This window comes from Neovison vison, chromosome 12 (genome assembly GCF_020171115.1).
Source record: "Neovison vison isolate M4711 chromosome 12, ASM_NN_V1, whole genome shotgun sequence".
Lineage (NCBI taxonomy): Eukaryota > Metazoa > Chordata > Mammalia > Carnivora > Mustelidae > Neogale > Neogale vison.
In genome coordinates this window covers 95,624,269-95,696,357 of record NC_058102.1, presented here as the reverse complement: position 1 = coordinate 95,696,357, position 72,089 = coordinate 95,624,269, and the positions used below count along the sequence as shown (strand labels likewise).

General features: G+C 38.0%; 1 protein-coding gene and 2 pseudogenes across 1 annotated transcript; 2 read left to right on the top strand and 1 right to left on the bottom strand.

Moving 5' to 3' along the window:
• Positions 1-27,805: 27,805 nt before the first annotated feature.
• Positions 27,806-29,420, bottom strand: LOC122891143 (U4/U6.U5 tri-snRNP-associated protein 2-like). The gene has a single exon (XM_044226608.1). The coding sequence runs from the start codon at positions 29,326-29,328 to the stop codon at positions 27,904-27,906; it is 1,425 nt and encodes a 474-aa protein (XP_044082543.1). The 5' UTR covers positions 29,329-29,420; the 3' UTR covers positions 27,806-27,903.
• LOC122890976 lies at positions 29,406-57,346 on the top strand (annotated as a pseudogene).
• Positions 57,347-62,841: 5,495 nt separating this feature from the next.
• Positions 62,842-72,089, top strand: part of LOC122890975 — a 12,276-nt pseudogene continuing 3,028 nt past the window's right edge.

The window sequence follows — 72,089 nt, the reverse complement described above, 5'->3', positions numbered from 1 at the left end:
AAACTTTGGGGACTTCATCAAAATCAAAAGCTTCTGCACAGCAAAGTAAACAGTCAAAAAAACAAAGAGGCAACCCACGGAATGGGAGAAGAGATTTGCAAATGACAGTACAGACAAAAGGCTGATATCCAGGATCTATAATGAACTCCTCAAACTCAACCCACACGAAACAGACAAACACATCAAAAAATGGGCAGAAGATATGAACAGACACTTCTCCAATCAAGACATACAAATGGCTATCAGACACATGAAAAAATGTTCATCATCATTAGCCCTCAGGGAGATTCAAATTAAAACCACATTGAGATATCACCTTACACCAGTTAGAATGGCCAAAATTAACAAAACAGGAAACAACATGTGTTGGAGAGGATGTGGAGAAAGGGGAACCCTCTTCCACTGTTGGTGGGAATGCAAGTTGGTGCAGCCTCTTTAGAGAACAGTGTGGAGATTCCTCAAGAAATTAAAAATAGAGCTTCCCTATGACCCTGCAATTGCACTCCTGGGTATTTACCCCAAAAACACAGATGTCGTGAAAAGAAGGGCCATCTGTACCCCAATGTTTATAGCAGCAATGGCCACAGTCGCCAAACTATGGAAAGAACCAAGATGCCCTTCAACGGATGAATGGATAAGGAAGATGTGGTCCATATACACTATGGAGTATTATGCCTCCATAAAAAAAAAAAGAAAGCATGAATACCCAACTTTTGTAGCAACATGGATGGGACTGGAAGAGATGATGCTCAGTGAAATAAGTCAAGCAGAGAGAGTCAATTATCATATGGTTTCACTTATTTGTGGAGCATAACAAATAGCATGGAGGACAAGGGGTGTTAGAGAGGAGTAGGGAATTTGGGTAAATTGGAAGGGGACGTGAACCATGAGAGACTATGGACTCTGAAAAACAGTCTGAGGGGTTTGAAGTGGTGGGGGGGTGGGAGGTAGGGGTACCAGGTGGTGGGTATTATAGAGGGCACGGCTTGCACGGAGCACTGGGTGTGGTGAAAAAATAGTGAATACTGTTTTTCTGAAAATAAATAAATTGGAAAAAAAACAAGAAAGTAAATTAATGTAATACATCACAACACTATATGATGTATTCCATTGATAGATTACATCTATGATTGTGTCAACAAATGCAGAAAAAGAATTTGATAAGATTTGCCACACTTTCATGATAAAAACAATCAAATATGAATAGAAGATAATGTCCTCACCTGACAGTGTGTATTTATAAAAATGCCACAGCTAACAATATACTCAGTCATGAAAGAATGAAAGATTTCCCCGTAAAATCAGAAACAAACCAAAGATGTCTGCATTCACTACTTCTAGTCAACATTTTGCTGGAATTTCTAGCCAGAGCAATTATTCGATAGAAAAAGAAATAAAGGCATCTAATTCAGAAATGAAAAATTAAAACTATCTCTATTTTCAGATAACATGATTTTATATGTAGAAAATCGTAATACACAGGGGGGGAAACACCTCAATTTGAGCTAAGTAACAAATTTACAATGTTGCTGGATACAAAATCAGCACACTAAAATTAGACATACAGATGGCCAACCCACATCTGAACAGATACTTAACATTACTGATTATCAGGGAAACACAAATCAAAATTACAATGAGATACCTCACACTTGTCAGAATGGCTAAAATAAGGAACACAAGAAACAAGAGGTGTTGGCAAGGACGTGGAGAAAAGGGAACCCTCTTGCAGTGTTGGTAAGAATGCAAACTGGTGCAGTCACTTTGGAAAACAGTATGGAGGTTCCTCAAAAAAGTTGAAAATAGAGCTACGCTATGATCCAGCAATTGCACTACTAGGTATTTACCCAAAGGATATAAAAATATTGATTTGAAGGGACACATGCATTCCGATGTTTATAGCAGCATTATCTACACTAACAGCCTAAACGTCCACTGACTGATGAATGGATAAAGAACTTGTGGTATATATAGAATAGAATATTACTCAACCATAAAAAAAAAACCCTGCCATTTGCAGTTAACATGGGTGGAGCTAGAGAATATATGCTGAGATAGTTAAGTCAGTCATAGAGAGACAAATACCATATGATTTTAGCGACATGTGGAATTTAAGAAACAAAACAAATTAGAAAAGGGGAGAAAAAGAGAGAGAGAGGCAAACCAAGAAACAGATTCTTAACTATAGAGAACAAACTGATGGTTACCAGAGCGGAGGGGAGGATGGGGGAAATAGGTGATGGGAATTAAGGAGGGCACTTGCTGTGAATGGACACCAGGTGGTGTCAGATGAGTTGAGTCACTATATTGCACACCCAAAACTAATATTACACTGTATGTTAACTAGTTAGAATTTAAATAAAAATGTTTTTAAAAATCTGTTGAGTTTCTATACATTAATATTGAAAAAGTCTAAAAACAAAATTAAGAAAACAATCCCATTGACATAACATCGAAAGAATATTTCCTGGAGTCAGCCTACTGTAGAAAGAGATCTATTAAGTTTGTCACTTAGCCCTATATTTAATAGTTTTCTATAAATTTTCTCTATCTCCTGAGAAAAATGAAAAAAAAAGCCATAAACAGGGTTCTTGTTTCTTCTTAATATATTGAGGAACTTCACCAAACATCTATAATTGAAACAGTCTTCAAGGTCTTTGAAACTTAAAATTGTAAAGAAATAAATATACCAGAGACTATCTTAAAATATATGGTAGGATAAAGGGGAAAAGTGGTTTGAGATAAGAACACAAAGAAACAATAGCTTTGTGTTATTTATTGTTATTGACACAAATCCCCAGAATAAGGCAGTGATTGACCATGAGGGAATTAGGATATAAACTATTCATGCCAAAATGCAAGAATTATCTCCTTGTTTTTCACTGGGAAGTTTCTGTACTATTTTCAATAGCAGAAAAATGTTGCTGACCTCTATTTGAAGATGGGGAACTAAATAGACACTATAGAATCTTCCCTTTGGCATCAAGACTTTCAGAATGACAAGGAAATTATTTTTTAAAAATCTATAATGGTGCTCAAATTAAGTGGAAACTCAATAGACCTAGATTCATTCTTAGGGAGAGATAACCTAAAGAATAAAATTAAATAAGGAAATCAATACCCAAAATGTATACTTAATACCATATATATTACTACTGAAACACATGAGTGGTAGTTCCAAGAATGCTTCAAACTTAGCACAAAGAGAAATCCAAGGGCAAATGGCAGGATAATCACATTCATATCCTAAAGTCAGGTTCACAGATAGTAACTCTAGGGTATCTAAAAGACTTTAACATGAAAAATTATTGCAGCATCATGGAAGACAAAACTTCTGAAGAAAATAATATTATGAGAGACAATAAACACAGCAAATTAAACACTTTATACCAAGGAAACACTTCAAGAAGATATACAAGATATATAAAATAACTAAAAGTAAGATATTCAAAGAGGCATTAAAGGATATTTAATTAATTTAAAAAACCATAGACCAGGGACACCTGGGTGGCTCAGTTGGTTAAGCCACTGCCTTCGGCTCAGGTCATGATCCCAGAGTCCTGGGATCGAGTCCCACATCGGGCTCCTTGCTCAGGGGGAGCCTGCTTCTCTCTCTTCTTCTACCTGCCACTTTGCCTGCTTGTCCTCTCTCTCTCTGACAAATAAATAAATAAAATCTTAAGAAAAAATTAAAAATTAAAAAAATAAAAAACCATAGACCATATAAAAATTTTCCTTGTTGAAATGGAAAACCCCTCAAAATAGTACTTGAAGGGCAAAATGAACACCTTAGAAAAATATTCTTGACCTTGGAGACATAAATAGATAATTCTCCCCAAGTACAGTAGATAAGGAGATAACAAAGATGAATAATATAAAAATAAACATGAGAGGTACCCATCTAATAGAATTTATAGAAATATTAAATGAGAGAACAGAAGATAAGCAGTAAAGTCATAATGACAACAGACAAGAAATGTCCAGAATTTAGCAAAAACATAAATCCTCACTTAGCCTTCATAGCAGGAAAATAGATGACACTCAAAGGAAATAGAATCATATTGACAGCAGACACTTCACCACTAACACTAGCAAGAAGGAAATTAGACAAAAATCATTGTTACCTTAACCATACAAGGAGTTCTTATACCTGACACCAAAAGTACAACAAATAACAAAACACTTATTTGTGGAGCATAACAAATAACATGGAGGACAAGGGGAGTTAGAGAGGAGAAAGGAGTTGGGGGAAATTGTAAGGGGAGGTGAACCATGAGAGACTATGGACTCTGAAAAACAATCTGAGGGCTTTAAAAGGACGGGGCGGGGTGGGAGGTTGGGGGAACCAGGTGGTGGGTATTAGAGAGGGCACAGATTGCACGGAGCACTTGGTGTGGTGCAAAAACAAGGAATACTTTTATGCTGAAAATTTTTTTAAAAAATTAAATTAAAAAAAAAAACACAGAACAGTCTGCTGGGATGCCTGGGTGGCTCTGTCAGCTAAGCATCTGCCTTTGGATCAGGTCATAATCTCTTTCGGGGTCCTGCTGGAGTCCCTCATTGGGCTCCCTGCTCATCAGGGAGTCTGCTTGTCTCTCTCCCTCTGCCCCTCCACCCTGTTCATGCTCTCTTTCTCTCCCTTTCTCAAATAAATAAAGTCTTTAAGAAAAATAGTACAAAGTGCTAAGTTGGATCTCATAAAAATTAAAAACTTTAGTTCTTCAGAAGACACTGTTAAAGATTGAAAAACAATGATTTCTAGAAAATAATTGCACATCATATATCCAATAATAAACTTGTATCCAAGATACATAAAGAACTCTGATATCTCAATTAAAAAAATTAAAAAGGGAAAAAAAAGATTTGGATAGCCATTTCCCCAAAGAAGATACAAATTTACAGATGGAAAATGAGTACATGAAGACAGATTTGACATCATTAGTCAGAGAAATGCAAACCATGATGAGGTATTAATACACACTGATAAGAGTGGCTAAAATAAAAAAAAAACTTAACAATGACACATGTTGACAAGAATGAAAAGCAACTAGAAATCAAAGACAAAATGGCACCACCATTTGAAAAACAATTTGACAGTTTCTTATAAACATAAACCACATGGCCCTAAAGATCTCATTTCTAGATATTTCTCAAATGAAAAGAAAATTTACTATTCACACAAAAGCCTGTGCATGACTCTTTATAGTGGCTTTACATGTAACTATCCCCAATGGAAAGAACCCAAATATCCTTCAAATGACTGATGAATAAACAAGCCATAGTACAACCATACAATGAAATACTATGCAGCAACAAAAAGGAACAACTAATTACACATGCTAATATATATGAATGAATCACAAATGTATCATGCCACATGAAAAGAAGTAAGACTCACAAGGTTGTATTTTGTATGAATCTACTTCCATGACATTCTGGGAAAGATAAAACCATAGAGACAGAAAACAGAAGGCATGGCAAAAGAGAAGTTAATTACCAAGGGCCATTTTTGTTGTGGTGAAACAGTTCTGTATCTTGATTTGGATGGGGGTTATACAACTATATGCTTTTGTAAACACTTGCAGAACTATCCACTAGAAAGGGAAGAATTTTACTGTATTTTGCTTTAGTACAGGTTTTTTTTTTAAGTAAAACAATAAAGTTTTCAGTTAAAAAAAAAGAGAGCATTTTCATGATATTGTAGTAAGTTGTTTCTTAAATAGGACACGCACACCACTAACTTGAAAAGAAATAAACATAAATTTCCACAATCTGTCCATTGACTGATTCTATTAAGAGAATGGAAAGGCATCCCTCAGAGTGGGAAAAGATACTTATAATTCACATATCTATAAATGACTCATATCCAGAACACAAAAACGATTCTTCTTATTCAAGAAAGAAAAGACACATAACTTATGAGAGAACAATGGACAAAAGACTCAGACAAGCACTTCACAAAAGATTACTCAAATAGCCAATGAGCATCATTGAGGGAAATGCAAAGTAAATCCATATGCAATACAACAACAGACCTAACCAGAGCAGCTAAAATGAAAAACACCTGACACTGCCAAGTGATGGGGCATATACAAAGGAAACAGATCTCTGTTGGGGGAGTATAACTAATATATCAAAATACATGCACAAAATCATCATAATGGCACCACTTATAAAAGCCCCAACTTGAAAATCACCAACACTAAAATAAATCAATAAAACATGACATATTCAGATAGAGGAATACTCTACAGCAAAGAGAAGGAAAGAACCACAACTACAATCAACAATACTGTAGTTGGATCTCACAAAACAATATATAAAACAAAAAAATCCAGATATCAAAGATTACATAGTTCATGATTCATTTACATGCATTTCTAGAAGAAGCAAAATATATTGTTAGATATTCAGATGTTGGTTCCCAATGGAGAATGGTACCTGAATGAATGTACAAATGGGGCTTCTGGGATGTTTGTGCTGGCCTCTTCTTGATCTGAATGATAATTATTTGCGTGTATTAATTCTGTGAAATTCATAGAATTGAACAATGGGACTTGTGTACTTGTGTATTTGATGTTAACATTACATTGAAATTTCTATCTACCATTTGATAACGGTGTGTGCTTTTTGTATACATTACGCTTTAAAAATTAATTCAAAGTGTACTAAAAATCTACCCAAGAAATGAGAAAAATACTTTAAAGTAACCTAAGAAGTTAGGAGGGGGTGCTGGGAATATTTCAGTCTGAATGCATCCCATCCCCTCTCCATTTTTGTTGTTGTTGTTATTATGTTTAGTTAGCCAATATATAGTACACCATTAGTTTTGATGTAGTGTTCAACAGTTCATTAATTGTGTATGACACCCAGTGCTCATCACAATATATGACCTCTTTAATACCCATTACCCAGTTACCTCATCTCTCTCCCTTCTGTAACCCTCAGTTTGTTTCCCAGAGTCTCCCTCCACTTTTAATTTCAGCACATTCCCTTCTCCTGACAACCCAGCAGGTCTTCACAGAACAGATTAGGCTCTGTAGTAATCCCCATAAAGGAAATTGATGCAAGCCTGTCATTTCTCCATGAGAGAGTTTTTTCAGAGAGTTCCAGGGTAAGGATTAAGTATAACGTTTTATGCTTGGCTTTCCAGTAACTGTGACCCCATGGATGAAGAAAAACTCTACTATCTGGCTTGTCTCTTGGGCTCCCAGAATCTGAAAAGGAGCATTATTTATTGGCTTTTCCAGAAGCAGACATTGAGACAGAATTGAGGATGCAAAATATTTTTTAAGGATTAATGTCTCTGAGAGGAAGCCAAGAGTCAGGGGTGTGAAAAACAAGATGGACTAAAGGAAGAAGTTGAGCTATGATGTAGGTCCCCCAAAATCTCAGTCTGGTGGGGAAGGCTGGAGCAAGTGTGGACTGTTTGAGTCTTGTAATAATAATTTGTTCTGAAAATGTTTTCATAGGAGGGATAGAGAATTACAGAAACCACAAGTCCCAGTAAACTTATTGGAAGAATGCACTCTTCATGCCATCAGAATTTTATTTATTAAAGTGTATTTTTATTTTTAGTATTGAGGTATATATTCAATATCATTAATCACCAATGAAATGCAAATCAGATCAGTAATTAAAGGCCAGAATTACCTCATTCATTTTTTAATATTCAGAATTGTGTTTGATGCTCCAAATATCTGTGAATCAATAAAAAGTTCAAATGAGCAGCAGAATATAATGCAAGTAAGAAATTTAAGCTGTTCTCCCATAAAAAACAATCAATGCATCTTGCCTGGTTCATCAGAAACATATTTTGAAATTGGTAGTGGGCTTTGGGAAAGTTGGCCTCAGGAAGAGCCTAAAATGATACTCGTGAGTTCAGGTAATCCAGCAGACAATTACATCTCAGGGAGAAATGATGACTTACCTTTAAGCACTTACATGCAGATAACAGTGGGAGTTCTATGACAGTTGACAGTTGAAGCTGTACTGTTGACACAGGTTGGTACACAGATTATAAAAAGAAGTAAATGCCACAGAGTTTATGATGAGAGCAACCAGGATAACTATACAGAGGACTTAATAAACTGTGAGAAGAGGTTGGGAAATGCAATGGGGTTGGGAAGAGAGATTGGTAAGGAAAAATGAGAAGAAGTTAGCAAATGAAAGAACAGGAAATATTATTAAGTGGGTATATTTATTTTGAATACTCTTTCTTTGGAGTTGTCCTCCCACCTAAGACCACTGAGTACCTTCACAGAGAGTACCTAATAAGAGAACAGCAGAGATTGTACAAAAGACCTAAAACACAGCCATTCCTTTCCCCTGATGCAACTTTGCTTTTGTCTTCCTAGATTCCAAGATGGCCGAGAGTACTAAATTTTGGGGTATGGCACCTATCATCCTGCAGATGAGCAAAGACCCCACCAACTTCTACATAGGCCGAGCACTGTGGTTCAGCATCATTTTTCTTTATATTTCAGTTGTGTATGTAGTGCAAAACACCTGGCTTCACCTGGATGTAGACTTCCAGTGCCATGGAAATATCTCCAAAACCTGTCTGGCAGAATGCTACGAGAATCACTTCACGAGGCCTGTATTAGGAGTTTGGTATGTGGTTGGCTTTGTCTTTTCCTCCATTTTTTTTGTGATGGAGTTTTTTGTCTCTCAGACTGTGCATAAGCAAACCAAGATATTTAAGAAGGTATCTTTGGAAAAGGAACCCCATGGCTCTGAGAGAAACGCACACCACGTACACACAAAGGAAGACGAGATTTTTGACTTATCCCGGGAGAAGCCCCTCCTGATAATGTATCTTGTCTACTTTCTCATTCAGTGGTCTGTACAGGTGATCTTCTTGGTCATTCTCATTCACTATCACCTACCACTGATTAAAACACCGATTCAGTGCAGTACCCACATGTGTCATGGACCTTATGCATGCGTGCTATTGGGGACACAGGAAAAGATGATGTCCATCATACTTCTGGCTACACTCTCAGTGGTTATCATGATGTTTTGTATTATGTTTTTCCTGTATACAATTAACACATACATAGCCATGGGACATAAATCGACCTGAGACATACAGAGACTCTGTAAAATCCTGACAGTAGCCTTAATGATCAGCACTGATGACAAAACATGGAATGATGGCAGAGAAGGCCTGCAGCAGTCTGATACCAAAAAACAAACATGCTGGATCCTACTTTCATATTCTCAGAACATTCTTATCTTAGAAAAATAAACTTGGAGATGGGACAAGCGTGCTTTCTTCTCATCTGGGTAATCAATTCATTTCCCAAAGGAATAATTGGAATAGGTTTCAGGGTATTTCAAAGGCGGGAATGTGACAGCATTTTACCCTAGCAGTTTGATATCCTGTCTGTGGTGAAATTTTAAGAACTATTCTTTTTTTTTTATTTTTCATTTTCATGTGTTTATTAGTTGTTGTTATGTTTTCTTTGGTAAAATGTCTACATTTTTCCCTGCTTTTTTTTTATTAACATAGAATGTATTATTTGCTTCAGGGGATCAGGTCTGTGAATCATCAGTCGTACACAATTCACAGCCCTAACTATAGCCCATACCGTCCCCAATGTCCATCACCCCGCCACCCCAGCCCTCCCCTTTCTCTCCCTTTATGCCATGGCTCTCAACTTATTGGAGAGGGAAATATCTTGAGCAGAATAGAGTGGTAAAAGAATTTCTCCCTCCTTCTGTTCCAATTCATTTTTATCCCTTCCTGTTTCAACAAAAGATTTATGGAATCAACACTACCATATTCTGGGAAAAAAGAAAAATTTTCTGCTCCCTTAGTTCTCCTGGAAGCTGGAGGGTGCTAGGCCTCTGAGTAGTAGTACATAGAATTTTAGTTTCTTTGTTCCTCCTTCCTCTGTATTGGGCTCAGAGATTATACTGTATCTCTATGTGAATATGGACAGTTAACATTTACCAACATGTACCTACCTACTTTCTCTTATTTTAAAAAAAGAAGATAAAATTTATTTTATTTTTTTAAAGATTTTATTTATTTATTTGACAGAGAGAGATCACAAGTAGGCAGAGAGGCAGGCAGAGAGAAAGGAGGAAGCAGGCTCACGGCAGAGCAGAGAGCCCTATGTGGGGCTCCATCCCAGAACCCTGAGGTCATGACCTGAGCTGAAGGCAGAGGCTTTAACCCACTGAGCCACTCAGGTGTCCCCCCCAAAAAAAACTTTTAAAAATGGCTTTATAGTAGGTCAGCAAAGAGTGATTTTGACATGTTTGGGTGGGTTAAGTAGCGATTTTGACAACATGGTTTTTCCTTTGGCATGTTTAATTGTGATGTTTAACAGATATCCTTACAGTCTAAGGTGACACTTTTAAACTCTGTCCTAATGATGACTTGAGCCCTGCCCCTTAATGGAAGGATCAGCAGAACCTATAGAATCATATATGGAATTGACATTCTCTATTGTAATTTTGTTCCTATTTATTTTTAAATTTTCTTTTCGTTTCACTGGAAAGAAAAGATGATGTTCAGTTTTAAACATTTGTATAAGTTGCTTTGTTATAGTAGAACTAAATGTGTAAAAAAAATTAAAAAACCAAAAGTTTATTTTCGCTTTTGTTTCCTTTGCCTTTGGAGACATATCTTGAAAGAAGTTGCTGTGGCTGATATCAAAGAGATTACTGCCTATGTTCTCCTCTAAGATTCCGATGGATTCCTGTCTCACGTTGAGGTCTTTTATCCATTTTGAGTTGATCTTTGTGTACAGTGTAAGAGAATGGTCGAGTTTCATTCTTCTACATATAGCTGTCCAGTTTTCCCAGCACCATTTATTGAAGAGACTGTCTTTTTTCCACTGTATACTTTTTCCTGTTTTGTCGAAGATTAATTGACCATAGAGTTGAGGGTCCATTTCAGGGCTCTCTACTCTGTTCCACTGGTCTATGTGTCTGTTTTTATGCCAGTACCATGCTGTCTTGGTGATCACAGCTTTGTAATAAAGCTTGAAATCAGGTAAGGTGATGCCGCCAGCTTTATTTTTGTTTTTCAACATTTCCTTAGTGATTCAGGGTCTCTTCTGATTCCATACAAATTTTAGGATAATTTGCTCCAGCTCTTTGAAGAATGCCGGTGGAATTTTGATCGGAATGGCATTAAAAGTATAGATTGCTCTAGGCAGTATAGATTTTTTATTTTAACAATGTTTATTCTTCCGATCCAAAAGCACGGAATGGTCTTCCATCTTTTTGTGTCTTCTTCAATTTCTTTCATAAGTGTTCTATAGTTCCTCAAGTATAGATCCTTTACCTCTTTGGTTAGGTTTATTCCCAGGTATCTTATGGTTCTTGGTGCTATAGTAAATGGAATCGATTCTCTAATTTCCCTTTCTGTATTTTCATTGTTAGTGTTTCTGCACATTGACTTTGTATCCTGCCACGTTGCTGAATTGCTGTATGAGTTCTAGTAGTTTGCGGGTGGAGTCTTTTGGGTTTTCCATATAAAGAATCATGTCATCTGTGAAGAGAGAGAGTTTGACTTCTTCATTACCAATTTGGATACCTTTTATTTCTCTCTGTTATCTGATTGCTGTTGCTAGGACTTCTAATACTATGTTGAACAAGAGTGGTGAAAGTGAGCATCCTTGTCTTCTTCCTGATCTCAATGGGAAGGCTGCAAGCTTTTTCCCATTGAGGATGATCTTTGCTGTGGGTCTTTCATAGATAGATTTGATGAGGTTCAGGAATGTTCCCTCTATCCCTATACTTTGAAGCGTTTTAATCAGGAACGGATGTTGGATTTTGTCAAATGCTTTTTCTGCATCAATTGAGAGGACCATGTGGTTCTTCTCTCTTCTCATATTAATTTGTTGTATCACATTGATTGATTTGCGAATGTTGAACCATCCTTGTAGCCCAGGGATGAATCCCACCTGGTCATGGTGGATAATCTTTTTAATGTGCTGTTGGATCCTGTTGGCTAGGATCTTGTTGAGAATCTTAGCATCCATATTCATCAGTGATATTGGTCTAAAATTCTCCTTTTTGGTAGGGTCCTTGCCTGGTTTGGGGATCAGGGTAATGCTGGCTTCATAGAAAGAGTCTGGAAGTTTTCCTTCTGCTTCAATTTTTTGAAACAGCTTCAGGAGAATAGGTGTTACTTCTTCTTGGAAGGTTTGGTAGAATTCCCCAGGGAATCCGTCAGGTCCTGGGCTCTTGTTTTTTGGGAGGTTTTTGATCACTGCTTCAATCTCGTTATTAGATATCGGTCTATTCAGGTTGTCGATTTCTTCCTGGTTCAATTTTGGTAGTTTATATTTTTCCAGGAATGCATCCATTTCATCTAGGTTGCTAAGCTTATTGGCATATAACTGTTTATAATAACTTCTGATGATTGTTTCTACTTCCTTGGTGTTAGTTGTGATCTCTCCCTTTTCATTCATAATTTTATGAATTTGGGCTTTCTCTCTTTTCTTTCGGATTAGTGTAGCCAGTGGCTTATCAATCTTATTGATTCTTTCAAAAAACCAGCTTCTAGTTTCATTGATACGTTCTACTGTATCTCTGGTTTCTCCCTCATTGATCTCAGCTCTAATCTTGATGATTTCCCTTCTTATGTGTGGAGTTGGTTTGATTTGTTGTTGATTCTCCAGTTCTTTAAGGTGTAGAGACAGCTGGTGTGTTCATCAAAATCAAAAGCTTCTGCACAGCATAGGAAACAGTCAAAAAAACAAAGAGGCAACCCACGGAATGGGAGAAGAGATTTGCAAATGACAGTACAGACAAAAGGTTGATATCCAGGATCTATAATGAACTCCTCAAACTCAACACACATGAAACAGGCAAACACATCAAAAAATGGGCAGAAGATATGAACAGACACTTCTCCAATCAAGACATACAAATGGCTATCAGACACATGAAAAAATGTTCATCATCATTAACCCTCAGGGAGATTCAAATTAAAACCACATTGAGATATCACCTTACACCAGTTAGAATGGCCAAAATTAACAAAACAGGAAACAACATGTGTTGGAGAGGATGTGGAGAAAGGGGAACCCTCTTCCACTGTTGGTGGGAATGCAAGTTGGTGCAGCCTCTTTGGAGAACAGTGTGGAGATTCCTCAAGAAATTAAAAATAGAGCTTCCCTATGACCCTGCAATTGCATTCCTGGGTATCTACCCCAAAGACACAGATGTCATGAAAAGAAGGGCCATCTGTACCCCAATGTTTATAGCAGCAATGGCCACGGTTGCCAAACTATGGAAAGAACCAAGATGCCCTTCAACGGATGAATGGATAAGGAAGATGTGGTCCATATACTCTATGGAGTATTATGCCTCCATCAGAAGGGATGAATACCCAACTTTTGTAGCAACATGGACAGGACTGGAAGAGATTATGCTGAGTGAAATAAGTCAAGCAGAGAGAGTCAATTATCATATGGTTTCACTTATTTGTGGAGCATAACAAATAGCATGGAGGACAAGGGGCATTAGAGAGGAGTAGGGAATTTGGGTAAATTGGAAGGGGAGGTGAACCATGAGAGACTATGGACTCTGAAAAACAGTCTGAGGGGTTTGAAGTGGTGGGGGGTGGGAGGTAGGGGTACCAGGTGGTGGGTATTATAGAGGGCACGGCTTGCATGGAGCACTGGGTGTGGTGAAAAAATAATGAATAATGTTTTTCTGAAAATAAATAAATTGAGAAAAAAAATAAATAAAATAAAATTTAATCATTAAAATTTTTAAAAAACCAGTGGATTAAGAAGATGTGTCATATATATATATATATATATATATATATATATATATATATCCGGATACATATCTTGCCATTAGCAGTGACGTGGATGGAACTAGAGGTATTTTGTTAAGCAAGATAAGTCAATCAGAGAAAGACAATTATCCTATGATCTCTCTGATGTGTGGAATTTAAGAAACAAGGCAGAAGATCATAGGGGAAGGGAGGGAAAAATGAAACAAGATGAAACCAGAGAGGGAGACAAACCATAAAAGACTCTTAATCTTAGGAAATAAACTGAGGGCTGCTGGGGAGAGGGGTTGATGGACACTGGGGAGGGTATGTGTTGTGGGCAGTGCTGGGTGTTACAGAAGACTGATGATTCACTGTTATAACGTGATGAATCACCCAGAGTCACTCAAAACCTAACATATAACAAATGATACATATAATATAATGTATGTATATAGCAAATAACACATATAATATAATGTATTATTTGTTATATGTTATATAATATAATGTATTATTTGTTATATGTTATATTTTAAACATTGTATGTTTAAAAAGTACATATATTTATACAAATAAAAGGTACTTTTAAAAAAGGTACTATTCTACAGAACTACAATGTGCTCCTACAATCTCACTTTCAACTCAGAAGAATTGAAATCAGGATCTAAGATTTTATTTATTCATTTGAGAAAGAGAGAGAGATAGAGCACAAGCAGAGAGGAGAGGGAGAAGCAGGGAGCTGGATGTGCGGCTCCATCCCAGGACCCTAGGATCATGACTTGAGCTGAAGGTAGACACTTGATTGACTGAGCCACCCAGTCACCTGCCATTGAAAGATTTTAAGCAATAGAGTGACATTTTCTGAATTTATGTTTTCAAACTTTGCCTTTTGGAACATAAGGAGGCCAGAATGTAAATGTAAATGTAAATTGAAAGACCTTTTAGAAGACAATTGGAATTTTCCAGGGAAGGTATGTTGATAGGTTGGACTAGGGTAGAGATAAGCTATCTTTTCAGGTCTGAGTCAACTAGTCAGTGCTAGATTGGGCAGAGAGGCCCAGGAACGCAGGAATCAAAAATGACTCCAAGGTTTTGGCTTGAATAGCTGAGTATGTGATGGTATCATTTGCTGAGATGAGGAATAGAAAGGAACATATTGAAATGGGAAAGGGAGAGAGAAAGGGAATGTTCCACTAGGGATATAGGAATTTTGAAATGCTCGAGAGACAGCCAGTTGGGGGTGTTGAGTAGACAGTTTGGTCCATGAGACTGGAACTTGAATGAAAGTCTGACCCGGAAATATAAGCCAGTGTCTGTATATGGCCTCCCAACTATGCAACTAGATGAAGTCACTTGAAGAGAGTTGGTACAGGGAAGAGGACCAGAACTGAGCCCTGAAGCCCTGAAGCCCTGAAGCCCTGCAGCACTCATTTTTTCAGCAGTGGGGAAGCCAAGGAGCCAGGGAGAAATTGTCCAAAAAGGAGGAGGAAACCAGGACTATGTGGTGGCAGAAAGACAGTGGCGTCAATATTGAATACAGTTGAGGGCAAGAAAGTCCCCATTGAATCGTAAACAGGAGGGCAAAAGCAGTTTCCGTGGCTTGGTGGGGAAAGCTGAGGAGGGACAGGGAAATGAGGAAGAAGAGACAGTACTGTTGGAAGCAGGCCCGTGCAAGACCCTTGCAGAAGAGGGAGGGCTGGTTTACCCATACAGTGGAGGGAAGGGAATTTCAAATTATTACCTCAACTGCTTTTCTTACTAGGTGATGGCGAGATGACTCACTTTTTTTTTAAATCCGTACATTGATTAACATTGGACTGGGCTGTGTACGTGCATATACGGCATGTTGTTCATCATGCTGAGTTCGATTTAGTTTGATCAAATATTCTTTTAACTTTAAAGTTTATAGACTTCACCATAACAGTAAACATCTGTTTAGTGCCTGCTGAGATTTCTAGTTCAGCTAATGTTCTACATTGAAAATGATCATAGCCCCATCTTGTGGACTTGTTTAGTGGGTGAAGGAACAACTGTATCCTGTTCTCTATTCTCTACGACTCTCTCTGGAAGACAGTCAAGGCTTTTGTGAACTTCCTGGCTATCTGGTAAATTAAGACAAATCCAAATATTTGGCCACTTTGCTTTATTTTTGTTTTGCTTATAATTTCAGAGATTCTATGTTAAACCCCATAACTTCATGGGAGAAATAGAGGCTCCTGGGCTAGCGGTGATACAGTGTGAAATCCAGACTCATTCCAATGTCAGGAGGCTGCAGCAGTTTCTAGAAAGTGTCAGAATTCTAATCATCCCTTGGCTTCTGGAGGTGAAAGCAGGACCTTCCATTACACAGAGGCAGTTAGGGAATTTTCTGATTGTGTAAATAATTGAAACTTTCATAGAAAAATTTTGGAGATTAAAGTTAGAAAATGGAAATCATTCATCATCCAAGCACTTGAAAACAGTTATGACCATTTTTGTATATTCCATTTTGGAGCATAGGATTTTGACGCTTATTTTTAAAGCCATTGAGATCATTATATAGAGAGAGCTTTGTGTTTGGTGAAGGTTTGAAGGCTTTGGGGTTATATAGGAAGTTACAGATAATCTATCCATTTCTGTTTGTGAATCAGGAGCACAATGATATTCAGACTGGTTTCTCTAGAGCCAGGCAAAGAGAATTCATGTCCTTCGGAGTTTGAAGTGGCCTATTTTGTGCAGTGAGATTGTAATAATTTTTTTCTTTCTAACTTCTCATTGTCCCTGGCAAACACTTAAAGTCTTGGGCAATGTGAGATTTCGACTTTGGTGAGTCACTGTAATTTATGGCCATTCCGACCACAGGGAAGTGGTTGTTTTAGATGTTGGTCTTGAACTAATGGTGGGTGGTCATGGTGCCTAGCGGGGGCTGGCTTTAGAATTTGAATTACAACAGTTTTATTTTGAATGACACTTGTATTTAATAGCTTTACAGGATCTCACTGCCTGCAGACAAGGGGCCATTAGAACCTCAGTAAGTGCATCTGAGGCAAGGATTCACTCAAAAGGACAAGAGCATCTTGATTGGGGATAATTAATTGCTGATTTTATAATTTGATTTTCAACCAGGTCTGCAGGCCAATAATTTAATGCAGCTAATTCATGTGTGTGAGCTTGATAACTAGTGTGCAAGTAAAGGGCTTGTGCAGGTGTGGGTTGGCTGCTCTCTTTTTGTGCTTTTTTTTTTTTTTAGATTTTATTTGCTAAGATTTTATTTATTTGACAGAAGGAGAGCACAAGCAAGTAGAGTAACAGGCAGAGGGGAAGGGAGGGAGAGAAGCTGGCTCTCAGCTGAGCAATGACTCAATCTCAGGACCCTGGGATCCTGACCAGGCAAATGCATAACCGACTTACCCACCCGGGGAACTCCTTTTAATACTGTTTGAACTGAGTTCAGAGCCAAGGGAGGAATCTATGGAGGGAGTAAGCCATGGATATACATGGTTTATAAACAGCCTTTAACATTCAGTCCCCACTTTGACATCCAGAGCCTGTAAACATCTCAAACCCTAGGATGCACAGCCTCCAGTAGAAATGACACAGGTATTTGTCCCACAAGGCCTCTAGAGGCACACTTCATCAAAAGCGCCTTTATTTCAGGAACTTGCTGAAAGTGGTTCTTCTGCTGAAATAGTTCTGGGGATGAACATTTCCTGGGAAGCTGGGTTCACAGACCTAAGATGTTCCACAACAAGGAGCAGTCTCCATTGTGGCTTGGGACCAAAAACACCGGTTCCTGGGAGAGAATGCAGGCCCTGTCACCACGTGGGAGCCCACACTGACAGAGAAAGATGGCCCTCAAGGGGACGTGGAAACTGAACGGGAAGAGCTGCTTCTCAGGGTCTGATGCCGACTGCTTCCCTTGCCAGTTTAAAGGAAAAAGAGAGAGAGCGAGTGAGAGAGGAATATCTCAAATGACAATCCCTGAGAAAAGAAATGAGAGACTTCCAGCCCCTACCACATCCTCGTCCCACAAAAGTGGTAAACCTTATATTATCAAATTCAACCTCTTTTGAGGTGTTCTCTCAAGGGTTTTAAAAATTGAGCTATAAAAGGACTCATTTACAAAAACCAGGCTCTGAACTATAGAAAGCAATCAGATGGTTACCAGAGGGGAGATGGGTGGGGGGATGGGTGAAATAGGTGAAGGGGATTAAAAATGCTCTTATAAAATTAAAAAAAAAAAAAGGAAAGAAAGAGTGCACTTATGAGCACTGAGTAACGTATAGAAGTGTTGAACCACTATCTTATACACCTGAAACTAATTTAACTATGTTAATTACACTGGAATTAAAATTTAAAAAATAAAATGATTGAAATTAAAAATGACTGAGCCACCAGGTGCCTGATTAAGATATATATATATATATATATATATATATTATAAAATTCATGGTTTAAAAATGTACATATCAATAATTTTCAGTATATTAACTATCACTATTGCCTGTTTACCATTAACTAAAACCAGTGACAAATTCCAGAATATTTCCATCATACCAAAAAGAAACCCCACATCTATTAGCAGTCAGTCACATTTCTCTCCACCTTCACCACATGGTAATCACTAGTCTTCTTTTTATCTCTACAGATTTGCCAATTCTAGATAGTTCATATAAATGGAATCATACAGTGTGTAGCCTTTGTGACTGACTTCTTTCACTTCAGGATAATATTTTCAAGGTTCATGCATATCGTAACATGTAGCAACTCCCATTAGTTTTTAGCAGAATAATTTTTTTCCCAATTTATTTATTTTCAGAAAAACAGTATTCATTATTTTTTCACCACACCCAGTGCTCCATGCAAGCCGTGCCCTCTATAATACCCACCACCTGGTACCCCAACCTCCCACCCCCCCGCCACTTCAAACCCCTCAGACTGTTTTTCAGAGTCCATAGTCTCTCATGGTTCACCTCCCCTTCCAATTTACCAAATTCCCTACTCCTCTCTAACACCCCTTGTCCTCCATGCTATTGGTTATGCTCCACAAATGAGTGAAACCATATGATAATTGACTCTCTCTGCTTGACTGATTTCACTCAGCATAATCTCTTCCAGTCCCGTCCATGTTGCTACAAAAGTTGGATATTCGTCCTTTCTGATGGAGGCATAATACTCCATAGTGTATATGGACCACATCTTCCTTATCCATTCATCCGTTGAAGGGCATCTTGGTTCTTTCCATAGTTTGGCGACTGTGGCCATTGCTGCTATAAACATTGGGGTACAGATGGCCCTTCTTTTCACGACATCTGTATTTTTGGGGTAAATACCCAGGAGTGCAATTGCAGGGTCGTAGGGAAGCTCTATTTTTAATTTCTTGAGGAATCTCCACACTGTTCTCCAAAGAGGCTGCACCAACTTGCATTCCCACCAATAGTGGAAGAGGGTTCCCCTTTCTCCACATCCTCTCCAACACATGTTGTTTCCTGTTTTGTTAATTTTGGCCATTCTAACTGGTGTAAGGTGATATCTCAATGTGGTTTTAATTTGAATCTCCCTGAGGGCTAATGATGATGAGCATTTTTTCATGTGTCTGATAGCCATTTCTATTTCTTGATTGGAGAAGTGTCTGTTCATATCTTCTGCCCATTTTTTGATGTGTTTGTCTGTTTCGTGTGGGTTGAGTTTGAGGAGTTCATTATAGATCCTGGATATCAACCTTTTGTCTGTACTGTCATTTGCAAATATCTTCTCCCATTCCGTGGGTTGCCTCTTTGTTTTTTTTGACTGTTTCCTTTGCTGTGCAGAATCTTTTGATTTTGATGAAGTCCCTGAAGTTTATTTTCGCTTTTGTTTCCTTTGCCTTTGGAGACGTATCTTGAAAGAAGTTGCTGTGGCTGATATCAAAGAGATTACTGCCTATGTTCTCCTCTAAGATTCTGATGAATTCCTGTCTCACGTTGAGGTCTTTTATCCATTTTGAGTTGATCTTTGTGTACGGTGTAAGAGGATGGTGAGTTTCATTCTTCTACATATAGCTGTCCAGTTTTCCCAGCACCATTTATTGAAGAGACTGTCTTTTTTCCACTGTATACTTTTTCCTGTTTTGTCGAAGATTAATTGACCATAGAGTTGAGGGTCCATATCAGGGCTCTCTACTCTGTTCCACTGGTCTATGTGTCTGTTTTTATGCCAGTACCATGCTGTCTTGGTGATCACAGCTTTGTAATAAAGCTTGAAATCAGGTAAGGTGATGCCGCCAGCTTTATTTTTGTTTTTCAACATTTCCTTAGCGATTCGGGGTCTCTTCTGATTCCATACAAATTTTAGGATAATTTGCTCCAGCTCTTTGAAGAATGCCGGTGGAATTTTGATCGGAATGGCATTAAAAGTATAGATTGCTCTAGGCAGTATAGACATTTTAACAATGTTTATTCTTCCGATCCAAGAGCATGGAATGGTCTTCCATCTTTTTGTGTCTTCTTCAATTTCTTTCATGAGTGTTCTATAGTTCCTCAAGTACAGATCCTTTACCTCTTTGGTTAGGTTTATTCCCAGGTATCTTATGGTTCTTGGTGCTATAGTAAATGGAATCGATTCTCTAATTTCCCTTTCTGTATTTTCATTGTTAGTGTATAAGAAAGCCACTGATTTCTGCACATTGACTTTGAATCCTGCCACGCTGCTGAATTGCTGTATGAGTTCTAGTAGTTTGCGGGTGGAGTCTTTTGGGTTTTCCATATAAAGAATCATGTCATCTGCAAAGAGAGAGAGTTTGACTTCTTCATTACCAATTTGGATACCTTTTATTTCTCTGTTGTCTGATTGCTGTTGCTAGGACTTCTAATACTATGTTGAACAAGAGTGGTGAAAGTGGGCATCCTTGTCTTGTTCCTGATCTCAATGGGAAGGCTGCAAGCTTTTTCCCATTGAGGATGATATTTGCTGTGGGTCTTTCATAGATAGATTTGATGAGGTTCAGGAATGTTCCCTCTATCCCTATACTTTGAAGCGTTTTAATCAGGAACGGATGTTGGATTTTGTCAAATGCTTTTTCTGCATCAATTGAGAGGACCATGTGGTTCTTCTCTCTTCTCATATTAATTTGTTGTATCACATTGATTGATTTGCGAATGTTGAACCATCCTTGTAGCCCAGGGATGAATCCCACCTGGTCATGGTGGATAATCTTTTTAATGTGTTGTTGGATCCTGTTGGCTAGGATCTTGTTGAGAATCTTAGCATCCATATTCATCAGTGATATTGGTCTGAAATTCTCCTTTTTGGTCGGGTCATTACCTGGTTTGGGGATCAGGGTAATGCTGGCTTCATAGAAAGAGTCTGGAAGTTTTCCTTCTGCTTCAATTTTTTGAAACAGCTTCAGGAGAATAGGTGTTATTTCTTCTTGGAAGGTTTGGTAGAATTCCCCAGAGAATCCGTCAGGTCCTGGGCTCTTGTTTTTTGGGAGGTTTTTGATCACTGATTCAATCTCGTTATTAGATATCGGTCTATTCAGGTTGTCGATTTCTTCCTGGTTCAATTTTGGTAGTTTATATTTTTCCAGGAATGCATCCATTTCATCTAGGTTGCTAAGCTTATTGGCATATAACTGTTCGTAATAACTTCTGATGATTGTTTCTACTTCCTTGGCGTTAGTTGTGATCTCTCCCTTTTCATTCATAATTTTATGAATTTGGGATTTCTCTCTTTTCTTTCGGATTAGTGTAGCCAGTGGCTTATCAATCTTATTGATTCTTTCAAAAAACCAGCTTCTAGTTTCATTGATACGTTCTACTGTATCTCTGGTTTCTCCCTCATTGATCTCAGCTCTAATCTTGATGATTTCCCTTCTTATGTGTGGAGTTGGTTTGATTTGTTGTTGATCCTCCAGTTCTTTAAGGTGTAGAGACAGCTGGTGTGTTCTGGATTTTTCAATTTTTTTGAGCGAGGCTTGGATGGCTATATATTTTCCCCTTAGGACCGCCTTTGCTGTATCCCATAGGTTTTGGACCGAAGTGTCTTCATTCTCATTGGTTTCCATGAATTGTTTCAGTTCTTCTTTGATCTCCTGGTTGATCCAAGCATTCTTAAGCAAGGTGGTCTTTAGCTTCCAGGTGTTTGAGTTCCTTCGGAACTTTTCCTTGTGATTGAGCTCCAGTTTCAAAGCATTGTGATCTGAGAATATGCAGGGAATAACCTCAGTCTTTTGGTATCGGCTGAGTCCTATTTGTGACCCAGTATGTGGTCTATTCTGGAGAAGGTTCCGTGTGCACTTGAGAAGAATGAGTATTCTGCTGTTTTAGGGTGGAATGTTCTGTATATATCTATGAGGTCCATCTGGTCCAATGTGTCATTCAATGCTCTTGTTTCTTTATTGATTTTCTGCTTCGATGATCTGTCTAGTTCTGAAAGAGGCATGTTAAGATCTCCTACGATTAGTGTATTCATATCAATATGACTCTTTATCTTGATGAACAGTTTTCTTAAGTAATTGGCTGCTCCCATATTGGGAGCATAGATATTTACAATTGTTTGATCATCTTGGTGGATAGTCCCTTTAAGGATTATGTAGTGTCCTTCTGTATCTCTGACTACAGTCTTTAGTTTGAAGTCTAATTTATCTGATATGAGAATCGCTACCCCAGCCTTCTTTTGAGTCCCATTGGCATGAAAGATGCTTCTCCACCCCTTCACTTTCAGTCTGCGTGTATCTTTAGGTTCAAAATGGGTCTCTTGTAGACAGCATATGGATGGGTCCTGTCGTTTTATCCAATCTGCAACCCTGTGCCGTTTTATGGGTGCATTTAGGCCATTCACATTGAGAGTGATTATTGATAGATACGTTTTTATTGACATCGAGTTACCTTTGAAGTCTTTCTTTCTGTAGAATGTCTCTATATTTCTGTTCAATGCTATTCTTGGGATTTTTCCTCTTTTATGGAACCCCCCTTAATATTTCCTGCCGTGTCGGCTTGGTGGTTGCATAGTCTTTTAAGCCTTGCCGGTCTTGGAAACTCTTTATCTCTCCATCCATTTTGAATGTCAGTCTTGCTGGATAAAGTATTCTTGGCTGCATGTTCTTCTCATTTAGTGCCCTGAATATATCTTGCCAGCCTCTTCTGGCTTGCCAGGTCTCTGTGGACAGGTCTGACGTTATTCTGATGGGCTTCCCTCTGTAAGTAAGGAGCCTCTTTGCCCTGGCAGCTTTCAAGAGATTATACCTACAATTATAATTTCTCAATTTGACTATCAGGTGTCGTGATGTTTTTTTGGAGTGTATAATCTTGGGTGGAGACCGTTCAGCCTCTAGTACATGAACGCTGGTTTCATTCGCGAGATTCGGAAAATTTTCATGAAGGACTTGTTCCACGATATCTTCTAGACTTCTTTCTTTCTCCTCCCCTTCAGGAATTCCAATAATTCTGACGTTGGAACACTTCATGGCATCATTTATTTCCCTAATTTTGCTTTCGTGGGATCTAAGCTGTTTGTTCCAGGCTTCCTCCTGATCCTTTCTCTCTATCTGTTTGTCTTCCAGATCACTAATTCTATCTTCTGTCTCAGTTACCCTAGCTTTGAGAGAGTTTAGATTGGATTGGAACTCATTGAGAGCATTGTGGACCTCCTCCCTGGTAGCTTTGAGCTCCGCCCTAACATTGTGAACATCCTGTCTGGTCGCTTTCAGTTCGGCCCTAATCAATTCTGTTTGGTCATCCATGGCTTTCTCCAACTTAGCTATTGCCTGGATAATTGTTAGCCTGAATTCTCTTTCCGACATATTGTCTATGTTGCTAGCCGTTAGCTCTATTGCAGAAGGTCCATCCTCTGTATTTTTCTTCTGTTGGGCATTCCTCCTCCTAGTCATTTTGGTGGGAGAAGACTGAACAGATGTAGCTGGATCTATCAACTCTGGTGCAGTAAAGGTGCACCCTGGAACACTTCCTGATCTCCGTCTCAGAGAGAAGCCTCAGTCTGGGTGCAGAAGCTGAATAAATTCCCCCTTGGACGCTGGCAGTGCATGTTCCAAGTTAAAGACCCTGGGGGCGCAGGATCTTTTGCTCGTCCCCAAAGCCAAGGCAGTGGCGGCTGTCTGGGAGCTCCTGACCGCCAGAGAGGTTCCAAGCAGCAATCGCACACTGAGATTTTGCCGCCGGCCCGGGCTGGGAGTGCCCGGCTTGCGCACACCTCTTTTCAGATGTGGCTGTGGGTCGGGCGCGCATCTGGGGCACTGAGAACGGGGCGCTGGTCCGTAAGCCGCAGGCTGGGCTTTTGCGCGCCTCTGTCCGGGGAAGAGTTTCGCGCGCGCGTGGCTTAGACTTTGAAACAATGGCGCGGGTCAAGAAGCGCCCCCGGGCCTTAGTAACCCAGGAGAGCTCGATGGACGTGCGCGCTCATCTCAAGCTTTGTGGTAGGGCTAGCACGCGTTCTGCAGACCGGCGCAGCTCCCATCCCCTCTCAGGAGCCGGAACCCCCGTGCTCTGGGGGGCGCTGGCGGCTTAGGGACCAGGAGCCGGTTTCTCTGCCACACTCTCTCTGCCTCCGCGCCGGGGAGGCCGTCTGGGACCGGGGACTTAAGCCCCTGTCCCTAGCCGCCCCGATTCCCACAATTTCCCCCCGCGATCCTTTGCTCTTTTGGAGTGCTTTCAACCAGTCTCCAAGTTACTGCTGGTCCCCAGACGCAGGGCACTCTCGCTCGTATCGGGGTATTACTTTTGCACCGGTCGCCTCTGGTGGCTCCCTCCCCCTTTTGTTTATCTTCCAATATCAGTCCGCTGTTCCCATTCCGCTTTACCTGCTCACTGGCGTCTTCTGCCCCTGAAGAGATCCAGACGTGTATAATTCTGATCTCAGGCTGATTTCATGGGTGATCGGAGTTCTGTGGTAGGTAATCAGCTCACTTTGGGGTACCAGCTGAAAAGACGCCTCTTCCTAGTACCCCGCCATCTTGTCCCCCCCAGCAGAATAATTTTTCATTGCATAGATGTGCCACATTTGTTTATCCACTCATCAGTTGATGGCATTGGATTGTTTACATTTCTTTTTAGACATTTATTTATTCATTTATTTGAGAACGAGACAGCAGTGGGGAGGGGCAGTGGGCGAGGGGGAAGGAGAGAAGCATACTCCCTGCTGAGTGCATAGCTCAGCAGAGCTCAGTGGAGTGACCCTGAGACCAGGACCTTAGCCAAAAGCAAGAGTTGGGTACAACTGAGCCACCCAGGCACCCCAGGATTTTTTGCATTTTTTTGGCTGTTATGCATAATGTTATGAACATTCTTTTTTCCCCCCCCAAAGATTTCATTTATTTATTTGAGAGAGAGAGAGAGCATGAGAGGAAAGTGGTCAGCGGGAGAAGCAGACTCCCCACCAAGCAGTGAGCCCAATGTGGGACTCAGTCCTGGGGTTCCAGGATCATGACCTGAGCCGAACACAGTCGCCCAACAAACTGAGCTACCCAGGTGCCCTACTATAGATATTCTTGCACAATCCTAATTGGGTTTTGGGGTCATGATCATGGGCCCCAGACAAGCAACATAGGTTGACTAGTAAAGTTGAAAGAAATATTGTTCAGATACTTTTGAGTTTCTATTATGACTTTTGATGACACTAAGTGCTGAGATTTGGAACATAATTATGCTTGGATTAACTATTCTAGGATTTGGGGATTGTTTTATTTTTGTTAATGTGTAGGTGTGAGAAACGATTGCTGTGTAATTTTATATACTTTAGATCCTTCATAGTGAGGCTGCTGAGCTGTGTAGTAAGGAAACAGACACAAAATCTGAGGTCCTGAACTGTAGCCACTCTAGAGAAAGACAGTACAGGCTGCAGCTGCTTAAAGAATGAAGACATGGAAAATTCATCTAACTGAAATTGAGCAGAATGAGCAGTTGATGAGAATGTGAGAATGATTATTTAGACTTTAAACTGAAATTTGGGACTTTAATTTCTCGGATTCGTAATGCACAGGAACAGCAGAATTTTAGCCCTTTACACTTTAGCCCTTTGGGACTTCAACTAAAAGATTTTGGATTTTAATTTTTTAAGATTCATATCTTTTAATTATATCACTGGGAAATTAACAATGGGAGGGTTTTTTAATTGAATTTAGGAGTATCACGGTATGTTGATATATGATTTTTGGAATATTTTAATTTAATTTCGAATATTTTATTTCATTTTAATGTTTTAATGTTATTTAACCTCATTGCGGAAACTCTGAGAGGCTATGTTGGGCAATATAGCAGGGCAAAATTTGGAAGAGGAAATAGAACAGAAGTGAACGTTCATCTTTAAATTCAGAACGGCCACTGAGATCATTCAATTAATATACCATTCTGTCCCATTTCAGAGCCTAGAGCAAAATCTAATTCTATTAGCGGTAAGAAAGGTCCTAGAAAATCCCAGAGAGACCAACAGATGAGTATGGAAGGGCAGTTATTTTCTTCTAACAAATATTTTCTTCACTATGGTAAATGTATATTAGTTCTATGCTAATAATGCCTCATAGACTAATTTTTAGAAGATATCTAAAAAAAATCATATACCTACATTTAGAATAAAAATTTTTTTAAATGCAGCACAAAATAAGTCTTCTATTCAAAGGTAAAGGAAAAATACAAGGAATGATAGTTGTATTATCACTTACTCTTCCATCTGGGAGATGGAAAATCTCTTTTGCTGTAGATTTTTTAAGCAGATTACAGAGACATTCAAATTTGAAAAAAATAGTTCTGGATTTTCCTCTCTTAGCTGAATCCCTGCTACTTCCACTGCCAGGAGTGTAAAAATGGTGATTGGACTTTGGCCCTGCAGTTTTTTCTCCTTGGGCCAAAGTGGAAGATAAATTTGGTCATTCTTCCAAGTGTGGGCCTTGAGCCCTTTCCTGCCAGGCTGGGAAAGAGGCTGGAAACCAGCTATGCTCTTTCTGCCCTGACCTGTCAGCACTGAGGGTTTCCAGAATTTTCCCACTGGCTGCTACTTTGCATACTCTTCTCTGGAAAGGAAGTCACTTTTCCATTCCTGGCATTATATCTTAATTTGGTGCAAGGTTGTGGTATTAAATTGGACTTTTTGTTTGTTTGTTTATTTTTTTCATCATGGAAGACCTGTTCTTTACTGTTATTATTTTTTAAGTTCATGTCATTCACTTTTTTTTAAAAGATTTTATTTATTTATTTGACAGGCAGAGATCACAAGTAGGCTGAGAGGCAGGCAGAGAGAGAGAAGGAGGAAGCAGGCTCCCCGCCGAGCAGAAAGCCCAACGCGGGGCTCGATCCCAGGACCCCGGGATCACGACCTGAGCCGAAGGCAGAGGCTTTAACCCACTGAGCCACCCAGGCGCCCCCATGTCATTCACTTTTAAGAGTGATTTCAAAAGAGATTTCAAGAAGGGTGCAGGGGTAGCTCAGCTGGTTAAGCATCTGACTCTTGATTTCGGCTCAGGTGGTCATCGCATAGGTTGTGATCTCATGAGTTGTGGAATTGGGCCCCATGTCAGGCTCCATGCTCAGTGGAAAGTTTGCTTGAGATTGTCTCTCTCCTTCTGCCCCTCCTCCTGCTTGCACGCACACACACTCTCTCTCTCTAAAATAAATAAAGAAAGAAAGAAAAAATAAAGAAAGAAAGAGATTTCAAAAATTTGTGCATATATGGCCATTTTATCCTGTCTTTAGAACATTTAAAAATGTTTCTTTTTTTTTTTAAACAGGAAAACATTTAATCCATTCCAATACACATCAGGAAATGAACTGAACCACAGGAAAAACACCTTTGATGGAAGAAGGACATTACTGGCTTTATGCTCTTATTCCTAGAACCCTGAGGCTCTGATACGGAGAAGACATTATCTTGTCCTTCAGATACTCCCAGAAGCCCAGAAAGAAATTACACACATCTGTTACAGAGTTCTGGCCTGCTGAAGCTAGAGGGGAGCTAGACAGGAAGGAGAAAGGATCATTAATCTATAATCAACTGATCAGAGAATAGCTGGGTGACGGTGCAGAGCCATCCCAGGTGTGTGGGGCCCTCTGATGCTCTGGGGTGAACCTGAACCCACAAAACGGGTTAGCTCAGGGAATGTGCCAGTCGGCCCATGGTCAGCTACAGTTTTGGTATTATTACACCTTCAGCCAAAGCCCTGGGGAGCAAAACCCAAAACTCCTCCTTCAAGCCCCCTGCTGGTTGGTTTCATCATTATCTCGGCTCTTCCAAATCTGAATGTAAGCCTCTGAAAGCGTGATCATCTGGGGAAGGATGTCAGTCACCTGCAGGTCTTGTAATTCATACCATTTGCCCATCCCATGATGAAGCACATGGATCCGGTAGGAGCCCTCCGAGGGCTTGCCTTCATGGACAATGTTGGCAATGAGGTCGTACGTGGTATTCTTGTGCACTGCTTGTACTTCCTCAGACAGGTACTCTCTCAGATCCACATTTGTAATGGGGAAATCGACAATAGTTGGATTCTTCTCCACAAAGAAATTGTTTTTAGTGAATCTCTTAATACAAAAGATGAGATATGGAGGCAGCTTGGTAAGCTGGAAGCGTTTTAGAAAGTTCTCCTTGTAGGTCTTATATTCCTTCTCCGTGATGCCGTTGAACTTGGCCAGGATATTGAAGAGCGGCACCTGAGGGATGATGAGCTGCTCCTTCTCGTCCTTACAGAGGGGAGCAGTAGGGAGATCCAGCGTCAGGTACATGAAGGTGGACTCCACCATTGTCTCCTGGTACTCGTCATTATGCAGCAGCTGCTCTTTTTCTTCTGCTGGCAGATCAGGATGAGGAAGCTTTTTAGTGAAGATCCTCATAGACCCCTGGAAAACAACAGTCACAATAGTTTTCTTTTTCTTCTTTGTGCCCCCCAGCGCTGAGTGTAGAGCATTCAGAAACCAGGACAGAAAGTCAACTCCATCCCCCTGCTTGGTGATCTGGAAGGTCTTCTTGCTGCAAAGGACAACAGCCTGCAGCATCTCATGGGGAGAGACCTGTGCCTTGAAATTTTGAGGGTTCCAGAGCTTTCTCATCAGTTCTCCAAAACGCTGGACCAACAGGAACATGATATCCCCTGGAGTACGTTTTATGTTCTTATAATTGTCTTCTTCTAGGAAGTAGTTCCGGAGAGGAGGAACATTAGACAAAGCCTGAAGGACAGCGTTGGCATAGTCGTTGGCCTTCATGTTATTCAGGCCCACGATGCCTGGCAAGTAAGTGGTACCATCATACGCCCGGGACAACTTGGCTTGCTTGTCCAAGTTTGCAATCTGCTGCTTTGTGAAAGTGGGTTTCAACACATATGTGATATCCTCCAGTGAGGAATCGATGATCTCGTAGTTGTCTGGAAGGCAGTAGAACTTGAGGGTGTGGAGGTTGAGGAAGACATGGTGGCTAAACTGGACGCTATGAATGCAGGCATGAGACTTCAAACCCCGGCCCTGAAAGTATTTGCCACACACAAGACAGGCAATATGCATTGATATGTGAGAGGGAGATGGAACACAGTTTCTCAAAGTCAAAGTCCAGCTCACTCCTGTTAATGGTATCCAGGTAGGGGCAATGGCGACTCCTCCGGTCCTCGGAATCCACACGGCCATTCTTGGCTCGCACCTCCCGCTCAGGCTCAGAGTCCTCGTCAGGCTCGCGCTCCCGCTTCACCCGCACAGCGGGGACTATGGGCGCCGGGGCCTCCCGCTCCCGGTCTCGCTCCCGCTTAACACGACCCAAGCTGCCCTGCGACTCGGACTCGCGCTTCCCGCGGGTAGAACCACGAGATTAACGTTTGGACCGGCCGGACATCGCCACTACGGGCCAAGTCGCTCTGCGCAGGCTCCCAATGTCTCCTTTTTTAAAAAAAGTCTGGTATATTTGTTTTGTTTAGTTAATGTACAGACACAATGCAAGGTTCTGAAGCAGAATGTCATATACATTAAAAGCCATCTCTGGAATTTTGAAGTTAGAGAAAAATTCTGCAAAAAATCCCATCAAGCTGTCTAATTCTAGTAGTGTTAGGAAGCTCACCTACTTTTTTTTCTTTTTCAAAGATGATTAAATATTACAGAGTCAGAATTTCACATTCTACCTGGCATATGGTGAGTGTTCAACAAATGTTGGCTTTTATTGTTACTACTCTTTAATTTGCTCAGCCACATGTGATCATCAAACAACGATTTTACCGATTTTACCCTATGCTTATGTAATACCTTTTTGCTCTCCTTCTCTCTGCCCTCCCTGGCTCTTTCATTCTTCACTTTTTTTTCTTTTCTTCCTGCTGTGGTCAGCTCCACAATCATCCTCTAAGTCTTCTACTATTTCTATTCTCATTGTTCCTATCAATAACTCCATCAGGCAAATAGTGCAAATTTGTATGTTTACTGTAAAAAAAGATTTTATTTATTTATTTGAGAGAGAGAAAGAGAGCACATGAGTGGTGGGGGATGGGCCGAGGGAGAGAAAGAAGCAGGCTCTTGGTTGAGAAGGGAGCCGGATGTGGGGCTAGATCCTAGGACCCTGAGATCATGACCTGAGCTAAAAAGGCAGATGCTTAACTAACTGAGAGACCCAAGCACCCCGTATATTTACTTTCTAGTCTTATAAAGTACAAATGTGTTTCTTCTTCTTTTTTTTTTTTTTAAAGATTTTATTTATTTATTTATTTGACTGAGAGAGACAGCAAGAGCAGGAACACAAGCAGGCAAAGTGGAAGAGGGAGAAGCAGACTTCTTATTTTCTTATTGAAGTATATTATTAAATTTAAACATAAACTATTTAAATTACTATATCAACTTACACTAGGAGGTCCTATATGTTAGTATAAACACAGACCACCCAAATATTATTGCTTATGGGCTATGCCTTTAGTCTTTCATGGACTGATGTGAAGTACCAGATTGCATTTATAATGCAGGAGAAGGCCTGCTTCTGCTTTCCATGGCACCATATTGTATTTAAAGTAAGGATGTCTGTTAGTTACCTCATGGCATTTTCCTTTGGTCTAGTCTATAAGATGTGGGGCATTTGGGATGACATTTTGGTTCATGCTCATTTTATTTCTTTGGTCACTCCAGACATTTCTGGGAAGAAGGATTTTAACACTTCTTATAGCATAATGTTTTCTGGAAGTCAACCTATACTATCATGGACTCTTTAAAAATCAAGTCATATGTTGTTTCGAATGCTTGGAATCATCTCTCAAAGACATTTGCTGATTACCATGTTAATGCCTAAAAAATGTTTTGAAGTTCTTTTCCATGAATGCATTACCTTAGCATTCAGAATTAAGATGTGTCTCTGATTCAAAAATCAAAGTATAATCATGGAAACTATTTTTTCAGGAAATTAGATTTTCCTGGCTGAGATAGCAATAAGTCTGATTGTCAAGGAAAACCCTCCACATGAACAATATTCTAAAGGAGGAATAAAGAGGTTTTACCTGAGAATTTCAAAACACTGAAGGAAACTATTGTTTAAGGAGAGCCTGATTTTGGCAATGATTCTTTAATATATTGAAAAAGTGAGATAAAATTTTTATTTTTACTTCTTCAGAACCACAAGATGGAACCAGTTTCCTATTTTTGAGAGTTTGACACTGCTGTTTTTCATTTTTAATTTTTTTTAAAGATTACAAGCTGTTTGGGGACATCTGGTTATAACTTTCCCTCAAATACGGGCTCGTAGATTATAAGGCTAGAATTACAGCATTAAATAAGAATTTGTAGGTGGAATAAGATTTCTAATATACATCACTTATAACAAAGCTTTAATGTGGAGAGAGTAACTCATGAATAAGCTGGGGTACTGCAGTAATTTTGTCCACAAATGTTAAATTATGGAGTAAGTTTCAAACTCAAAACCTCATACTGGCAATTTTATGAGCATTTTCTCATACAAAGTTACATAAATGAGTATAAACTAACAACTAAAATGCAATAAACAGAAATCTATTTACATGCTTTAAGATCTGGCTATGTATAGGTCTTGTCTTCATTACCAGAATTATAATACATTTGTGAGTTTGAATGGCCAAGACCAAGAATCAAAGCAGATTGTATCTGATTGCTCCCTGCTAGTTTTTTCTAGATTACCCTATAAATAGATTTCTCAAAATGACTACAGAATAGATTTTGGCTAAACATTCCATAGTCACACATTTTTTGTGATGTTGCCTTGAAATAACTTGAAGTTGAACTTTTGGAGACTCTAAACCCTGGCGAGTTTGGGATAGGTCCCAGGAATAATGAGATGGCATTGATGATGCGTGTCTGTTATAATTGCTTTCCACATTGGTTTACAAGTGTTAGAACTGTTCCAAAGGCCTTAAGTCTAAGTTTATTTTATAAAGGGCCAACCCATTATATTAACATGATAACTGTGCTTTTCTTGTGGAAAACTTGGAAACAGACTAATAATATAATGTCCCCTTGCCCCCGACTATGAAAACTAGATTGCTTTAATTTGAGAGAATTGATCATAGTCTTACAATGACAGTTTCTACACTATTTTACACAACATTCTCAGTGTATTTAACATTTACTTTGACAGCAAAGCTGTGGAAAGAAAGGTTCTGACTGCATGGTTATGAACCAAAAACCAGGTAAGAAGCCTGACTTTAAGGAATAATTTCTACCCTGTTAATTGTCCTATGGGCCTTAAGGAAATGAGATAGACAATAATCCATTCTTAGTGGGCTAATGAGGCACAATGTCTGAAAAGTTAGCATGTATATTGGAACTTCCTTGATGATGAATGATGTCCAACATCTTTTGTGTCCAACCTGTTGGCCATCTGTATGTCTTCTTTGGAAAAATGTCTATTCAGAGCCTCTACTCATTGTAAAATCAGACTGTGTTTTGTTTTGTTTGGCCATTGAGTTGTATGAGATCTTTATGTATTTTGGATATCCACTCTACTCCAAGTCCTATTTCTATGTTCCCTGTTCCTTGACTGGCACCACCATTCATTTGGACAGGCTACTTTATCTCTCATCCTATCAACCACTGAATTCTGAAATTTTTACCTTTGAAACATCTTCTTCTGTCAGTTTCCACCATAGTCTGAACAACATTTTTTTTAATGTGGAATACTGCATTATTAGCCTTAAAAATGGCTTTCTTGTATGCAATCTGACCTTCACTCTGGCAGAATAACCCTTTCAAATAAGAATCTGTTGATACCACTGATTGGACAAGACACTTCAGAAATTCCCCTTTATGTTGAGGATAGAGATTCTTATTTATAAACATAAGTCACCAGTGCCTGTATGATCTGGCTCCTCCCTCAGACTCTGGCTTTCTCCTGCAACACCTCCCTCACTCCTCTATGCTCCAACCTCTCTGGCCATGTTCTCTCTTGACACAGAATCTTCTTACATGAGGCTTCTTCTATCCGGATCACTCTTCTACCTCTCCACTACTTACTAAGTTGACTCCTATCTTCCCGCAATATAAGATCAAGCTTTAGCTCCTCAAGCCTGCCTTCGTGGACCTGCCTTGCAGCTCTTTCTTGGCGCTTATCACTGATAATTTTACATTTGCTTCTATTATTATTCTTAGCTAATAATGCCTGTCTTCCCTACCGGGCTCAAGCCCTACGAGGTCATGACTTATGTCTGCCAATCATTAATTCCATAGGCCCAGGCAAGAGAACGTAATAGGAGCTGAATAAATAGTTGTTAGATGAAAGATTGCTTATACTGCTTTACAACTTACTTTTCTATCTAAAAGAAAGCGGTGTGTGATTACTGTTAGGTTTGGACTGTCTTGAGCATTGTTTTGAAGTGGCCAGCAGAAACTTCAATGCCATACATGAAAGGGATGTAGCAGGCTACTGTGTATGTTCTTTCAGAGGAGGTTGTGGATAGAGTAGCCCAGTTTCTCAGAAGAAATAGATGTTGCTCCCACCTTATTTCCTCTCTAGCCACACAAAAAGCAGACTAAATGGAGCAAGTTAATTTAGCACAGTTTCAGATGAAGTCTCACACTGTTCTTGGGTTGGGATAGCATTATAGGATAGTCAAGGTGGTCTGAGATTGGCTGTGGACAGTTGCAATTGCTGTTCTTCCATACATATTGGGAAGCATGTCAAAGTTTCCAGAAGTGTTATTTAATGCAATTCCTATCAAAGTACCATCCATCTTTTTCAAAGAAATGGAACAAATAATTTTAAAATTTATATGGAGCCAGAAAAGACCTCAAATAGCCAAAGGGATATTGAAAAACAAAGCCAAAGTTGGTGGCATCACAATTCCGGACTTAAGCTTTATTACAAAGCTGTCATCATCAAGACAGCATGGTACTGGCACAAAAACAGACACATAGACCAATGGAACAGAATAGAGAGCCCAGAAATAGACCCTCAACTCTATGGTCAACTAATCTTCGACAAAGCAGGAAAGAATGTCTAATGGAAAAAAGACAGCCTCTTCAATAAATGGTGCTGGGAAAATTGGACAGCCATGTGCAGAAAAATGAAATTGGACCATTTCCTTACACCACACACAAAAATAGATTCAAAATGGATTAAGGACCTCAATGTGAGAAAGGAATCCATCAAAATCCTTGAGGAGAACACAGGCAGCAACCTCTTCGACCTCAGCCGCAGCAACATCTTCCTAGGAACATCGCCAAAGGCAAGGGAAGCAAGGGCAAAAATGAACTTTTGGGATTTCATCAAGATCAAAAGCTTTTGCACAGCAAAGGAAACAGTTAACAAAATCAAAAGACAACTGACAGAATGGGAGAAGATATTTGCAAACGACATATCAGATAAAGGACTAGTGTCCAAAATCTATAAAGAACTTAACAAACTCAACACCCAAAGAACAAATAATCCAATCAAGAAATGGGCAGAGGACATGAACAGACGTTTCTGCAAAGAAGACATCCAGATGGCCAACAGACACATGAAAAAGTGCTCCATATCACTCGGCATCAGGGAAATACAAATCAAAACCACAATGAGATATCACCTCACACCAGTCAGAATGGCTAAAATCAACAAGTCAGGAAATGACAGATGCTGGCGAGGATGCGGAGAAAGGGGAACCCTCCTACACTGTTGGTGGGAATGCAAGCTGGTGCAACCACTCTGGAAAACAGCATGGAGGTTCCTCAAAATGTTGAAAATAGAACTGCCCTATGACCCAGCAATTGCACTACTGGGTATTTACCCTAAAGATACAAACGTAGTGATCCAAAGGGGCACGTGCACCCGAATGTTTATAGCAGCAATCTCCACAATAGCCAAACTATGGAAAGAACCTAGATGTCCATCACCAGATGAATGGATCAAGAAGATGTGGTATATATACACAATGGAATACTATGCAGCCATCAAAAGAAACGAAATCTTGCCATTTGCGACAACATGGATGGAACTAGAGCATATCATGCTTAGCAAAATAAGTCAAGCGGAGAAAGACAACTATCATATGATCTCCCTGATATGAGGAAGTGGTGATGCAACATGGGGGCTTAAGTGGGTAGGAGAAGAATCCATGAAACAAGATGGGATAGGGAGGGAGACAAACCATAAGTGACTCTTAATCTCACGAAACAAACTGTGGGTTGCTGGGGGGAGGGGGGTTGGAAGAAGGGGGGTAGGGTTATGGACATTGGGGAGGGTATGTGCTTTTGGGTAAATTGGAAGGGGAGATGAACCATGAGAGACTATGGACTCTGAAAAACAATCTGAGGGGTTTGAAGTGGCGGGGGGGTGGGAGGTTGGGGTACCAGGTGATGGGTATTATAGAGGGCACAGCTTGCATGGAGCACTGGGTGTGGTAAAAAAATAATGAATACTGTTTTTCTGAAAATAAATAAATTGGAAAAAAGAAAAAAATATGAAAAAAAATTAAAAAAAAGTTTCCAGAAGTGTTACTCGAAATAAAAATCTTGTTTGCCTACCTAAAAGCTGTTCCCACCTTTTCTTGGGATGTAGAGCCTTTATTGCATTCCAGTGTGTAACCCTAACTCATGTGCCTTGAGAAAGATACAGTATCCAGACCCCAGCAAGAAATTCTAATGGATCTAAGCCAGTCATTGTGACCCAGTTCCCTTGTCATTGAATCTGATGCGGGCATGTCACTGCATATGAGAGGCCTTGGAGTGTTCTTGGAGAAAAGGCTCTTTTCTTGTTATCAGAGGCATGTGGATAAGCAGTCTCCCTCCTTCTGCTCAATGCTGTTGTGTCTGAATGGGGTTCTGAGAAGGCTGCAGCCAGCTTGTAACATGGGAACTAGTCTGCAGATGAGAGGCACGCTGAGCATGGCAGAGAGGCAATGTAGAAAGCTCTGAGATGCAGGCTAGTTCTCCAGACACGAGCCTCTCCAGACTGCGACCAACCCACCACCTGTCTAAAATGTTTTAATTTAATAATTGTATTCCCTTGCTTTCTTGTCAGTTTCCTGCTGTAGTATCCATTTGGCCTCTGCCAACCATTTTTCTGTTCTCATCTTTAAATATGGCACCCCCCCTCAACCTCTACTCCGCTTGTTTCTTGGCATTTAAAGTCCTGTCATACAAGATCGCTTGCAGTTCCTGAGTGCTAAAGCCTGTTATTTCATGGTTCTGTCAGATTGTTGATGCTTAGTGTTCCCTGTGGTTTAGAAATCCTATTCTCTGTGATGCTTCTCTTGACTTCTGAGGTAGCATTTATTTTACCGCCAGACCTAGAACCTCTTTTTTTTTCTTTTTAAGATCTTTATTTGAGAGAGGGAATGCATGTGACCAGAGGAGGAGCAGTGTAGGGGAGGGAAAGAGGGGAAAGAATCTTCAGCAGACTCCTTGTTGAGCTCAGAGCCTGATGTTGGGCTTGATCCCATGACTCTGAGATGATGACCTGGCCTAAAAAAAAGTCGGATGCTTAACCCCCCAGGTGCTCCCATACTTAGAACTTCTAACATAATATCAAAATGATTTCAAAAAAATAGTTATTTGTTTACCTCTCCCCAGTAGACTGAGAACATTCTGATCATTGGTTATTTATCTTTATATTTTCACAACCTATACCAGTCCAAGTTTGTAAAAGGTACTCAGTAAACATTTAATAAGTTAATGAGGTTTTTCCTCTAGTAGAGATAAAGGAGTGTGATCATCAAACCATTGGAACCCTAAGTCCACATGCGACCTATTGTTTCTAGTATAGTGTTCTTACAGTTTCTTTATTAATCGATGGATCAAGTGTAAGTTCCAGAGTTAGTTTACTTGCCATAGATTAAGTAATTTATTTTTGAGTCTTAGTGTAATTCTTCTGATGGTCAACAAAAACTAGAAATTCTAGAATTTTTGAAAGGATTTTTTGGTAAGTGATCATTATATTATTGGGCAGTGTTATCTATATAATAAGTTAATACTGATGCCTTGTTTGTGTATTAAGGGGTTCCTGTTGCGGGACAGGGGATCAGATGTTGAGAGTTTGGACAAACTCATGAAAACCAAAAATATACCTGAAGCTCACCAAGATGCATTTAAAACTGGTTTTGCAGAGGTTTTTCTGAAAGCTCAAGCCCTAACACAAAAAAACCAATGGTAAGTTGATTAGACACCATCCATATTTGGGAAGAATATCTAAAAGAAAGTCATAGTCCTACCTTTAAGTGGTTACACATACTTTTTCTAACACATATGCACCTTTTTATTGGTTATATTCCATTATATTTGTAAGTTAAGCTGTGTCAAAATGGAAATACCTGTTGACACTCTCCCTTTTCTCAAATGAGAACCAAAGTCAAGGACAGAAGCAAGAGTGCCTTCATGAGGTTTTTGATAATAGGGTGCTGAAGGAAATCATGGCAATTATACAAAAGAATGCCAGGTTCCGAAATTGCATTCGATGGAATATGATTACTGTCAATAACCTAATTCTTGCTTTTCATCAAGGTGTCATTTGTCATTGTCGTTATTTGATTTAAGTTTTTTTTTTCTTTTCCTCCTCCAGATTCTCTGAGATGAACTCATCTGATTCTCTTCATTCTGCTGCTGTTTGGAATTTACAGACTTTTAAAAAATCCATTTTTATCTGGTAAAGGCACTTTTTATTTATCTGGCTTTTTAATCTTTTAAATACATGACTTTTTTTCATAGTCTGTCTTAGACCGGAAAAAAAAAAGCATTTCCTGTTTTGTTTTTGTTTTTTAAATATTTTATTTATTTATTTGACAGAGAGAGAGAGAGAGAGAGAGATCACAAGTAGGCAGAGAGGCATGCACAGATAGAAGGGAAAGCAAGATCCCTGCTAAGCAGAGAGCCTGATGTGGGGCTCAATCCCAGGACCCTGAGACCATGACACCCCTTTTGGAATGAGCCCAATTCTGATTATGAAGCTAAAGAAAACATATTGATAATACTAGAAAGGGGTCATTACAAAGTTTGTAGATTAAATTTTCTATGCTAATCTAAACAAATATTATAATTGCTATTACAATTTTATATTGCCATCATCATTATAGAATCTAAATTTATATAGACCAATGTAATTTATAACATTTACCAAAATAGGTGGGTCAATAGGTGGTAACTGTGATTAGTTTTACCAACTCTTAAAGAGCTAATATAGGAATTTCATTTCCTTGCCTAGAATTTCTGGTTCTGTAGGAATAATTTTACATATAGTTGCCATAAAAATACTAATAAGGGCTTTTATACCTTCATTCATTGTCTTGATCCCTCAACTCTATTCTATATATATTTTATATACCTTAGTTGGGAATTTTTTTAACACAAAGTTTGGGCAGAGGAAATGTAGCTTTAGTAGTAGATGACACCTAATCTGTTTCCCGTTTTCCTATAATTTAAAGTTATTGATTACCTTGTCCAAATGTCTTTTGGCCTTCTTTTAGTATATGGATATCTTTGAATATTTAAAAATGTATTTTAATAGATGAAGGGCTAGATCTCTTTTTATATACATATTTGTTTTTATTTTGGGGGGATGCTATTTTTTTAAAGATTTTATTTATTTATTCAAGAGAGAGATCGTGCGAGAGAGCACAAACAGAGGGATTGGCAGAGGGAGAGGGAGGATCAGGCTCCCCGCTGAGCAGAGAGCCTGAAGTAGGGCTTGGTCTCAGGATCCTGAGATGGTGACCTGAGCCAAAGGTAGCCACTTTACTGACTGAGCCCCCAGATGCCCCCCAGATCTCTTAATAAACATAAATTTTGAAGTTTAGCATTCGCACAAAACTGTACAAATCACAAATCTGTACCTTAGTAAGTTTTCACACAGTGAACTCAGTATATTATTAGCACCCAGCTCAAGAAATGAAATATTACCAGAAACTTCCTAGTGTCCCTTTCTTCCCACCGCAAGCATATTGTTGTTCTGACTCATAAGACACATTAATTGGCCTGAGTTTGAATTTTACATATACATAGTACATGTGGTGTATATGGCTTCTTTCATTCAAGGTGATGTTTATGAGATCCATCCATGTTTATAGATGAAGTTTTACTTCATTTATCCCCATTGCAGATTATTCTATGAATCACAATATTGTGTATTCCCCATTAGGTAGACATTGGGTTGTGTCTAGTTTTGGCCTAAATAGTGCTGTTGTAATTATCTCTTGTGTTTCTTGGTGAACATATGTATACATTTCTCCTTAGGGGTGGACAGAGCTTTACTTACAACTGTTAACTTTACAAACATTTTATTAAGTTTTAATAATTTAATCAGTAACTTTCAAAGACCATTCTAAGCCTAATCAAAAAACTCGTTTACTCTTTAACGATTGTATACATCCTAGAAAAAATCCTAGGAAATTATTTAGGAATCTAATAGAGTCATGAATTTAATTCTAGATTTTCATAATGCCCTTTAGCCCAGAGATGTTTCATGTTTTAGTACACTTCTTGTCGGGTAGTTTCTTTTTAACCGTGACCGATGTACTTGAGTTATTTTTTTCCCCACTGAGAACTATTTAAAGTTGTCTAATACAGGGTTGCAAATTGACTGCAAACATGTTATTAGACCAGTGTAATTTAAAATAAATACATAAAAGTACACACATAAATGCACTTATAATTTAAATTGATAGCTAATATTTTTAATGATGTCTGTTGGATTCTTGACAAATCCACAGAAATTTACTGTGCTTGGAGGTAAACTTCCAAAAGGCAAGGTACCTTCCCTTTACCATAACTTGACATTAAAAACAAAATACAATAATCCATTGCTAATTTAATTTTTACTAATTTAAAAGCTTAAGGTTTAGTTCTTAATGGCTATTTTACAAATAAGTCTTCATTCTGAACATACCATTGTATAACCTTTTTTTGAGAGGAAGAGGATTTTTAATTTTATTACAATTTCAGATTTTAAATTGTGAGAATAGTGCAGATAACTCTCTGCACTCTTAACCAGACTCAGTAGTTTTTTTAGCACTTTGTCCCATTTGTTCACTTTCTTTACATAAATGTATTTTTAAACTGTTTAAGAGTAAATTGTAGAGATCATGCTCCTTTAACCCCAAATACCTTGTTATGTATCTCCTAAAAAATAAGAATATTCTATTACATAACTCCAGTATAGTTATTAAAGTCAGGAAACTTCACACCATTCCAGAACTAATTATGAAATTTAGTTATATTCAAATTTCTATATTTCTCTTATTAATACCTTTTGTAGTGAGGTCCTCCCATCCCCCACCCCAAATCCAGGTTTAGGACACAATCCAGGTTTACACATTTAGATTTTTCTTAAATCTTTTTTAAAAAATTATTTTAGAGAAAGAGAGAGAGAGGGAGAGCAGGAAGTGGGGAGGGGCAGAGGGAGAGAGAGAATGAATATCTTCAAGCAGACGGATCATGATCTGAACCAGAATCAAGAGTTGTTGCCTAACTGACTGAGCCACCCATGTATCCCTAGATTTTTCTTCAATCTGAAAAAGTTCTTTAGCTTGTTTATTTATTTATTTATTTGAGAGAGAGAGAGTGAGCACATATGCAAATGCAGGAGTCGGTCAAGGGGAGGGCAGAGGGAGAAAATCTGAAGCAGACTCTGCACTGAGTGTAGAGCCCCATGCAGGGATCAATCTCACGACCCTATCATGAAGTAAGCCGAAGTTTAATGTTTAACTGACTAAGCCACCGAGGTTCCCCTCCTCACTCTGTTATTATGAGAGTGGGTGTGGATCTTTCATGACCTTAAAAATTAGTATACATACTAATTTGTGGAATAGTCCAGTTTGTCTTTGGCATTTTCTATTTTAATGACTGTTGTGATTTATAATTAGAAATACATATTTAGGGGTGCCTGGGTGGCTCAGTGGGTTAAAGCCTCTGCCTTTGGTTCAGGTCATGATCCCAGAGTACTGGGATCAAGCCCCACATCGGGCTCTCTGCGGGGAAGCGGGGAGCCAGCTTCCCTTCCTCTCTCTCTGCCTACTTTTGATCTCTGTCAAATAAATAAGTAAAATCTTTTAAAAAAAAAAGGAAATACATATTTAGTTTTAGTCCCATTTCTTGTAGTTTTATAGTGATGACAGGAATAGATTTGTCTTCTGTTAATGAGTCAACTTTTAGGGCACACCTAAGGTTAGCAGCTGGTTGCCAGGAGAATCAACCATGTGATAAGAGGGCTGGAACTTTCCACAAATTAGTGTGTATTTTGCAGTCATTTGGGATGAAGTCCTTAACTTACAGTATTTGATGCTATCTCCAGGTGGGTAGCATCAGAATTGATTTGAATGTTAAGGTGCCCAACTGGTGTTGGAGAATTGTTTATTGGTGTGAGGGAAAACCATATGCTAGAATTGGGTACAAGATTGTAATGACTTTGTGGTGTCCTTGGACTATATGATCATGCTATGCTGTAATCACTTACATTAAACTTCAATGGTTTTCAGTGTTTTGTGGTTAAAATTAGCAGTGTGAGGGCTGGGTGAAAATGTATGTAGAGGAAAGAGAGAAACATGCTTTTAGTTGTCGAATGAGTAAGTCAGAGGAGTAAAAGGCATAGGAAATATAGTCAATGATACTGCAATAGTGTTGTATGGTGACAGAGGGTAGTTATACTTGTGATCACAGCATAATGTTTAAACTTGTCAAATCACTATGCTGTACACCTGAAACTAATGTAACTGTGTGTCAACTATACTCAGACATTTTTAATTAAAATAATAAAATTAGCACTGTGGTGATCATCTTACTATCTCAAGGCTTTGCTTACATCCTTGATTATCTCTTTAGAATAAATTCTAGACTTACTCATTTATTTATTCATTATTCTGGATTCTAAATCTAGAAATGGAATTGGTAAGTTAAAGGTGGCACTCATATTTAAGGTTTTTTTCTATACTGCCCACTATCTGTACTGACAATGTTCAGCAGTATATAAAACCGTTTGCATGAATCTCTGCTAATTTGGGATTCATTTATTAAAATCAGTACTATAACATCAAAAAGTTTAAAGTCATAGAATAGTTAAACACTTTTCTTTCTAATCACAAGAGATATTTTGTAAAATTGTGGGAATATTCTCAGTTACAAACATACATTCTACCATTTAAACCAGTTAAGAATAACAATAACATAGCAATACAAGGGGTAGTCTTAAGGGTATTTTTCAACAACTTTCCTTTAAAAATAGTTTTTTATGTTAAAATGTAGCATTAATACAGGGTTTTTTGCCTTTTTAAATGAAAAATGAAAAGCTGTGAAAACCAGAGAAATCAGTTATTCCAACTTATGAAAAACGCACTGCTGTTACAAAGCTTAGCATGAACTACTTTACCTCTACATACTTTGTTATGTATCACCTAAGATTAAAGACATTATCCTAAAGAGAATAATTTATCCTACCAAATGAAATTAAATACTGTTTCCTTAATATCTTGTACTCCGGAATTTCTTCAAGTTTTCATCAGATGTCCAAATCAAATTTTCATCAGAGTTTCTGAAATATGTTTTATATGTGTCACATTTCGTTGCTTAATCTTTTAGTTTGTGTTTATGTGAATTTTATCTTACTTGTTTAGTGACAGATAAGTTTATTATGTTCCATTCTCTCAAGATATAAATGGTAGAGGGAAATTAGTTTTAAAGAAGTTCCTGAAGTGAATCATTACTAGAGACATGTGTTTTGCTTTGTTTCAAAATAATAGTCATGTGCTTTCAACTGGAAAACTATGTATACATTAATTAATAACTACTTCTTTCATAGGTTCACATCGGGTTTTATTTTTATTTTTTAAGTTGAATCAGTGTATTTGTTTTCTCTTTTAGGAATTCTTTTTTTTTTTTTTAGAAGTTAGACCACCAGGGACAGGAAAGTCGCTTCTTGCTTGAGCTGTGGCTGGAGAAACTGATGTTCCTTTTTATTATGCTTATGGATCAGAATTTGATGAAATGCTAGTGGGTGTGGGAGCCAGCTGAATCAGAAATCTATTTAGTATGTTTTAATGTATCTTTCATACAATACGAAATTTTGTTAATTTTAGGGGAAGAGGGATTCTTACCCTTGATTTGTTATTCGATTATGATTGATAGCTGACCTCACCATTGTGGGGTTTTGGTTTTAGGTAACTTAATGTCTAACCTAAAACAGAATTGTACTTTCCCAAACAGAGGAGCTAGAAGTGTTAGGTAAGGTTGGGGTCTGTTGAAAAGCTGGGTTTTCTGTTGTTGTTGTCCTTTTTATCTTATTCATTAATTCAGTAGTTTTAATTAAGGAATAGTTAGCCTCAAATCTGACGGTGCCTTGTACAGTCAGAATAATGAGTACTTGGTTATTTTTATTATATATCATTTTGTATGGTACAGTTTTTTTCCTGAGGCTACTGTTCTTAAATCAGTTTTAAAAGAAAGAAAGAGATCTCATTTTATGTAATTTCTCCTTAATGAATGTCTTTTATTGCCTTTGACAGTCTTACAGGTTTTTAATACTTATATGATTTTGTTAAAAAAAACATTGATTTCATTAAACTTATTTGTATCTCTTCTCTCTTCTTAGGGGGAACAAAAGCAAATGCTCCCCGTGTTATATTTATTGATGAATTAGATTCTGTTGGTGGGAAGTGAGTTGAGTCTCCAATGCATTCATATTCAAAGCAGACTGTAAATCAGCTTCTTTTTTTTTCCCAATTTATTTATTTTCAGAAAAACAGTATTCATTATTTTTTCACCACACCCAGTGCTCCATGCAAGCCGTGCCCTCTATAATACCCACCACCTGGTACCCCAACCTCCCACCCCCCCCGCCACTTCAAACCCCTCAGACTGTTTTTCAGAGTCCATAGTCTCTCATGGTTCACCTCCCCTTCCAATTCTTGCTGAAACGGATGGGTAATTGAATCTTCGTCTGTCTTTGGGATATCGTAATATATTTGGGAACATTCAAGAAATAGCGGGGCATCTGGCTAAGTCAGTGGAGTAAGCAGCTCTTCCTCTCTGAATTGTGCATTTGAGCCCGATGTGGCATATAGAGATTTCTTAAAAATAAAATCTTTAAAAAAAAAGAAAAAACGAGGAAAAAATGTAGGCAACTGAGTAGTCCCTGTGCATGAAGTCAAGACAAGCTGCATTCTCTGTATTGTGTTATTTGCATTACTAATGGGGTGACTGAGGTATCAACTCTTCTTAATTGGTGATCTCTATATTTTTTTTCATTGATTGTATCATGACAGGAAAGTGATGATTCCCATTTAGAATACCAGTCTGTTTGGAGACGTAAAGAGTGTTTGCTGGTTCCTACACAATTTGTGACTCACTTTTAGTGTTGTGGTAGATTAAAAGTTTGCATCAGTTTTTATAATATAAAGAGCAAGAAGTGGGGTTGCTTTGGAAGAAGGAAAGCCTTCTTAAAACCAAACAGGAAGTCTAGGAGCAAATAATTTGAATTGGTAAGCTTGAGAGTATTTTTTCACAAATTAGGTTCCCTAGCCTTTTCCGTCAGGTCATGTCTTCCTAAGTAGAACAAATACTGTGAAGGCATCTAATCATAGATGACTTTGTGATTTATTGTTAGCAGTTTTATTGAAGTGCACTGGCCTAGTAACATTTGTTCTTTTTAAAAAATAATAGAGATGTCTTATCACTTTGGGTATAAAAAAAATCAGTCCCTTTACTGTTACGAAATTTAATGATAGTTTTGTGTAGAGCATTTCTATATGTGTACTGTTTTAATTTTCAGTGAAATGTTACTTTCTTTCTTTTTTTACTAGATTTAAACCCAGTGAAGGAGTTATAATAGGAGCCACAAACTTCCCAGAGGCATTAGATAAGTACGTATTAAAAGACTGTTTTTACAAGTACTGATACATACTGGAACATGGTTGAACTTTAAAAGAGAAGGAAGCCCATCACCAAACATCACATATGATTCTGTTTATGTGAAATGTCCAGAATAAGCAAATCGTGGCCACAGAAAGTAGATAAGTGGCTGCCAGAAGGAGGGAAGAATGGAGAGTGACTGTTGGTGGCTATGGGGTTTCTTTTGGAGTGGGGGAATAAAAATATTCTTTTTTTTTTTTAGGTTCATTAAGAATATTTCTTTTTACTTTTTATTTTTTTTTCTTTTTTTATTTTTTTTTCTTTTTTTTCCCCCAATTTATTTATTTTCAGAAAAACAGTATTCATTATTTTTTCACCACACCCAGTGCTCCATGCAAGCTGTGCCCTCTATAATACCCACCACCTGGTACCCCAACCTCCCACCCCCCCGCCACTTCAAACCCCTCAGATTGTTTTTCAGAGTCCATAGTCTCTCATGGTTCACCTCTCCTTCCAATTTTTTTTTCCCAATTTATTTATTTTCAGAAAAACAGTATTCATTATTTTTTCACCACACCCAGTGCTCCATGCAAGCTGTGCCCTCTATAATACCCACCACCTGGTACCCCAACCTCCCACCCCCCCGCCACTTCAAACCCCTCAGACTGTTTTTCAGAGTCCATAGTCTCTCATGGTTCACCTCCCCTTCCAATTTACCCAAATTCCCTACTACTCTCTAACGCCCCTTGTCCTCCATGCTATTGGTTATGCTCCACAAATGAGTGAAACCATATGATAATTGACTCTCTCTGCTTGACTGATTTCACTCAGCATAATCTCTTCCAGTCCCGTCCATGTTGCTACAAAAGTTGGATATTCGTCCTTTCTGATGGAGGCATAATACTCCATAGTGTATATGGACCACATCTTCCTTATCCACTCATCCGTTGAAGGGCATCATTCTTAAGTTAGAGTGTTGGTAATTGCACAACTCTGACTATATTAGAAACTACTGGATTATCTACTTTAAATTCTATGATGTATGAATTAAATTTCAGGAAAGTTGTTAAAAGAATCTTCTGACAACTTTATATCACAAAAGTTTGGGGGTGGTGGAGAGCATTTTTAAAATAAAATTTATTACAGTTTTAAATTTTTTATTTTATCATAGAAGTTATTCATATTTTAATTTGATCTAATCGTTTTTTTTAATCTTGTCTAAGTCTGTGGTTTAACATTTTATACTTATAGCAGTTGTGATAGGAAGCTATCACAGTGTAGCTCTCATAATAGACTGCTGCAGAGCTATTGTTCCTTGAGTGACTAGCTTGCATGTTTTTGCTTACGAGGGTTGCATACTATCTATCTCTATCAATCTTTGTCTGCCTTCTGGTTATTGAAACTGTTACTTGAGCCATGTTTTACAAGGAGTTATCTGAATATTTATATGCAGAATTCCAGTCTAGGGTGGAATAGGTGATGGGGATTAAGGAGCACACTTGTGATGAGCAGTGGGTGACATGTGGAATTGTTGAATCACTGTATTGTACACCTGAAACTAACATAGCACTGTATGTTAGCTGTTCTGGAATTAAAATAAGAAATAAAACTCCATCCAAGATGATAATCCTTCACAAATATTTAATGTTAATGGATATGAGAGGCATTAACTTGCAACATTTAGTCATATTTACTCTTCCAAACATGAAAATGTCTATCAAATAATACTAGAATTTTTATTTTTTATTTTTTTTAATTTTTTAATTTTTTAAATTACTTTTCAGTATACTGCAGTTCATTTTTTATGCACCACACCCAGTGCTCCATGCAATATGTGCCCTCCAAAATACCCACCACCAGGCTGGCCCAACTTCCCACTCCCCACCCCTTCAAAACCCTCAGGTTGTTTTTCAGAGTCCATAGTCTCTCATGGCTCATCTCCCCTTCCAATTTCCCTCAACTCCCTTCTCTTCTCCATCTTCCCATGTCTTCTGTGTTATTCCTTATGCTCCACAAATAAGTGAAACCATATGATAATTGACTCTGTCTGCTTGACTTATTTCACTCAGCATAATCTCTTCCAGTCCCATCCATGTTGATACAAAAGTTGGGTATTCATCCCTTCTGATGAATAATACTCCATAGTGTAAATAGACCACATCTTCCTTATCCATTCATCCATTGAAGGACATCTTGGTTCTTTCCACAGTTTGGTGACCGTGGCCATTGCTGCTATAAACATTGGGGTACAGATGGCCCTTCATTTCACAACATCTGTATCTTTGGGGTAAATACCCAGTAATGCAATTGAAGGGTCATAGGGAAACTCTATTTTTAATTTCTTGAGGAATCTCCACACTGTTCTCCAAAGAGGCTGCACCAACTTGCATTCCCACCAACAGTGGAAGAGGGTTCCCCTTTCTCCACATCCCCTCCAACACATGTTGTTTCCTATCTTGCTAATTTTGGCCATTCTAACTGGTGTAAGGTGATATCTCAATGTGGTTTTAATTTGAATCTCCCTGATGGCTAGTTATGATGAACATTTTTTCATGTGTCTGATAGCCATTTGTATGTCTTCATTGGAGAAGTGTCTGTTTGTATCTTCTGCCCATTTTTTGATATGTTTGCCTGTTTCGTGTGTGTTGAGTTTGAGGAGTTCATTATAGATCCTGGATATCAACCTTTTGTCTGTATTGTCATTTGCAAATATCTTCTCCCATTCTGTGGGTTCCCTCTTTGTTTTTTTGACTGTTTCCTTTGCTGTGCAGAATCTTTTGATTTTGATGAAGTCCCAGAAGTTTATTTTCGCTTTTGTTTCCTTTGCCTTTGGAGACGTATCTTGAAAGAAGTTGCTGTGGCTGATATCAAAGAGATTACTGCCTATGTTCTCCTCTAAGATTCTGATGGATTCCTGTCTCACGTTGAGGTCTTTAATCCATTTTGAGTTTATCTTTGTGTACGATGTAAGAGAATGGTCGAGTTTCATTCTTCTACATATAGCTGCCCAGTTTTCCCAGGACCATTTATTGAAGAGACTATCTTTTTTCCACTGTATATTTTTTCCTGTTTTGTCGAAGGTTAATTGACCATAGAGTTGAGGGTCCATATCTGGGCTCTCTACTCTGTTCCTCTGGTCTATGTGTCTGCTTTTATGCCAGTACCATGCTGTCTTGGTGATCACAGATTTGTAATAAAGCTTGAAATCAGGTAACGTGATGCCCCCAGTTTTATCTTTGGAGAACAGTGTGGAGATTCCTTAAGAAATTAAGGAATCTTAATTAATGTCTTAATTAATTAATGTCACTCTAAATCCTTAATTTGTTAAGGAATCTCCACACTGTTCTCCAAAGTGGCTGCACCAACTTGCATTCCCACCAACAGTGGAAGAGGGTTTGCCTTTCTCCAAACCCTCTGCAACACACGTTGTTTCCCGTCTTGTTAATTTTGGCCATTCTAACAGCTGTAAGGTAGTATCTCAATGTGGTTTTAATTTGAATCTCCCTGATGACTAGTGATGATGAACATTTTTTTATGTGTCTTAAAGCAAAAGTATTTTTGTTCTAACAAACACATTTTTCAGCATTAGGCACTTACGATTTCATAGTGTCAGTAGATAAAATAATACTAATTTAAAAACCATGAGAGACTTAACTATAGGAAACAAACTGAGGGTTTCTGGAAGGAAGGTGGTTGGGGGATGGGGATTAAGGCAGGAACTTGATGTGATGAGCACTGGGTGTTATACACAGCTGATGAATTATTGAACTCTATATCTGAAGCTAATGATACATTGGTATGTTGGCTAATTGAATTTAAATTAAAAAAAACAAAATAGGTAGAAGTATTAAATACATGTATATACTGAACTAAAGGAAAATCTACAATCTTAGTAAAAATTTAAAAGCAAATTTCAAATTAATGGATATAGTATGATCCAATTCTTACAAAAGTAACATAATCTATGTATATATTACATATCCTACTTTAGGTATTATCTTCAAATTCTTATAGCTATAGATGATATATGTTTGTACATACAGGAATCAAAGTCGTGGCTATCCAAGTGTGTGTTCGGAATCTTAACTTTTTTTTATATGCCCCCCTATTGTTATACTTGTCACTGAAAACATGTAATACCTTTGTAATTTAAAAAAGTAATAAAGAAAATATAATCAATTATAAACAGAGAACAAGTGAAAAAAAAAAACTCCATCCAACTTTTGGTTGTCATTATCTTTCTGTCTTGTCTTCAGAGTGTCAGTCCTATTTAATTTGACCTTCAGTACTCAGATTATTAATTTATATTTTCTTCTCATATTCTCCCTTTAGTGCCTTAACATGTCCTGGTTGTTTTGACATGCAAGTTACAGTTCCAAGACCAGATGTAAAAGGTAGAATAGAAATTTTGAAATGGTATCTCAATAAAATAAAGTTTGATCAGTGTAAGTCTAATTCTAGTAACAAACTTTATTATTATCTCTATGTAATGGTAATATTTCATTCCACCCTATTTGTGGTCCTTACTTGATAAATGTCTCAGAAGACCAGTTCTTTTTTTCTCTCCATTTGTATTTCCTTTTTTATTTTTTTAAAATTTTTTAAAGATTTTATTTATTTATTTAACAGTCAGAGAGCACAAGTAGGCGGAGAGGCAGAGGAGGAAGCAGGCTCCCCGTGGAGCAGAGAGCCCAATGCGGGGCTCCATCCTAGGACCCTGGGATCACGAACTGAGCCAAAGCAGAGGCTTAACCCACTGAGCCACCCAGGCACCCCTGTATTTCCTTTTTTAAAAAGTTTATTTCTTGATAATTACATATGTAGGACATTCTGTCATTTGAATCCACATTCTAAAGGATGTTTTCTTGGGGGTCCTGGGTGGCCTAGTTGGTTGAGCGGTTGCCTTTGGCTTAGGTTGTGAGGGTCCTGGGATCAAGCGCCACCATCAGGCTTCCTGCTCAGCAAGAGAGTCTGTTTCTCCTTCTCCCTCTCCTCCTGCTCATGTGCTCTTTCTCTCTCCTCTCTCAAAAAAATTTAAAAATTTAAAAATAATTTTAATTAATAGATTAATAAGTTAAAATGATTAAATACAAATAAATTATTATATTTATAATTATTACAGATATAAATGAATTAAATAATTAAATATAAAATAAATTAATTAAACATAATTTAAAATAATAAATTAAATTTAGTAAACTTAATTAATAAATTCAAACTTAAAATTTAAAAATTTTTTTTAAATTCCTTTTTTAAAAAGGAATGTTTTCTTGAGAGTATTCAGATAATACTTGAAGATAAATATAAGTGGTTTTAGATGAATGTAAAATATAAGATAGTAGAAAAAGCACATAAAATATCATCACTTTGGACCCAAAAGAAGCAAACTGTAAAACAAAACATATGAAAATATTATGGACCCACTTGAGTAATAAATGCAGCTATTAAATTAAGCTGTAGTATTTTCAAGTGTAGGTGAATCAATTTATAAAACCTGATATGTTGGGGCGCCTGGGTGGCTCAGTTGGCTAAGCAACTGCCTTCAGCTCAGGTCACGATCCTGGAGTCCTAGGATCAAGTCCCATATCAGGCTCCTATCTCCATGGGGAGTCTGCTTCTCCTTCCGACCTTCTCCCCTCTCATGCTCTCTCTCTCTCTCTCAAATAGAAATAAGGAAAATCTTTTAAAAAAAAAAAAGCCTGATATGTTTCCTCTAATAAGGGGAGCTTTTATAAATGTACATATAATACTAAATACTTAAGTATAAAGTATCTCAAGATGAAATTCAGATAAGTATAAAGTATCTCAAGATGAAATTCAGAAAACAAAATGTTGCCTATGAGTATACATTCTCAGTTGTGCATTTTAGTGGGGTTTTTTTTTTTAGTGTTTTTTTTTTCAGCATAACAGTATTCATTATTTTTGCACCACACCCAGTGCTCCATGCAATCCGTGCCCTTTCTAATACCCACCACCTGGTTCCCCCAACCTCCCACCTCCCGCCACTTCAAACCCATCAGATTGTTTTTAAGAGTCCATAGTCTCTCACAGTTCACCTCCCCTTCCAATTTCTCTCAACTCCCTTCTCCTCTCCATCTCCCCTTCTCCTCCATGGAAGCTAGTAAAATTTTAGGTCATAATTTGAAGGTTTATAAATTATGTCTGGCACCTCTTGAATTTCTTTATTTTTCACAAAGTTATTTAAATTTAAGAACTTTTGTGATGTGTCCCAATGGGGTTTTAATGATCTATTTAATGGCAATTTTGGTTTTCCTTTAGAAAAGGTAAGTTTATTTTGTAGTTACAGTGATATAAATATTTTAAGTGTTAGTTCAAGATAGCTGTTTTCAGGGGCACCTGGGTGGCTCAGTGGGTTGAGCCGCTGTCTTCGGCTCAGGTCGTGATCTCAGGGTCCTGGGATCAAGCCCCATGTCAGGCTCTCTGTTCAGCAGGGAGCCTGCTTCCTCCTTCCTCCTCTCTCTCTGCCTGCTTGTGATCTCTCTCTGTCAAATAAACAAATAAAATCTTTAAAAAAATAAAAAATATTTTTAAAAAGGTAGCTGTTTTCTTTTTTCTTTTGGAATATGAGTCATTTGTGAAGAGTTGTTTTGGAATTTTAATATTGTGTTTACCTACATAGCTGTGGTTCCAGAAATTATAGCTCGAGGTACTGTTGGTTTTTCTGGAACAGAGTTGGAGAATCTTGTGAACCAGGCTGCATTAAAGGCAGCTCTTGATGGAAAAGAAATGGTTACCATAAAGGAACTAGAGTTTTCCAAAGATAAAATTCTTTTTTTTTTTTAAAGATTTTATTTTATTTATTTGAGAGAGAGAGAGACAGTGAGAGAGAGAATGAGCGAGGAGAAGGTCAGAGAGCGAAGCAGACTCCCCATGGAGCTGGGAGCCTGATGCGGGACTCGATCCCGGGACTCCAGGATCACGCCCTGAGCCGGAGGCAGTCGTTTAACCAACTGCGCCACCCAGGCGTCCCCCAAAGATAAAATTCTAATGGGTAGGCTTTCTCTCTTTTTTATGTTCCCTGTCTTACACTGTTCATTATGTTAGAGAATAAATTCTTTTTGAGAAAAATGTTATAAGAAAGAAAGGTATAGGAGCAAGAAAATATTTACTCAAAAGTAGCCAAGCAACTGGGCCTCTTACAGAACAAATATAGTTTATATGATTATACAGTTTGGGGGCAGAGGGTGCCCATATGTTTACTCTTGTCTGGTATTGCTGATAAAAGAATAATTGTACTGAGAAAAGAAAAATTTTGCTAATTTTCAGTATTTGATTTTAAATCTTGGATCGGCTTCAGAACAGTTTTGTTGTGACACTTCTTGTTTAAATTTATTTTCTGGAAATAGAACTAAACTTTCCTGGTTGATAGTATGGAGTGAGAGGACAGCTCTTACAATTTTGGTTGTCAGTTGGCAACTTACTTTGGCTTAAAATAACTTATTAATGCTATTAAGTCATGTCACTCTAAGAATAACTTAAAGGCAAATGGGTTTCATTCATCTAAATATACCTTCTTAACAGAATAATTTTATGCAGTTAAATGTTTATCCTTAGGGCCTGAACATAGAAGCATGGAAATTGACAATAAAAACAAAACCATCACAGTATATCACGAATCTGGTCATGCTATTATTGCATATTACACTAAGGATGCAGTGCCTATCAACAAAGCTACAATCATGCCAAGAGGGCCAACACCTGGACATGTAACTATCTTGTTTTTTTCTTTTCCTTCAAATAACACTCTCCAAAATCTTCTGTAGGAAACTGTTGAGGAAAATAATTAAAAAGAAAATTCAACTATGTTCTAAGTTTGCCGATAAGTTTCTTCTTTAACCTTTTGAACCATTGTGAGATCAGAGATACTCATGAAACTTATCTGCTAATAAAGAATACTAATAGTTCAAATATTATATATTTACATGATGAAATTTAAGTCTGGAATGACAACAAAGTGTCATTCTTAAATATGTCATTGCTTTTTTTTCCCTCCGCAAAGAAACTAGGTTAGTGGTTCCACAGTCTTTCTAAGATTTTTCTCACTGAGTACAAGTTTCATTTTCTTTCTAACGATAGACATTTTAAGCCTTTTTCGGCACCTGGGTACAAGTCCATCCTATTGAAGCATTATCCTATTGCAGGGTTATAGAGCTATGGCATGTAAAATGAACTTTTGCTTTATAAAGAATTTTTCTTCCTTTGTATCATACCAGTTTTGTTGTTAGTCACCTGAGACCATCTCTACTAAATGTCTTTGAGCTGTCAGCATCATGACATTAAGTGCTATAGCAAGAGCCAGATGATAATTCTGATCATTAATGTAAATATTTCCAACTGTGTCTGGAGTTTTTCTTTGTTTCCAATTGTCTAGGTGTCCCTCTTGCCTGAGAATTACAGATGGAATGAAACTGAGCTCAGCTGCTTGCGCAGATGGATGTTAGTATGGGAGGAAGAGTGGCTTGAGGAGCTTTTATTTGGAACTGACCATATCACAACAGGTTGGCTGTAAAAAATGGCTTTAGTTCAGATTGTGCTTGATGATTTAAAAATATTTTAAAATAAAGTCTATGTGTATTTTTAAATTTTAGATGCTTCCAGTGATTTTAATAATGCAACTAAAATTGCAAAGTGGATGGTTACCAAATTTGGAATGAATGAAAAGGTAATACCTAATTTTACCCCTCCCTCATGTATCAAATGATGACTGCCAAGTGTCTCCTTATGAGACAGGGTTCTTTTTTTTAAGACTTTATTTTTTTATTTGAGAGAGCGATTTGAGAGGGGAAAATGGTCAGAGGGAGAAGCAGACTCCCAGCTGAGCAGGGAGCCCAATGCAGGACTTGATTGTAGGACTCTGGGACCATGACCGGAGCTGAAGTCAGCCTCTTAACTCACTGAGCTACCCCAGGCACAGTATGAGAGAGAGTTCTCGTTATAAACTGATAACATTTACTTTTCCCCTGTGTCATTCCGAGTAGATTTGTCACAGCTCATTCTAAACTAAACTTTTTTTTTTTTGAGTACTAAAATATAGTATTCACTTTCCATTCTGGCTGCTTGGACAATAATAGTGTCTCATGAGTTAAGCAAATGTTAAGATATTCTGTTTCTGTTCATATGACCTAAAACTTCTGTTTGCCGAGCTTGCTTATTTTACCCTTCCCACGTATTTCACTCTCCTACGTTATCACTGTGACTTCTCACAGCACTTCTAATACACTGCATTGTGGATTTCTGGATTTGGAATAGTGGCAAAGGTTTTCTAAGAAGGTACTCAGAATAAAATACTTAGGATTTTAAAGTTTCTCTCTTGTTCATACTTTTTAGTCTTACACTTTCAGAAGAATGATGAAATTTCTATACTGAATTTCTTCCTTGCCCTTGATGAGGTTTCCTTATGTATAGGATAGTACTCCCTCTGTTAACATTTATTAGTGGTTTGGGGTGTTTCTGTTCAATTTCTTTCTTTTCGTTTGTTTTAGCTTGGAGTTATGACCTACAGTGATACTGGGATACTGAGTCCAGTAACTCAATCTGCTATTGAACAAGAAATTAGAATCCTTCTAAGGGTAATAATTCTGTTTTTCTGTGCTTATTCATCTGTCTAGTCATTAATGTGCCTAAATAGTTAGGTGCTACCAGAAGATAATGGTTATCCCCTGCTTAGAACTGTCACTATATACAATCAAGAGAATGAGTGCACCATTGAAGCCATGATTTCAGTTTGTAGTTGGGAGCCTCTTTAGTATTATTTAGTATTTATTTTTTTTAGTATTTATTTTTTTTCTGGCAATAGGCTAGGAACAGTTAAAATCAGTAATTATAAATATTCTACTTCAGCTGTGAAACCATAGTGTTGTTAGAATAGGGGGGATATTTGATTATTTGAGTCTTTATTATTTTCACTCTGACATATATTTTATTCCACAAATACTAGTTGCTTTGTGCCTCGCTGTGTACATATGCTGAGAATGAAGCACAAAGGGCTTTGAAGACAAAAGTCTTTTGGATTGCAGGGTCCCGAACAGAATATGTGAGCATCGATTCAGTGAGATGAGTTAGTAGGTACTGTGGAATCTCCTTAAGGTACAGCAGATGCTTGGATTAGGGTAGTAAGAGGGGAAATTGAGAAAAATGAATGCATTCAAGAGATACTGATCTAGTGGAATCAAATACCTTTCTGATGTTTGGGTAAGAGAGCAGCTAAATTAAGTAACAAAGCTGTGTTCTCGATTTCTGCCTGGTGCAGCCATCTAGTTGTGTGTGCCGTTGACTGAGAAAACAGTGATGATGGCCTAAGGTGGGGAAGTGTGTAGATTATGAGCTGAGTTTTATACATATTGAATTTGAAGTATTTTCATTTTTAAGATTTTATTTGTTTATTTGAGAGAGAGTGAGAGAGCATGAGCATAAAGTGGGGTGAGTGAGGAGCAGAGGGAGATGTAGACTCCCGGTTGAGCAGGGAGCCTGATGTGGGGCTCAATCCCTGGACTCTGGGATCATGACCTGAGCTGAAGGCAGACACTTAATCAACTGAGCCACCCAGGCACCCCTGAATTTAAGGTGTCTTAGTGAAGATTTCAAGTGGGGAAGGATACGTGGGTCTGGTGCTTAGTGCAGACGTTGGATATGTGCATTCCATTTGGATGTACATGAAGGCAGGTCTTGGAATGGGAAAGACTGAGCTAAATGGCAGAAAGTCTAGTGAGTGAGAACTGGAATTAGGGTTGTAGATGGCAGAATGAAGGATGTTGAATTCAGATGGTGTAAACTTCAAAGGAATCATGCATTATAGAGGGTGGTAAAGTAATAGTCTGTCAGCAGTGAGGGGAGCAAAGAGCTCACCTCTTTACCCTGAAATATCTGGGATAGAAGGGAATCACTTGAGGGATTCAGTCTCCCCAGGAGGGCCAGGTTTGATTAACTCAAGGACGTCAAAGCTTTAAAGTCATTAAGTTTATGAAAAGTTTATATGATAGAAAGGTTTAGAAGGTGTTTCAGAAGAGGAATTCTCTCTCCCTTGCCTGAATCTTCATTCTCTCTCTCTCTTTTTTTTTTTTACGATTTGTGTTATTTCGAGTAAATTATCTCTTCTAGTATTAGAACATTGGAAATACTCTTTCTTTGCTCTTAATACTTTCCTGAAATGTTAAGCTTGCGAGGGCGGTAGGTACTCTTTCCACTAGATGGCACACTTACATTGTTATTAAGGAAAATGATGATTAGCTAGTGTACATTTTAAGTTCAAATGCATATGAAACTTAAAGATATAAAAACCTTATCATAGTCTTACATGTTACAGTGTAAGGGTTTCATTCCAATGGAGTTTTTAAAGTCAATACTAATTCATCCTAGGTTATTAGTTTCAATATTCCATGATATATTTATAATACTTTATATGTTATCTTTAATTTTATATTTCACTTGACCATAACAGTTTTGTTCAGAATGTCTAATGATGTTTATTTTTAATAATTGTGTTATTTTTATATGATGTATGCTTCTTGGTGTTGGTAAACTCATTTTATAGTGGTATAGTCACTGACTGACAGGAAGTTGTTACCAAATAAGAGTAGAAAAGTAGATCCTTCCTCACCCTTTAAAGTGAATAAATTGGTGAAATCTCACAAGGCAAAAGGAGCAAACCTGCCTTTCCTTTTTAACATGTATATTGAATAAAGAAATAGATTTCTTTGTACGCAGACCTTATTTAAAAAGCAGATAAGTATAGCATATACTTACATATCTTTAAGTATAGCTGCCTAAGTAGTCCTCACTTATCCATGTGATATATTTTGAGGTTAAATATAGAACGTTTGCAAGTATGAAACTAATCTTTGAGAACCAAGCTTGCCTTATCTATCGATCAATCAATCAAGTAGGCTCCATGCTGGATGTTTAAAAGCTCCATGCCTTAAGATACTCTTAATCTCATAAAACAAACTGAGGGTTGCTGGGGGAGGAGGGGAGAGGGATGGGGTGGCTGAGTTATGGACATTGGGTAGGGTATGTGCTATGGTGAGTGTTGTGAAATGTGTAAGCCTAATGATTCACAGACCTGTACCCTTGGGGCAAGTAACACATTCTATGTTAATTTTTAAAAAGAGCTTCATGCTTTTATCTTTTATAAATAGAAATGAATATAGTTCACATTTTTTAAGGCATATACTTTTTTTTCTTATTTATGATTTTTGCTTCTACTAAATTTTCTGCCTCTTTGATACCTCCTTTTTTTCATTTCAGGACTCATATGAATGAGCGAAACATATCTTGAAGACTCATGCAAAAGAGCGTAAGAATCTAGCAGAAGCTTTACTAACCTATGAGACTTTGGATGCCAAAGAGATTCAAATTGTTCTTGAGGGAAAGAAATTGGAAGTGAGATGATAACTCTTAAAATGGATGCATTGCTGGTTTTGCTGCAGGAATATATAAGTAGCATTTCAGTAGCCTCCTTCTGCGATGCTTTTCTCCCGTTCTTGCCTTGGTATCACTCAAGAGTGTGAAACACTTTGTCTCTCTTTTGTCATATTTAATCTAATTCTGGTTATTCTCATGATGATACCTATGGCAAATTATCAGCCCATAGCAAATATGTTAAAGAAAATAAAGAACTATTGGGATTGGAAACAGCTTATTTGATAAATGTTAATCAGTTATTCAGTTGAAAATAAGTAATGATTTTAGGGTTGATTCCTCTACTAGATGTGAATAAAAATTGTGCCTTTAGCTCTTGGGAAGTACTTTTACTTAGCAATGTAAAATTATTGAAGGATTATATTTGTTTTTAGATAGTACCATTTATCTTTGATGAAGAAATGCTGCCATTTGGCTCAAGTGAAACATATTTCTATATAGGTCAGTAGAAACTTCATTAAGATGCACTTAATTATTATGTTTCAGATTGTCCATATATAAAATAGTTCTGTTTTTGTCTATCTAAGAGAGAATTGTAAATGTACAGATTTAATCAGAATTTAAGTGACTACAACCTTTTAGAAATGCAGCTTGCATTTTCATGGTCTTTTTTCTTTTTAAACATCATCATTTACTAATGAAATTTACTACAGAGCAGCAAATATTTTGTTAAATAAAAAGTGAGTCACTTCAAAATCTGAATAACTATATAATTACGCGTGGTATTAAAAGAAAGATTAACCCCAAATCTCAGTCCTTTCAAAGTGAACTTTGAATTACCCTCCGGGTTATGGAAAGTCATGTTTGCTTTTCATTCAGATTTTGTGAATATGAACATGTTGTTACAGGATTTACAGATGACTTTATTTAACTGAATAGAAAAATATTTTAGAGCTCATTGTATTGGCTTTACAACCAAATTATATTCTTGAAGTGATTTTATTAAAATTACCTACAGTTTTCTAATAACTTTTAAGCTGTATATGGTCTTCACTGAAGAAGTTGATAAAGGGAATTTGCTATACAGTATCTTGCCTCTTTTTTTTCTTTTGTAGCTTTAAATTTTGATCTAATTTCAAACTTACAGAAATGTTACTTGAATAATATAAGGAACTCTCGTATACCCTTGGTCCAGATTCATTGTCCCATTTTTTAATTGCCCACTTCCCTTTCCCCTTTCTCTCCTCTTTCATCCTTCCCTGTCCATCTCTCCTTCCTTCCTTGTCCCTGTGTGTATACATCCATTTGTGTGGATGCATGTTTTTATTTTTCCTAGATAGACTTCTGGGGTTGAAATTGCTGGGTCATGTAGTAAGTTTCTGTTTACCTTTTTATGGACCTGATGAAATGCATCATTCTCTGTATCTTCTACAGTATATTCTTAGGGTCTTCTTGATAAAGTCATTCTGGTGTGAATGAAATAATATCTCATGGATTAACATACATTTATCTATACTAGTGATATCCTCTCCTATTTTATTGGCCATGTTTATATTTTCTTTGGAGAAATGTCCATTCAGAGCACCCTCACCGTCACTTTTGGGTTGTCTTATTATGTGGTGTAAGAGATCATATATTCTGAACACAAGTTCTTTATCAATCTTGCTTTTTTTTAATCCAATCGACAATCTCTGTTGAGTGGAGTGTTAATTCAGATTCAGTTTTGATATACTTGTTTCTACACCTCCCATTTTGCTTTTTGTTTCCTGTTTTTCTCATATCTCAAGAGATTCTTCTGTTCCTCCTTTTTTGAGTTACATCTTAATGATTGATCAAGATATGACTGTGTGTATCTTATCAGTCTACTCTAATTCTGGTCAAATGTAAGAACTTTGTTTCAATATATCTCAGTTTCTTTTCTGTGCTCCTAGTGTCATATGTTATATCTGTGCATGTTACATCAACTCGGCAATATAGTGACATAACTAGTGCTTTATATAATCTTATTTCTACAGTCTTTCTCTGGGAATGTCATTTATTTTTGCCTTTGTTTTTTTAAGAATCGTTTTTCTGGATATAGAATACATGGTTGCCTTTTTTTTTAATCTTTAATCATTTAGATTATGTTATCATATAGACTCCTAGCTTCCATTATTTTTTTTCATTTTGATTATGTTATCCCATAGACTCCTAGCTCCCATTATTTTTTGGTAAGAAGTCAGCTGTTAATCATAATTTTGGTCTCCTTTTGTGATAGGTTGGTTTTTTTCTCTTGCAGATTTCAAGGTTTTCTTTTTGTTTGCTTATTCTTGTCTTTTATTTATTTATTTATTTTTTTCGAAACACTTTCCCAGTTACTAATTTTATTTTTATATATACTAATAGCTTGTTTCAATATAGAATTGTAAATTTTCAATGGGGTTAAATCCAATACTTGCTTCTTTATGGTAGCTTTCCTGGGAATAATTCTTTGATGACTTTCCCTCCCACTATTTATATAATTATCATCTAAATTTACCCTAAGAGGTGAAAAATACATTTAAACAATAATATATCCAGGATTTATTTTGGTGAAAGTAGTGAAATAAAGACCTTAATTTGTTCCAAAGAGTTAGCTTCCTGTCCCAGAGGAAATTTCTACTCCCTCTTTTGAAATATCATTTTATGATACAATCTTCCCTTGACTTATGAAGGCAATTTGTGCATGAAAAATATATGGCAAATTATAAGTGGAATTAATATCACCATTTGTTACAATGGAAAATATTAATATAATCCTGAGTCTCCAGATTGACATGTTTGTCCATTTATTCTCCAAATATATATTGAACATTACCATATGCTAGGTGTTTTTCTAAAAGGTTATAGGGATACAGCAATAATAAACAAAACAGAATAAAAACCCATCCTCTTGTAAGAAGCCCCAGAAGGCCTTCCATATTCTAGGGGGGAAACAAAAATTTGTAAGGTAGGTCGATGGGGAAAATAAAATAAAATAGGGAAGAGGAATAAGAAACCAAGGCAGAGAGGGATCCATCCCTATTCTTGTCTTTTAGCAGTTTGACTCTGATGACGTGTTTAAGTGTGGATGTCCTTGTCTATTTCCTAGTGAGGATTTATTGGGCTTCATGGATCTGCAGATTAGGTTTTCATCAAATTTAAGCAATTTTTGGCAATTACTTCAAATATATTTATTAGTCCTTTTCTCTCTTCCTTCTGGGGGTCTTCTTAAATATGTGTTTGTACACTTATCGTTGATCTGGTCTCAGGCTTTGTTCATTTTCTTCATTTTTTTTTCTCCCTCTATGCTTGAGATTGAATAATTTCTGTTGATTCTTCAAATTCACTGATTCTTCTGTTATCTCAAATCAGTTGAATTTTCCATTTCAGGTACTGTATTTTTCAGCTGTAAGTTTTATTCAATTCTTTAATTTACTTTGTATCTTTTTATTGAGACTCTTCTTGTGTTGTGTCATTTTCATCATGGTTTTCAACACTCTTTCCATTAGTCTTTAACCATGTCTGTATAGCTGCTTTTAAATCTTTGCTGAATCTACCATCTGGAAATACTCAGACAGTTTCTCCTTAATGCTTTTCATAGTAAGGGTCACCTTTCTTGTCTCTTTGTTTTACAATCTTGTTGAATTTCAGGTAATGTAGCAATTAGGGGTTCTGATTTCCTCCCTAGGAGGTTATCTTGTTTTGTTTAGTAACTTGCCTCCTGTAAATTTTTGAAGTCTGTCTCTACTGCAGTGCGCACCCATTGATGTCTCTATTCATTTCTTAAATTTTTAAATCTTGCTTCCTACGTGTTGCCGCTGTGCCTGCATCCTTTAACATTTAGCCAAAGATTGGGCAGATGTTGCGTGGAGACCCCATTATTCATGCTTTCTCCTCTGCTGATGGATCTGTGTGGGCTTATAAGTCCATTAAGCATTTGGGTCATTTTAAAGGCTGCCTGGTTTTTGCTTTCTAACAGGCTTTTTGCTTCTTTGCATGTGTGCACATGCTTTGGCAACCATGGGTATGTGGGTGGCTTGAGCCAGCTTCAGTTTCTACTCTGCATGCCTCTGGTAAATCTGGAGTTTATGTGGAGTGCTTATCACATCCAGATGGCTCTCTGACCTCTCTGAGTTTACAGTTAAATACCTTGCTACTCTCCTCTTGTTTCCCTCAAACAGCATTGCAACCTCAGGCTAGAGAACTCTGTGTGCTTAGCGTGGAGGCCACCTCTTTGACTTACTCTGCCTCCGATTAAGCAAGTCCCTTCTCTAAGTGACAAGTTCTGGCATGGGAAATGAGAGCACAGCACAGACCCACACAAGCTCTAACCAAACTTCAGTGATTTTCATGAATAAACACTTCTTAATTTTTTGTAGGTCTTCAGAGTCTTTAAAATAGTATTATCCAGATTTATAGCTGCTTTTTTAAAAGTGGGGATGATTTGTCAGTCTCCTCACCTCATCATATGAAAGCGAATTGCCCTCTCTTACTTTGAATCATACTCCAACCAAAGCAGTTTAATGAGAATAGACCTATAGAGGACTGGTAAACTTTCCAGAAGTATCCATTCAAGGCTCCCAGAATGCCAGAGTTTGACATGTAACCTTTATCTATTAAGTTGATTACTTTCGGTAATGGATACATGTTTTATTTTTAGATATTCTTTGTGTTTATTTATATTCATTTTAAAGTAAATACTGAGTTACTTCAGTCAAGCTGGTTATGAGTATATTACTTAATGTAAGTATGTAGTATTTTAATAAAATATGTTGGAATGTAGACTTGATCTTTGGATTGAAAAAAAATAACACCTAGTCATAAACATAAGAATGGGGAGTTGATATACTTGAACTAAGGACTTTATTTCTGTGCAAATTTTCTCCTGCCCCCATTCTGTCACAGGTGAATCCCCATTCTTTTAGGCAAGAATGTGGATCCCCACCCCATATAGAACATGGACTTTAGTTATATATAAATGGTATGTTGACTTCAGTCTTGCATCATATGGTGATATAATGGGTTGGTAATCTGTCATGAATTTGAAAATGCATTTAATGGGAAAGAAAGCTAATTACAAAGCTGCCAAAGTGGAGGGCGAGAAGGCACTATGTCTCATAAAACCTAGTTTGGAGAGCTTGATATGAATCTCTTGCAGTTCTGGAATTATAAATGTTTGGCTTGTATTCAGGAAACCTGGAACCTGTGAGGACTGGTAAGGTGCTTCGGCTAATGAAGGGAGAAAGTCTAATGTTAGTTGAGACTGTTCTGCACACTCAGTATTTGGTTTGACAAAAAGTGCTTGAGTGCTTTTGAAGGACCAGATGTTGTCAAGTGTAGGGAGTGGGCCCTTGTGGGGGAATCCATTTTAGACACTGTACAAAAGGGTTGCTTAGAGGTACAGGGAGGACTCACAAGAAGACGATCCAAAATGGATCTCTGGACTCCTTAAGAGTTAAGAAGAAAAAAAGCCCGACAGAATGGATCGCATTTACTCAGGCAAGGGAGTTGCCGGGGCGAACAGCCATGGGTACAGAAGTGCCTGTGAGAGGAAGTCGGCATGAAAATAACTGCCGGGCACCTGGCTGGCTCTGTCAGTAGACCATGTGACTCTTCATCTTGGGATTATGAGTTTAAGCCCCATATTAGGTGTGTAGCCTACACAAAAACCTTAAAACAAAAACCTAAAACAATAAAATGATTGCCAAATGCAGCCTATTCCAAAGCATCTTAGCCAAGTAAGAACTCAGTCACCCCCCACAGTTTTAACTCTGGCAAGGTCAAGCCATACACAGCCAACTGAGGGGAGGAATGGAATTAGGCAGGAAAGAAGAAAAGGACCATGCTGGCCTTCTAACCCTGCTGCAGGTGGTTAGCCTGTAGCCTGGCTTGGCTTATGAACTCTTGACATTTGGTGTTTTTATAATTTTGTGGGGCTGACATTCTGTTTTAGTGCCTTACAAGTTCAAACAACTTTTTGGACTTTATATTAAAGTAAGCTTTTTCAATCTGCATTGGTAGAAAAATATCTGAATATTTAAGAGACTAGTGGGAGATGATTTTGCTGTGTGCTTTTATCCCGTGAGTTAAAAACATCAGTTATGGGGGTGCCTGGATGGCTCAGTGGGTTAAAGCCTCTGCCTTCGGCTCAGGCCATTATCTCAGAATCCTGGGATCGAGCCCTGCATGGGGCTTTCTGCTCAGCAGGGAGCCTACTTCCTCCCTCTCTCTCTGTCTGCCTCTCTGCCTACTTGTGATCTCTGTCTGTCAAATAAATAAATAAAAACTTTATAAAAAATAGTGGTTACATATATTAAGATTTTTGGGGTGCTTGGCTGGCTCAGTCAGGAGAGTGTGATCCCTGATCTTGGGGTTGTGAGTTGGGGCCCCAAATTGGATGTGGGGATTACTAAGAAAAAAATAAATAAACTTTTAAAAAAAGAAGATGTTTGAGCATTTTTTTTTGGTACTATAATTCCATTCATGTGATTATTCAAACCCTCAGGGAGATTCAAATTAAAACCACATTGAGATATCACCTTACACCAGATAGAATGGCCAAAATTAACAAGACAGGAAACAACATGTGTTGGAGAGGATGTGGAGAAAGGGGAACCCTCTTCCACTGTTGGTGGGAATGCAAGTTGGTGCAGCCTCTTTGGAGAACAGTGTGGAGATTCCTCAAGAAATTAAAAATAGAGCTTCCCTAGGACCCTGCCATTGCACTCCTGGGTATTTACCCCAAAGACACAGATGTCGTGAAAAGAAGGGCCATCTGTACCCCAATGTTTATAGCAGCAATGGCCACGGTCGCCAAACTATGGAAAGAACCAAGATGCCCTTCAACGGATGAATGAATAAGGAAGATGTGGTCCATATACACTATGGAGTATTATGCCTCCATCAGAAAGGATGAATACCCAACTTCTGTAGCAACATGGACGGGACTGGAAGAGATTATGCTGAGTGAAATAAGTCAAGCAGAGAGAGTCAATTATCATATGGTTTCACTTATTGGTGGAGCATAACCAATAGCATGGAGGACAAGGGGCGTTAGAGAGGAGAAGGGAATTTGGGTAAAACCTGAAATAGTTTTGTCACAATTGTATATGGTATATGTCACTGTTAACTTTTTAAACAAAACATTATTGTTTTGGTATTTTTTAAAAAGATTTTATTAATTTATTTGACAGACAGATCACAAGTAGGCAGAGAGAGAGGAGGAAGCAGGCTCCCCGTTCAGCAGAGAGCACAATGTGGGGCTCGATCCCAGGACCCTGGGATCATGACCTGAGCCTAAGGCAGAGGCTTTAACCCACTGAGCCACCCAGGCGCCCCTGTTTTGGTATTTTTTTTTCAATTTATTTATTTTCAGAAAAACATTATTCATTATTTTTTCACCACACCCAGTGCTCCATGCAAGCCGTGCCCTCTATAATACCCACCACCTGGTACCCCAACCTCCCACCCCCCGCCACTTCAAACCCCTCAGATTGTTTTTCAGAGTCCATAGTCTCTCATGGTTCACCTCCCCTTCCAATTTACCCAAATTCCCTCTCCTCTCTAATGCCCCTTGTCCTCCTGCTATTTGTTATGCTCCACCAATAAGTGAAACCATATGATAATTGACTCTCTCTGCTTGACTTATTTCTCTCAGCATAATCTCTTCCAGTCCTGTCCATGTTGCTACAAAAGTTGGGTATTCATCCTTTCTGATGGAAGCATAATACTCCATAGTGTATATGGACCACATCTTCCTTATCCATTCATCCGTTGAAGGGCATCTTGGTTCTATCCATGGTTTGGCGACCGTGGCCATTGCTGCTATAAACATTGGGGTACAGATGGCCCTTCTTTTCACGACATCTGTGTCTTTGGGGTAAATACCCAGGAGTGCAATGGCAGGGTCCTAGGGAAGCTCTATTTTTAATTTCTTGAGGAATCTCCACACTGTTCTCCAAAGAGGCTGCACCAACTTGCATTCCCACCAACAGTGGAAGAGGGTTCCCCTTTCTCCACATCCTCTCCAACACATGTTGTTTCCTGTCTTGTTAATTTTGGCCATTCTAACTGGTGTAAGGTGATATCTCAATGTGGTTTTAATTTGAATCTCCCTGAGGGCTAATGATGATGAGCATTTTTTCATGTGTCTGATAGCCATTTGTATGTCTTGATTGAAGAAGTGTCTGTTCATATCTTCTGACCATTTTTTGATGTGTTTGCCTGTTTCGTGTGTGTTGAGTTTGAGGAGTTCATTATAGATCCTGGATATCAACCTTTTGTCTGTACTGTCATTTGCAAATATCTTCTCCCATTCCGTGGGTTGCCTCTTTGTTTTTTTGACTGTTTCCTTTGCTGTGCAGAAGCTTTTGATTTTGATGAAGTCCCAGAAGTTTATTTTCACTTTTGTTTCCTTTGCCTTTGGAGATGTATCTTGAAAGAAGTTGCTGTGGCTGATATCAAAGAGATTACTGCCTATGTTCTCCTCTAAGATTCTGATGGATTCCTGTCTCACGTTGAGGTCTTTTATCCATTTTGAGTTGATCTTTGTGTACGGTGTAAGAGAATGGTCGAGTTTCATTCTTCTACATATAGCTGTCCAGTTTTCCCAGCACCATTTATTGAAGAGACTGTCTTTTTTCCACTGTATATTTTTTCCTGTTTTGTCAAATATTAATTGACCATAGAGTTGAGGGTCCATATCTGGGCTCTCTACTCTGTTCCACTGGTCTATGTGTCTGTTTTTATGCCAGTACCATGCTGTCTTGGTGATCACAGCTTTGTAATAAAGCTTGAAATCAGGTAAGGTGATGCCGCCAGCTTTATTTTTGTTTTTCAACATTTCCTTAGTGATTCGGGGTCTCTTCTGATTCCATACAAATTTTAGGATTATTTGCTCCAGCTCCTTGAAGAATGCCGGTGGAATTTTGATCGGAATGGCATTAAAAGTATAGATTGCTCTAGGCAGTATAGACATTTTAACAATGTTTATTCTTCCGATATTCTACCAAACCTTCAAAGAAGAAATAACACCTATTCTCCTGAAGCTGTTTCAAAAAATTGAAGCAGAAGGAAAACTTCCAGACTCTTTCTATGAAGCCAGCATTACCCTGATCCCCAAACCAGGCAAGGACCCTACCAAAAAGGAGAATTTCAGACCAATATCACCGATGAATATGGATGCTAAGATTCTCAGCAAGATCCTAGCCAACAGGATCCAACAGCACATTAAAAAGATTATCCACCATGATCAGGTGGGATTCATCCCTGGGCTACAAGGATGGTTCAACATTCGCAAATCAATCAATGTGATACAACAAATTAATATGAGAAGAGAGAAGAACCACATGGTCCTCTCAATTGATGCAGAAAAAGCATTTGACAAAATCCAGCATCCGTTCCTGATTAAAACGCTTCAAAGTATAGGGATAGAGGGAACATTCCGGAACCTCATCAAATCTATCTATGAAAGACCCACAGCAAATATCATCCTCAATGGGAAAAAGCTTGCAGCCTTCCCATTGAGATCAGGAACAAGACAAGGATGCCCACTTTCACCACTCTTGTTCAACATAGTATTAGAAGTCCTAGCAACAGCAATCAGACAACAGAGAGAAATAAAAGGTATCCAAATTGGTAATGAAGAAGTCAAACTCTCTCTCTTTGCAGATGACATGATTCTTTATATGGAAAACCCAAAAGACTCCACCCCCAAACTACTAGAACTCATACAGCAATTCAGCAACGTGGCAGGATACAAAGTCAATGTGCAGAAATCAGTGGCTTTCTTATACACTAACAATGAAAATACAGAAAGGGAAATTAGAGAATCGATTCCATTTACTATAGCACCAAGAACCATAAGATACCTTGGAATAAACCTAACTAAAGAGGTAAAGGATCTGTACTTGAGGAACTATAGAACACTCATGAAAGAAATTGAAGAAGACACGAAAAGATGGAAGACCATTCCATGCTCTTGGATCGGAAGAATAAACATTGTTAAAATGTCTATACTGCCTAGAGCAATCTATACTTTCTTGTTTTGAACACACTTACATTGCTGGAATAAATAACACTTGGCCATAATGTATAATACTTTTAATATGCTATTAGATTCAATCTGCTAGTATTTTACAAAAGTTTTTTACATTTATATTCATAAAAGTCTTACATGTTAGTCTGACCATAGAGTTGAGAGTCCATATCTGGGCTCTCTACTCTGTTCCACTGGTCTATGTGTCTGTTTTTATGCCAGTACCATGCTGTCTTGGTGATCACAGCTTGGTAATAAAGCTTGAAATCAGGTAACGTGATGCCGCCAGCTTTATTTTTGTTTTTCAATATTTCCTTAGCGATTCGGGGTCTCTTCTGATTCCATACAAATTTTAGGATTATTTGCTCCAGCTCTTTGAAGAATGCCGGTGGAATTTTGATCGGAATGGCATTAAAAGTATAGATTGCTCTAGGCAGTATAGACATTTTAATAATGTTTATTCTTCCGATCCAAGAGCATGGAATGGTCTTCCATCTATTTGTGTCTTCTTCAATTTCTTTCATGAGTGTTCTGTAGTTCCTCGAGTACAGATCCTTTACCTCTTTGGTTAGGTTTATTCCAAGGTATCTTATGGTTCTTGGTGCTATAGTAAATGGAATCGATTCTCTAATTTCCCTTTCTGTATTTTCATTGTTAGTGTATAAGAAAGCCACTGATTTCTGCACATTGACTTTGTATCCTGCCACGTTGCTGAATTGCTGTATGAGTTCTAGTAGTTTGGGGGGTGGAGTCTTTTGGGTTTTCCATATAAAGAATCATGTCATCTGCGAAGAGAGAGAGTTTGACTTCTTCATTACCAATTTGGATACCTTTTATTTCTCTCTGTTGTCTGATTGCTGTTGCTAGGACTTCTAATACTATGTTGAACAAGAGTGGTGAAAGTGGGCATCCTTGTCTTGTTCCTGATCTCAATGGGAAGGCTGCAAGCTTTTTCCCATTGAGGATGATATTTGCTGTGGGTCTTTCATAGATAGATTTGATGAGGTTCCGGAATGTTCCCTCTATCCCTATACTTTGAAGCGTTTTAATCAGGAACGGATGCTGGATTTTGTCAAATGCTTTTTCTGCATCAATTGAGAGGACCATGTGGTTCTTCTCTCTTATTAATATTAATAATAATATTCTCATATTAATTTGTTGTATCACATTGATTGATTTGCGAATGTTGAACCATCCTTGTAGCCCAGGGATGAATCCCACCTGATCATGGTGGATAATCTTTTTAATGTGCTGTTGGATCCTGTTGGCTAGGATCTTGCTGAGAATCTTAGCATCCATATTCATCAGTGATATTGTTCTGAAATTCTCCGTTTTGGTATTTTTAATATGATTTTTTATTGTACTGTATTACACCTTCATATTCTTTCCCCTTAAAATCGCTATGAAATTTTGTTCTGTTATCTTCCCATAATTGCTACCAGAATTAATACTGTTAATACTGAAAGAGCTAATCCAGGAATTTAGTAGAATAATCTATTTTTATTTTTATTTATTCTTTAAAGATTTTATTTATTTGACACAGAGAGAGGAGATCACAAGAAGGCAGGCAGGGGGTGGGGGAAGCAGGCTTCCTGCTGAGCAGAGAGCCTGATGCGGGGCTCGATCCCAGGACCCTGAGATCATGACCTGAGCCAAAGGCAGAGGCTTAACCCTCTAAGCCACCCAGGCACCCCTATCTATTTTTATTATTTATTATTTATTTATTATATAGTATTATTTATTATTATTTTATTAATAAGGCAAAAGAAATCCTTTCTGATGATTGCTTTTAGTTGGTTATAGCTTTTATTTCCCCCTTCATTCTGTTGATCACACTTCTTTGATTATGTTAAAAATTCAGGAATTATCTTGTGGCATACTTCTTTGCCTTTTAATATTGGTAAACTCTGATTTTATTTCTTTGGGTCTTTCAGCTTCTCTCCATTTTCCTGTCATCTAGATGCTGTTGATTTCTTAGTCTTTCTCTCCAACCCTTCTGTTAAGGCTGTATGTCCCCCTGTTCTCTGTTTCTCCAGAGCACAACACGTGTACATCAGCAATAACCTGTCCTCGAATATATTCTGTGTCGACCTCTTGCCAACTGATGATGAGTTCTAGAAGCAGTCTTGAACATATTTGTATTTCTAGGGCTAACTGAGGCGCTGTGTAGATAGTCAGCTAATAACATTTTCTGTGAATGAAACAATCCTAGGCATTCAGTAGGTTAATTCTTTTCATTTCCCCCTCACCTTCAGGTAGGAGGAATAGAAGTGAACTGGAATAGAAGGTTCAGATTTTCCATAGAAAGTTAAATAATGCTGTAGAGACTATTATGTGACTTTCATTCCTGAAAATATCCTAGTGAGTAGAACAGAAACAGGAGATACCCTTTATGTGACTGAAATGTCTTCTTGTAGAGGAACATCTGATTTCTTTTTTAGAAGATAAAAAAATGCAAGGTCGGATTGTATGCCAGGTTTACAATGTATCTGATATGCAGAAGGACCTGTCAAAAAGAAGAAGACATCTAGCATATGAAATTCTTTAAGGTATTTTGGATTTCATAGAAGATGTGTTTTATCTTTTGGTCAACCAGTTGCTGCCATTCATGTTCTAAATTAATTGTCTTAACATAAATTTATTATTTATGAAATTCTCTTAAAATTCAACCTCAGGGGACAGAGTTTCATTAATCTTTCATATATTTGTTTGTAGTGTTGGGAGATACCAGACATCATTTAAAACTAGAGAGGGTGGACTTAGAGAGCGGGGCAGAGGAAGAACAGGCGAATGAAACTCAAATTTAAAGATTTCCTCTTTACAATGTGAAATTATACTTCATCCATTGGGTGACATCTAGAGTGACCTGCCATTTCCTGAGATCATTATGTAGCAGAAAGGATTAATAATTATTATTTTAGACACTGAGCCTATTCCATTTCATGTGGACAAATATTTCCAAATTGCCCTTCATAGGGAATATACAATGTTTATGCCTACAAAACCAGTCTATTTTTTATTAGGTTCGGTTGGCTATGTGTAGTACATCATTAGTTCTTGATGTAGTGTTCAGTGATTTATTAGTTGCATATAACATACAGTGTTCATCACGACACGTGCCCTCCTTGATACCCATCACCCAGTTACCCCATTCCCCCTCCCTGCTCCTCTCTGAAACCCTGAGCTTGTTCCTGGAGCCCATAGTCTCTCACCGTTTGTCTCCCTGATTTCTCCCCCTTCAGTTTTCCATTCCTTTCCCTTTGGCCCTCCATCTTATTCCTTATGTTCGACATATAAGTGAAGCCATGTGATTTTTGTCTTTCTCTGCTTCACTTATTTCACTTAGCATAATCCTCTCCGGTTCCATGCATGTGGATGCAAATCCTTTCTGATGGCTGAGTAATATTCCATTGTACCACATCTGCTTTATCCGTTCATCTCTTGAAGAGCATCTTGGCTCCTTCCACAGTTCGGCTATTATGGACATTGCTGTTATGAACATTAGAATGCATGTGCCCCTTCTTCTCACTACATCTGTATCTTAGGGGTAAATACCCAGTAGTGCAATTCCTGGGTCATTGGGTCGTTATTTTTAACATCTTGAGGAACCTCCATACTGCAAAACCAGTCTTTAGAATATTGATCTTTTTATGTCAGATTTTAAAAGATGTACTACAATAGAGCTGTAATTGGCATTTTCTTTAATTAATATGGAGTGAAATTAAATATCTTCTCTTATATTAAAAAAAATACTTTCTCTAGTAGTTAATCACATCCTTGCCAAATTCTTTACTCACCATGCTTGCACACGTAAAAGCCACAGGTTCCATTAACTATGAGTTAGGACCTTGTAAAGTGGGTGACCTTGTTCTTATTTTCCCTTAGGAAGAAAGTATTAAAGCTGAGTTTTGTTTACTGCACAACTCTAACAGATTTTTCAGTTGAATTGTACCATTAGTAATCAGATGTAGTCTTTTTGGGGAGTTAAAAATAATGAAATAGATTATTTGTTGTTACAAAGAAGTAACATCTCCCATTTTCCAGATCCCTTGTTTCTCTTATATTGCCCTGTGAATTTACCAAGTGATCAGATAAATCAGGATGTTTTTGTAAATAGATGGGCATCTCCTGAATGGGTCCTGGGTATAAACAGATGTGGTCAAAATTCCAAAAAAAAAGTATGTGTGGGACACCTGGGTGGCTCAGTTAAGCGTTTGCCTTTGGCTGAGGTCACAATTCCGGGGTCCTGGGACTGAGTCCCACATCGGACTCTGCCTGCTGCTTCCCCTGCTTGTGCTCTCATGCTCTCTCTGGCAAATGAGTAAATAAAATATTTTTTTAAAGTGTACATCACATGAACTCTCAAGGAAACAGATGTATAGTGAGCCTCTCTGTAGCTGCCATCTTACTGTGTTTAAGTGGATACATTTCACTTAATGAGCTTATCCTTCATGTTTCATCCTTTCTGTGCTGCAGAAATTATTTTAGGCTCTCACCTCAAAGTTTGCCACCCTTCACAGTCCTGAAAGTATGTTAAAGACCAGCTGTTCTTAAAACTGAGATGTTATGTCTATGTAACTCCTAGAAATTATGAACTAGGTGATGACAAAGACAGAGGTGTCGGAAGTAAGGAAATGAGACAAAATAGAAAGATATTTGGAGAACTTGGTTGCTAACAAAAGAGAAACTCTTGTTTTTATTATTTTGAAATAATCACAATTAGCTAAAAAGCCATAAT

Coding starts and splice junctions, on each gene's coding strand:
- LOC122891143 (XM_044226608.1), bottom strand. CDS start 29,328: ATGGCCGTGTGGATTCCGAGGACCGGAGGAGTCGCCATTGCCCCTACC.